Source organism: Chenopodium album, chromosome 1 (genome assembly GCF_948465745.1).
Source record: "Chenopodium album chromosome 1, dcCheAlbu1.1, whole genome shotgun sequence".
NCBI classification, from domain to species: domain Eukaryota; kingdom Viridiplantae; phylum Streptophyta; class Magnoliopsida; order Caryophyllales; family Amaranthaceae; genus Chenopodium; species Chenopodium album.
In genome coordinates this window covers 14,195,165-14,267,253 of record NC_137834.1, presented here as the reverse complement: position 1 = coordinate 14,267,253, position 72,089 = coordinate 14,195,165, and the positions used below count along the sequence as shown (strand labels likewise).

Genomic DNA, 72,089 nt, shown 5'->3' with positions numbered 1-72,089 from the left:
GGTTTGAAACAAAAGAAGAAGAAAACATGAAATCTTGGTGAGAAGCTTGCATCGTGCTTTTTCTTCATGGCTTTTTATGAGTTACTTTTAGCTGCCTGCTGAGGAAAATAGTTTCTTGTTGTTGATGCTTTGATTGGAAGGAAAGAAGGAAGGAGTGACGTTCCCCTTATTCTTCCAACTATTGCCTAGTTATTTTAGACTCAAGTACTGTGTAAGGAAGAACTCACTTAATGCATTCACTTAATACTTGGATTGGAAAGGAAGAGTATATGAAACAATTTTGAAATCTGATGGGAAATACTCCACTCATTCCTATTACGACGGAAAATGACGTATGCATGGTCCTAATATACGATCATAAACAATATAGTGCATTACTCGAAGACAAAGTGTGTGCAATGACTGAACATGTGTGATTAGGTGAGTTTATTAAGACTCGTGGTATGATCGCATGGTTAGACATGAGGACGTTGTGAAAAACAAAGGACCTAATGACCAAATAGCACGGAAGACTAAAAGACAAACTAACTTGATTAATTTTGTTCAATTTTAATGTTTATGCTATTTACTAGGTGAAAACGGTCCATTGGCAATCGTTAATCATATATAAGATCAACCACAATCAAAGACAAAGAACACATGATAAGGTTAGCACAAAAATCGATAGAAACTAGGAAGAGGACTAGAATTCTAGAAGAGTTATGACTCATGGGTATAAAAAATAAAAATAAAAATAAAAATCTAAATCTAAAATCATATGTTATATGAGTTGACACATATTAAAGGACTTGGCTAAGGCTAGCTTGACACGATTTTTTTTTTAAATAAATAAAATAAAAAAGGTAACGCTAAAAAGACACCTAAACTGGACTGGCTGTAGTATATCGGTTATTACTTTTGATCTGTGACTCTGATTAGGACGAAACCAGCTCCAAATGAAAGATAAAACTCGGGGCTACAGATCCAGAGGTGGCACGACACGTAACTCTTTCTAGAACTCTGGCTATGACCAAAACAAGTTGACTCTTGTGCAGTATACGGGAATAAAAATCCGGGTGACTCAAAAATTAAATAAATAAAAAAAAAAACAAAAAAACAAAAACAAAAAAACAAAAACAAAACTATGGCTCGACTCCAATAATAATAGAAAAGGATTTGATAAGAGAAATAAATAAATAAATAAAAAGTCAAAAAAGGCACATATAAGCACATTGTCACGAATGATGCAATGAAGTTCGCAACCTAAAGTCAAGTTCTATGTTCGACTATGGTCAAGCTTAAAAAGGTGTCAAAGGGTACCATGGTTAAGAGTTTGGACGCGTTAGCAAGGCAGCCTCTCTTGAGGGTGTATGCCAACGGGCGGCTCCGCGAGTTCGTGATGAAATCGAACTCGACTCCATGGTTTGGGTGGATTTAAAAACTCGGATGAACCCTTATTGCCATTAGCGTTTTTGGGTTGATAGAGCTTAAATCCCCCGGGCTAGCCACATACGTAGAACACGTACTATTGTGGAAAAATAGGTAATCTAAAATGCATATGCAAAAATGTAAAATTAATCACAGGAATATTTTTCAAGAATCTTTCAAGTCTCATCCACTCATCTTAATTAAATATCGATCACTCAAATTGATAATTAACCAAGAATCCTCCCCAGTGGAGTCGCCAAATTGTAGGCGTCGCTCGAAGTGCGCCTACGTTAAAGCATGTGGTAAATATGCTTAGCACTCTTAGGAAGTGGGAATTGACGTATACGATTAGGGACAAATAAAGTAGGGAGCCGCCAACAAGTTTTTAAGGAACTTGAAAACCGTTCACGGATCATTTAACGCAACCACGAATAAGGGACAACAAAGAAAACAACGATTGACCCGTGAAGGTTACACCCCATTCATAATCCATGAGATTACTAACTCCATATGGTTCGGAAACACGAAAGGAGGATCGGGGATGATGGTACGAAGTGAGTCATGGAGTCACATTCGCCCGTATTGGCCTCTACTCGATTCTAATAGTGAAAAGTGATTCCTGCGATCTCAAAGGCATACAAACAAAGATTCAATTTGCTCCAAACTATTATTATGCTAAATTGGTTGAATATTAATGCAACACATAATTCTAAAGTATTTGTGATCACTTGATTTAACAACAAGATTAGAAAGGAACCTAAACCGGTTATCCAAATTATCTTATTAGGCGTGATTTTCAATTACATATTCCATTTAAACAAGCAATATAGTGATCATAATAATAAATAATAGAACAAACATTAATATTGGAAGCAATTTAATAATAATAGCGTTAGTCAAATTAAATATAAAATAACCTAATCATGATACTAGCAATAAGAAAATAAAATAAGAGTAATTAAATTAATTAATTACTCACATTCCGCGTGTTCCTTTAAATTGCTACATCATGAATAAATTGTTAGTAACTTCAATAAAAATATAAATCAAATTGAAACAATTAAATTAAATAAAGGTAGATTTGATTTGGTCCAAACCCTCAGTTAATTCTACCTTTCACGCCTTGGTTAAACTACAGAACTTTGGGTATTGTATGAACTCCTTGGAGTGCTTAAGGAAGGAATGAAAGAATAAGGAGGCTAGTGTTTAGGCTAAAGAGGGAGAAGAGAATGATTTGATGATCAAGCTTGTTGATGATTGAAAAAGGGGTTATATGACCTCTATTTATAGGGAAAAAAGAGGGTCGATGAATCAAGAAAAGATCGAGTTCAAAACGGATTAAAACTCTTGCGATATACAGCAATTTTTGCGGTTTTTGTTTTTATCATATCTTTTGATCCAGAAATAGGAATAAGATAAATAAGATATCGTTGGAAAGCTCTTGAAGTCTAATTTCTAACACAATTAGAATCAGATTAAAATATTTTGTAGAAGTAAATATATGGCCGAAATAGTGGGACGGTGTCAGCTTTGGATAGAGTTTTTTATTTAATTCATATGTTTGTCGTTATAGCTCGAAATTGATATTATAATATATCATCGGAAAAATAATTTCAAGGGCTATCTAACCATATAAAATTTGGATAAAAACTATGATGCACGAAAATAATATCTGTCTATCTTTGAACGTCTTTCAATTCGGATATAAATAGGATTTTCAAAAAAAAGAGTTTTATTCAATTTCAAACTATTTAATCTTATCTTTTCAAAAAGGATAATTAATATATTTTAGAAACTTATAGAAGCTTCCAAATAATCCTAATTGGTTTAGGAATGGGATTAAATAATTTGGACCTTCTACATGATCATTGGGTCGTAGGTAAGGTCAGCTTAGGTTCGGTTTGGGCTCGATTTAATATTTTGGCGATAACTTATTCGTTATAACTCGGATTTGGGCTTATAATATATCGTTGTAAAGCTCTTTTCAAGCCCCATCTAACTTTTCAATCATTGGACCCAGATTATGGACCAAAATAAACAGGATCAAAGGTTTTTTAAAAAGGACACGAAATGAATGATTTTAAAGGACACGAAATGAATTATTTTGGGTTTAAAGGCACGAAAGGAGGAAAATAAGTTATGGTTTGGGGAAATGCGCTAGGAATTGGGTTGGTTTATGAAATGGAAATATGGATTTAAGCACTCCAAAAATTAAATACTCAACCCGACCAATAATGGCGGTGAAAGGTTGTTCATCATCGGGTTTGGTTTTGGGGAGACATTTTTAGGTTTCTACAAGCATAAAGCATGTTCCATTTGTATCGATGACACACTAAAAGTGTACCTTGAGAACTCGAAGAGTTATTAGGCACGATCACTCATATCGTAAGCAGAAAAAGATCTTTAATGGGAAAGTTGAGGAGGGGGTTGCGCCTAGGCCATTGAGTGGAAAGGAGGTTTATGCTAGAGTGAAGGGTATACCATATTTTATTGGTAATACAACGAAACCAATAGACCCACATGCTCTCTTTATAAAGGAATCAATCTTTTGGAAGCTTGAGTACTGGAAAGAACATGGTGTTAGACATTATCTCAATGTGATGCATATAGAGAAGAATGTTTGTGATGCAATTATTGGGACAATTATGAAAATTCCTGGCAAAACGAAGGATGGAAAGAGTGCGCGATTAGATTTGCAAGCGTGGGGTGTTCATCCGGAATTGTGGGTTCAAACAAAGGTAGGGAAGGCAAAGGTAAAGGAAAAGGGAACTGAATATGGTGGACAAAACAATAAGGGGAAGCGCAAGGAAAAGGCCAAGGATATCTCAAAGAAGAAAGGTGACGGAAAAAGGCAAGAACCAAAAGGTGTTGTAGGGAATATTTCAAGCATTAACCCCCTAGCTTAAATCCCACTGTGATCATACACTAAAGTACGGTGGCGTCCAAAGGGAAAGAAGATAGATCCAAGAGATCGTCAACTCCATAAGGTCTTGAACCAAATAGGGTTCGGGGATGAAGGTACAAATCCAACCTAAAAGAGATTGAACCTGCCCTAATAATAGGCCTCTACTTTATTCTGATCGTATTCATGTACGCTTTCTGACTAACATGCAATCACTAGGTTTACCCTAAACCTGTTGATCTATGTTGGTTGAATATTAATACACAAATAAATCTATTGTTGGCGATCACTTGAATTATAATCAAATTAACCCTAAACAAGATTATAAATTATCTTATTAAGCGTGATTACAAGTACCAAATTCCCTTTAAACATGTATAAAAGGTGTGATCAAGAAATAACAATAAATATCAAGCAACATCAAAATAATCAAAATAATTATAATAATAATCAAAACAATAATCATCATAATAACAATTATAATTATCATAATCATAATAATCATGTTAAAGCATAATAATAGCAAGATCCTAGGCATGATACTAATAAGATTAATAACAAACCCTAGCATGTCACTAAACAATAAAAATCATATTTTTATCCCTAACATGATTCTAACATGAATATTAGGAAGAATATAGGAAGCATCGCAGTAGGAATCATAATTGTCATATTTGATATTAGAAAAGTATGATTAATACCCTAAACATGATAATTTGAATTAAAATAATAACCTAAACATGATTTCTATATCATAATAACAATAAATCAATTAAAGCACTTACTTTGATGCTTCGTACCTCTTTCTAACAACAAAATACACACGTTAGTAACTTCAAGGAAAATAATAAACAAAACAATTAAATCAAATAATGGAAATAAAGATTTGGGATCAAACCCTCATAAATTAAACCTTTCACGTCTAGGGCGAAGGCAACTTCGAATATGGCTAGGTGTATCTAAGTCTAATGAATAGAATTTTGTATATGAGAAAAGGCTAGTTTAGAAAAGAGAGAGAGAGAGAATTGAAGAGAGTTGGTAAATGATTATTAAAGAGAATGAGAGAGAATTGATGATTGTTGATGAAAACTGGTTCTCAAAAACGGAGTTTTACGACGTTATTTATAGAGAAAATCAGCCAAAAAGATAAAATACCAAAACAGAGTTCTGGCGCACATAAAACAATGTTGGCGCCAACGCTGGCTATTGGCGCCAGACGCCAGCATTAGCGCCAGGCGCCAATGCTAGCGCTAGGCGCCAAGCGTAGCGCCAGGCGCTACAACTGGCGTTTGGCGCTGATTCAAAAATTCACGCGTTTTCTTAAAATCAGATAAAAATTGCCGTACAGGAGGATAAAATCGTATCTTCCTCAAAAAACGTTCTTTGATTTTAATTAAAACTCTGAAAAGTCAACAAAAGTCAATTTATCAATGCTAATTGAATTAGGAATGAAAAGAACCTTCTAGAAAAATCTAGATCACTAAAACCATTCCTAATTGCATTAGGAATGATAAATCTATATTAGGCCCTCCCCTATATCATTGGGCCGCATATAAAGCTCAAACCGGGCCCAGTTCAATAAATTGGCCATAACTTCCTCAATATATCATTGGAAAGCTCTTGTCAAGCCCCATCCAACTACACTACTATCGGACCCATATCATGGACACCAAACTGGATTGGCTGTTTTTTTTAAAATAAGTTTTCAAAAACAGAGAGAAGAGAAAAGAAATTAAAACTTTCCGCAACACTAAACTTTCCACACTTTCACTTCATTCGATTATGATTCGACGTGAAAGGTACTCATCACCGGGTTTGGTTTTGGGGAGACACAAATGGGTGTCTACAGAAGCCCCCACTTTGACTTAGTTTGGAGAAACACAGGTTTCGAAAACGAAAGTCAAAGTATTGATAAGGACGGAGAATGATTCAGAACGTTCTGCGATCCTAAATCATTCTTGTAACGCCGATACCTGCAAACTAGCGTTAGTTAAACAGATAAAAAAGTTAAGAAACGCGTATCTTGCACCGTCGAGCACACGTCTCTGAAGGTAACCTATTTGCTGCTGCTTTGCCGTTGTTTTGATGACCTCCTGCCAAGAGAATGCCATCCCGCTTGAAAACTGCTACGCTTGTAACTGCTTCCAATATAGAAGACTGCTTCGCTTGAAACGATCCTCTTCCGCTTTGATAATACTCCATGTCCAAGGGAATACTATCGAAGATTGCTTCACTTGAAACAATCCTCAGTTGTTTTTGACAACTCTCCGCAATCTAGGGAACGCCATCTTGCTGTTTCGATGTTCACTCGTCTGTTAACAAAGAGCTCCCCTTTTTTTTGGATATGTTCACGCGCCTTTGAACAAAGAGCTTAAAATACATGTCCACGCGTCTCTGAACAAAGAGATTATTTTTTTAATATGAACTTCTGAATGATGTGTCCACACGCCTCTAAACAAAGAGCTTGAAAATTGGATGCCCACGCGTCTCTGAGCAATAGAACTTGAAAATAGGATGCCCATGCGTCTCTGGAGCAAAAGAGCTTGAAAGAAATGTCCACGCGTCTCTAAACAAAAGAGCTTGAAAGGATTTTCCACGCGTCTCTGAACAAAAGAGCTTGTAAGAAATGTACACGCGTCTCTGAACAAAAGAGCTTGAAAGAAATGTCCACACGTCTCTGAACAAAAGAGCTTGAAAGAAATGTCCACGCGTCTCTGAACAAAATAGCTTGATAATATGCCCACGCGTCTCTGAACAAAAGAGCTTGAATGATATGTCCACGCGTCTCTGAACAAAAGAGCTTGATTAATATGCCCACGCGTCTCTGGAGCAAAGAGCTTCGATGATTGAACGTTTGTTGCGATAATATTCCGAGAAAAATTTCCGAAGACCAACGCTCGTCGATCTCTAAAACTCGCTTGAACATTGCTTCCGCTAAAACCAGTATGTCGGTATCTCCGTGATAAGCCAATTCTTAGGCGCTTTAAGCTAAGTGAGATGATCTTTCATCAGGTCGATCACTTATTGAGATTGTAATCATACTGACTACTTAATCATGTCAAATTGCTTATAGGGGCTAACTGGCGCACCAAGGAACCCGAAATTGTTGTATGAGGTCGAAATCACCTTTCTAAGAGGCTTCGAGCTCTATCGCTGCTGAAATATCTCTGGCGCCAAGAATTGGCTCTGTCGCCAGACGCTAGATGTTTTCACCTGGCGTTGGAGTAGGGTCTTCCCTATTCTGCTGCACCTGTATTTATTTTTTACTATAGAACTTTTCTAATCTCTTTAATTATCTTAGGGTTGACCTAAGGCTTAACGTCGCTTGACCCATCGACTTGACACGACTCAAGGTATAAACTTGACTCTCTGTGACTAACTCGAGGTTGACTCGACTTGAAGTGTAATGACACGTGTGACTCATGACCCGTGTGTGCATTGTATTATGATTGTGCGACTTGAAAATGCAAAAAAGCAAAAATTTTCTGTCATTTTTGTGGAGGGTACCGACTTTCTCCCGAAAAAGAAAGACACGAAAAAGAATCGAAGTTTTTGAAGGTGCATGTTGAATGAGCTTAGTCAAATGTTATTTGATACTATCTCTCAAGGTGCAAGGATTAATTCATCCTAGGCTATCTTAAAGGTTGACTCAATGATGAAAGTATTTGGGTAACTTAGGCACGGAGGCTAAGCACTTCATACTTCGATGTGCAATGATGATTGATGAGCGATTTTGACATAACAAGGCATGCTTCAGTGTTATGTTAAGATTTCATGACAAAGGGTTCCTAAGGGAAGTATATTTGGTCATGTATGTGTGATGTGTGTGAAAGTGATTCTAAAATTAGGCCGCAAAGGCTAAGTGTGTGGGAAAATATTGTTTTTAAAAGAGTCAAAGGGTGGTGACTCTAAGGCTAGGTAAGCTAATGATGTAGGGATCAATCCCCCAAGTCTAGCTCTACATGAATAGGGATGAGCATAGGAGATCCCTTGATATGATCATGATGTGTGAATGTGAATGTGAGTATGAATGCATTTTTATTACGGGCGCACCTCGATGTGAGGTTGCCTATGTATCCGTTAGGAATCAGGCCGAACGTAGCTCTAGCGAATCTCACACAAGTGTGTGTATACCTCAAAAAGGTCTTTTTAAGGGTTCTAACGAGGTTAGGCTAAAGTTGAAGAAGAAGGGGATAAATGGCTCAAGACCCTAGATAAGCCCTCAAGGTGTGCAACCTTGCTTTTGAATCTTTGTATTTTTATGCTTGAGAGGTTTTCTACTCTTTTTTTTTAGCTCCTTTTTTTTTTTGCTTTAGCATTTATCTTATTTTTATAAGTGTGGGCAATCCCGATCATGCGGTCTATCACTCACTTGGCATTCATGTTTCTCAGGCACGGTACCTGAGCACTCGATAAGAGATGCAATCTGAGACGTGTTCTTATCAAAGATATTTTCATATCAAAGACATTGGAGCACTTACCCTTTTGTACACTTTTATTTATTTTCTGCTTTTGCTTATTTTTATTTTGATCTTTTGAATTCGCTCAAGCTTTTTTTAGAATTGCATAAGTTGCACATTGTCCCATCTCAAGGTTAGGTAGATATGGGTTGAAAAAATGAAGGGTCTATCGTTAGACGGGGCTCAAAGTGGTTTACCAAAAAAAAGATGTATAATTGAAGGGTGAAAGGTAATATGATGTGGCTACAAGGGGTGTCTCAAATCATTGGTATACCTTGTGCTTAATTCGACATGGATTTTTTTTTTTTTTTTTATGCAATGCAATGCGATGATCATATGTAAGAGAATAAAATGCTCATTTTATTTAAGGAAAAGAAAGAATCTACAAAATTAATCTAAGGAAAAGAAAAGGTGCCTATACTAGACTTATTGGGGAGAAGATAAATAAAGAAAAAGAAAAAATGATGTCATGAAATCTCGTCGTTGAAGCTCGCCTCTTGTCTTGTATTGTTTGCTTTATCATCACTCGCTCTTCTTGTTAACTAGAGGTATGGAAAGCTTGTTATTATCAATCAAATGTTGGATAGCCTCCTTTAGCTTCCAATAGCTCTCAGTAGCATGACCCCTACCTTGATGGTACTTGCAGCGCACATTTGGATTCCAAGTAGGCACTCTCTTCTCAAGCGGGGGATCTTGAAGAGGTCCAATAGGAGTAATGATTCCCTTAGCATGGAGTCGATCGAAAGCGTTATCGTAGCTAATTCCAATAGGGGTAAAATCCCTTTTCGGTTGCTTTCTAAATCCTCGACTATCCATGGCTAGGATCTTACTAAGGTTGAAAGTACCAATACTGTTGCTAGAGTAGGTGTTTTCGGAAGAAGAAGGATAGTCGTTCTTCTTCCTTTTACAGCCACTGTTACTATCGTTACTAATCTTGGCCTTCTTGTCGTGCGGAGGAACATGAAGGAGATTTGAATTAATGAAGTCTTGAACACGATCCTTGAGGGCGAGACACTTTTCAGTAGTGTAACCGCGACCTTTATGATTTCGACAATAGGAATTTAGATCCAAATTAGGAAACCGTTTTTCATGTGGAAGGTCTTGACTGGGACCAATGGAGTGAATATGGTCTTGATCGTGAAGACAGTCGAAAGCTTCGTTGTGAGTCATTCCTATTGGTGTGTATTCTTTAATGGTCCATTTTGCTCGTGGCTTAGGATCATTGAGTTCTTCATTAAACCCTTGGCGAGGATTTTGTTCGATGACCATCACCCGATTTGCTAGTCCTTCTACCACGTTCAAGAGCATGGCAACGACATCTTGCAATTTTCGAACGTCCTCTTTTAGACTCGACGAGTCTTCCCTTGTATTATCTACGAAAAGACTTTCATCCTCCTCAATCATGGCCACTTCATCGAGAGAGGTTATATAAGTTGTCTCGATCATGGGCTCTCCTACAGGTGTGATAAGACGTGATGGATCAAAGGATGTTTGATCTTATTCAATGGCTAGAACTTCGGAAGTTTCATTGTTATCGATCAGATCTTGAATAGGTTCTTTGAGTTTCCAACACTCCTTAGTGTCGTGACCCTTTCCTTGGTGATATTTGCAGTGCTTATTAGGGTCCCACTTGGGTGGCCTGGCATCAGGAACTGGATCTTTAATAGGCCCTATAGGCATGACTAGTCCTTTATGATGTAGCTTCTCCAAAGCTGTTTCATAACTCATACCAAGTGGGGTGAACACTCTTTTGGACCTTTGGATTCGCGATTTAGAGGCGTTCGTGGCATGTACCTCATTAATGGGAGAGGAAGAAGAGGGATGGTCGTTCTTCTTTCCTCTTGCACTATTATCTTTCAGAAGGTCATCTTCAATGTCAATGCCTATATTATAGACAGCCTTGAAAGTATTCAAGTTGTGTTGGTACTTTAAGTGCCTTGAATACTTCCCTTGGAGGTTCTTGATAAACATCCTCACAGATTCCTTTTTGGTAGGGGCCTTAACCATATTAGCGGAAGTTTCCCTCCATTTGTTGAAGAAAAAAGTGAACCCTTCGTTTTCTTTTTGCTTTAACATCTCGAGTTGTCTATGGTCTGTTTCGTCTTGAATGTTACACTTATACCTATCTATGAAAGCGTTTGCTATGGACTCCCAGGAAGAGGTTTTCTCCTTTTCAAGGGAGAAGAACCATTGTTAACAAACGGTCTCAAGAGATAGAGGGAACAGAGAAGGGAAAACCCTCTTATCGATACCCTTAATGCTCATTATAGTTTCAAAAGCTCTTAGATGAAAGTAAGGGTTATCTGTTGCCTTGAATTTAGGGATGTCAGTGGCGTTGAACTTATGCGGAAAAAGTTCCTTGTCCAACGAGACCCCTTGTGAACTAATGCCCTGAAATTTATAGTCACTAGATAGCTTGCTCAAACTTTCTTGCATAAGGTTCATTAGTTGTTGCTTCACAGGGTCATCAATTTTGAGGGTTAATGCCTTTAACACCTCAGTCACGTCATTCAATTGATTCCTAAGTTCATTGACCTCTTCTTGACTTGCCATTATCTTTTTAGCCTTCCTCTTTTGACGAATCGGTTTATCAAAAAGTGACACTTGAATAAATAGGTTGTCCTTGATTAATCACCCTTCTCTCCTCGACCAAATACTGTGGAAAAGGAATTTGGGGATATTCATTGTTAATCATTTGACTCAAACTTTATTCAACATGCAATGGATGGAGGAAGTGAAGAAAGATTGGAATAGAATGTGAAGAAAAATAATGGAGGTGGAGGTATATGAAGAATTAGGAGTAGAATGTACCCCCCAACTCAAATGACGGAAAAAAAAAACCGACTCATGCATGAACCTAAGACATGGTCATGGTGACATATACTCAAAGTGTGTGCTAAGACTAGTGAGTGTAGGTGACATGTTAAGACTCGTGTCATGACCATGTGGCTAGACTACGTGACTAGACTCAATTAATGAATTAACAAAGTGTTATTGACAGCGAAATTTAACCGAATTAATTAGTAAACTGGTTAATTAGACACTAGGTGATGACTCAATCAATAATCCGAATTGTCGTCAAAACGACAGGACTGGCATCGCACTGTGTAGTGTAGCGCCAGACGACAGGGATGTCGCCAGGCGCCACACTCCACAGAGTGGTGCTACAGTAAAGACTTTGGCGCCAATGCTGGAGCTTCAATCTGGGACTGTTTTCGGTGTTATTAATCAACAGGGGTATGCCTAAAGTCGTACTAGGTCTATTCTTATTAAAATATTAGACTTTATTTACTCAAATTGATTAATCAATTAATTAATTAGGAAAAGTTCTTTAAGTCATTAATTTATTAAATCTCAACACAAATCAAACAAACGGTTAAGAAATCATAGTATATGCACAACAAATAATGCACAATTAGTCAAGTAGGCACGATATGATGCAATGAGTTTGCAACCTAACCATGGCTCTAATTCTCTAAAGTTCGGGATATGGTTTAGTTAATAGAGGGTCCATGGTTAATTATCCAGATGCACCGCGCGGAAGCCTAACCGTGAAGGGTTGGCGCGAGTGGATGGGACACCGCGAGTTTTAGAAAAACTCGCTTCCATGGTATGGTGAATTCAACATTTCTCGGATGTACCCTTTGTTGCTCAGAGCGTTCAATCAGGTAGATGGAGCATGAATTCCCAGAGGGTTATGTCCATATGTAGAACACATATGGGTTTCAGAAAAGTGAGAAAAACTCAATCAGGAAGTAGGATCGAGCAAACAATGCGAAAAACTGGTCGAAATTAGAACGCATATTTCTGGCTCGGTATTGGAAGAATTTGGCGCCAACAAACGGAGATTGGCGCCAGGTTTTAGCTGTAGCGCCTGGCGACAAGCCTGTCGTCTGATGCTACAGTTAAATGTCTAGCGCCAATACTCTGGTCGATGACGCTAATTCCTACATGCCTCAGCAGCTTTCTGTGCTCGATAAAGTTTTCCAGTTTCGCGCAGTGTTATTTCGGTCCTAGTTGTGAAAGATATTTCTCAAATTTCCTACGTGAAAAATCCTATGTTTTTAACTCATTACAAATGGTCTTTCCAATGAGATCTTTTTTATGCATATGACAATAATGTTAATCAAAATTACGCACATGAAATACTTAGAACGTTTCGAGTCTCATCCACTCATTCTAAATCGTTGCCGAAACAAATTCACGAATTTAAATAGAAACCCTCCCCAGTGGAGTCGCCAAAAATTGTAGGGAATATTTCAAGCATTAACCCCCTAGCTTGAACACCACTGTGATCATAAACTAAAGTACGGTGGCGTCCAAAGGGAAAGAAGATAGAGCAAAAGAGTCGCCAACAAGTTTTTTAGGAACTTGTAAACCGTTCACGAGGTGAAGGTTACACCCCTTAACGATCCAAGAGATCGTCAACTCCTTAAGGTCTTGAACCAAATAGGGTTCGGGGATGAAGGTACAAATCCAACCTAAAAGAGATTGAACCTGCCCTAATAATAGGCCTCTACTATATTCTGATCGTATTCATGTGCGATTTCTAACTAAAATGCAATCACTAGGTTTACCCTAAACCTGTTTATCTATGTTGGTTGAATATTAATGCACAAATAAATCTATTATTGGCGATCACTTGAATTATAATCAAATTAACCCTAAACAAGATTATTAATTATCTTATTAAGCGTGATTACAAGTACCAAATTCCCTTTAAACATGTATAAAGGGTGTGATCAAGCAATAACAATAAATATCAAACAACAACAAAATAATCAAAATAATTATAATAATAATCAAAACAATAATCATCATAATAACAATTATAATAATCATAATAATCATGTTAAAGCATAATAATAGCAAGATCCTAGGCATGATACTAACAAGATTAATAACAAACCCTAGCATGTCACTAAACAATAAAAATCATATTTTTATCCCTAACATGATACTAACATGAATATTAGGAAGATTATAGGAAGCATCACAGCAGGAATCATAAATGTCATATTTGATATTAGAAAAGTATGATTAATACCCTAAACATGATACTAGGAATTAAAATAATAACCTAAACATGATTTCTATATCATAATAACAATAAATCAATTAAAGCACTTACTTTGATGCTTTGTACCTCTTTCTAACAACAAAATACACATGTTAGTAACTTCAAGGAAAATAATAAACAAAACAATTAAATCAAATAATGGAAATAAAGATTTGGGACCAAACCCTCAGAAATTAAACCTTTCACGTCTAGGCGAAGGCAACTTCGAATATGGCTAGGTGTATCCAAGTCTAATGAATACGGAATTTTGTATATGAGAAAAGGCTAGTTTTGAAAAGAGAGAGAGAGAGAATTGAAGAGAGTTGGTAAATGATTATTGAAGAGAATGAGAGAGAATTGATGATTGTTGATGAAAACTGGTTCTCGAAAATGGAGTTTTACGACGTTATTTATAGAGAAAATCAGCCAAAAAGATAAAATATCAAAACAGAGTTCAGGTTCACATAAAACAATGTTGGCGCCAATGTTAGCGCCAGGCGCCAAGCGTAGCGCCAGGCGCTACAGCTGGCGTTTGGCGCTGATTCAGAAATTCACGCGTTTTCTTAAAATCAGATAAAAATTGCCGTACTGGAGGATAAAATCGTATCTTCCTCAAAAAACGTTCTTTGATTTTAATTAAAACTCTGAAAAGTCAACAAAAGTCAATTTATCAATGCTAATTGAATTAGGAATGAAAAGAACCTTCTAGAAGAATCTAGAACACTAAAACCATTCCTAATTGCATTAGGAATGATAAATCTATATTAGGCCCTCCCCTAGATCATTGGGCCGCATATAAGGCTCAAACTGGGCCCATTTCAATAAATTGGCCATAACTTCCTCAATATTCATCGGAATTGGGCTTATAATATATCGTTGGAAAGCTCTTGTCAAGCCCCATCCAACTACACTACTATCGGACCCATATCATGGACCAACCAAACTGGATTGGCTGTTTTACTTAAAATAAGTTTTTAAAAACAGAGAGAAGAGAAAAGAAATTAAAACTTTTCGCAACACTAAACTTTCCACACTTTCACTTCATTCGATTATTATTCGACGTGAAAGGTACTCATCACCGGGTTTGGTTTTGGGGAGACACAAATGGGTGTCTACAGGTGTATTTACCTCCATCTTGCTACACATTATCAAAGGAAGAAAAACAAAGGTTTTGTGCTTGCTTGTATGACATTAAGGTTCCATCTGGGTTCTCGTCAAACATGAAAGGGTTTGTTTCCTTAAATGGAGAATTGAAGTTGACAAGTATGAAATCCCATGATTGTCACATGATGATGCAAGTATTCCTACCAATTGAAATTTGTGGTATTTTACCAAAGCACGTGAGAGAAGTTATTACAAGCCTGTGTGGGTTTTTCAATACTATTTGCAGCAAAGTACTTGACCCCTTTACAAATGATGCTCTCCAGGCGAATGTTGTTGTAACTTTGTGCAAATTTGTGATGTATTTCTCACCGTCACTTTTTGACATAATGATGCATTTGATTCTGCATTTGGTTTGTGAGATTAAGTTGTGTTGTCCAGTCTTTATGAGTTGGTGCTACCCTTTTGAAAGACACATGGGTACACTGCAAGATAAAGTCAGAAATCCAGACCAACCGGAAGGCAGTATGATACAAGGAATTGTGTCTTAGAAGATTGGGAATTTCGTGGCAAAGTATGTTATCGTTGCAGAACCTATTGGGCTTCCCACTTCCCGACATGAAGGGAGACTTGATGGTCATGGCATAATCGGATCAAAACAGATCTAGGCTGCTGGAGATCAAATCTCGCAAGCTCATCTACTTGTGCTGCATCATGTTGCAGAGGCTTACCCATATTTAGAAGAGAACATGGATAGTTTGTGTGTTGAATTTCCATCAAAAGGGGGAAGGGTACTAATGCAGTTGCATAATAAGATGTTTATGAAGTGGTTCCATGGTCGTGTGATGCGTCAATTGGATGAGATTATGTCTGATACAGTAAAGTGGCTAGCTTACGGTCAAAGGAAGATGTTTATTCATTTGAGGGATATGACATAAATGGGTACACATTCTGGACTGAGAGTCGGGATCAGAAATCCTCATCTACTCAAAATAGTGGTGTCACTCTTGTGGCTTCATAAAGAGAGTTTGCAAGTGAAAAGGATACATAACCAGTTGACGCACTATTATCATACTACGAACAAATTCAGGAAATATGAGATTTAGATTACCGTGAGTTCAAGGTAGGTATATTCAAGTGTAAATGGGTCAATAATAATAGGTGCAACGTCAGAATTGATGACTTCACTCTTGTAGTCCTTGACCACTTGCGAGATAGTCTGGAACCATTCATCCTTTTATCTCAAGCTAAGCAAGTGTTCTATGTAACTGACCAATCCAATCCAAAAAGGTCCATTGTCCTTGCTGGCAAAAAGAGAATATTAGGGGTTGGAGAGGTTGAAGACGAGGAAGAATATGATGCATTTGATGATTCACCCCCGTTCACTGCTCCTACACTTGATGTAGCAACTGATGTAGATGATGATGCTACTTATATTCGATCTGACCACAATGAGGGAATACTCGAATAAGGTACTTTTATTGATGCATGTTTTATTTACTAAATATCTTTTCGCTCATACAACCTTGTTTATTTCATGAAATATTTTACTTTTTTGCATTTTCAACGTATAAGCATGTAATATACACTAAATATGAATTTATAAGAGGATTATATATATATATATATTTTTATGAAAACAAAGAAGTTAATTTGGTAAGTGTTTGGCTTTTTTGGTGCCTCAGATTTGATTGCCATTACTGATAACTAACAACTTCCTTTGCTTGTTACTGTAGGTGTGTATATATCATGGATCCTAATCAGAACCTTCATTGTGATGAGGATATGGATGATGAATTTGATGACGAGTTGTATGATATTAATAAAGAGACAAATTTGGGCGAACCGGAAGACCAAGCTCATGACCAGTTGCAACGTAGGCTTGATGAATATGAGCGTATAGATGAAAGTGCCCCGACTATTTAGAAGAATGTGATTCCCGAGTTTGTAGGTGATTCACAAGGACAAATTCAGATGCAAAGTCAAGTGAAAACAACTGGTGGTTGAGGAGGGATAAATGCACCGGTGAACAGAAAGAGTAGGGGTGAAACAAAAGCTTTCAAGAAACTCGGGGTTCCCATGGTGCTTGAGTTTGATGAGTTAGGTCTACCTACTGGCCAGTGGCGCAACAAATTCTAGTCACATTAGTATACTAAAACGTAAAATACCCATCACACTTGAGTGGGCCGATATACCTCACGGGTACCTTCAAACATTTTGGGACGATACAATGGTAAGTATGATGAGTTAGGAACATAGCACATAACTCGCTCATGGGCTTAGAATCATAGCGCATAACACGCACATAACACGCACGAGCATAACCCGAGGCCTGGTGCAGCTGCCTGGGCACCGGGCACCAGCCTGGGATGCTGCTTGGGATGGTGCAGCTGCCTGGGCAGCATCCTGGGTGCTGCAGCTGCCTCAATCTGTGTTTTTTTTTTGTTTTTTCCTTGCCTAACGTGGACGTTTTCCATAATTATAGAGTGTGTTCCGTATTCCTGATGAGCCGGCTAAGAGAAAGTGCTTTGAAGATTTTGTACAAGAAAGATTCAAAACTTCAAAAGTTACTTGAGGACGAGATGGATCCATAAGAAAATAAGAAAAAGACCAAAGAAAAATGTGACTGCTGCTGAAGGAGAGGAGGAACCTGATAAGAAAACGTGGGATTTATATCCACAAATATCGGTGAAGGACTAGGAGAAGTTTGTGGAAAAATCTTCCACTAGAACCGCACTTGTATGTTTTTATTTATCACTAGAGTAGGCTACTGAATTTTTTTTTACTACAAAGAATGGTGCTAACATTTCTAAATGTGTAGGAAAAAACTGAACAAGCTAGAATCAATGATGGGAAGAAATTGTATAGCCAACATATGCGTTGTAAGGCATTTTTGAAATGTAGACCAAAGTGGATCAATGAGGGTCTATACCCCAAATCCATAATTTCATTGTAGATACCTAAAAATGTCTCCCTAAAACCAAACCCTGTGATGAACAACCTTTCACCGCCATTATTAATCGGGTTGAGTATTTAATCTTTGGAGCTTAAGTCCATATTAAATCCTAAAAAATTTCATAAATCAACCCAATTCCTATTCCATTTCCCCAAACCATAACTTATTTTCCTCTTTTCGTGCCTTTACACCCAAAATAATTCAATTCGTGTCCTTTAAAATCATTCATTTCGTGTCCTTTTTATAAAAATATTTAGCCCAATTTATTTTGGTCCATAATCTGGGTCCAGTGATTAAATAGTTGGATGGGCTTGAAAAGAGCTTTCCAACGATATATTATAAGCCAAATCTGACTTATAACAAATAAGTTATGACAAAAATATTAAACTGAGCCCAAACCGAAACTAAGCCCACCTTACCTACGACCCAATGATCATGTGGAGGGTCCAATGGATTTAATACCATTCCTTAACCCATTAGGATTAATTGGAAGCTTCTCTAAGTTTCTAACAGATCTTAATTATCCTTTTTGAAAAGATAAGATTAAAGAGTTTAAAATTGAATAAAACTTCTCTTTTTAAAAGTCCTAATTCTATCCGAATTAAAAGACGTTCAAAGATAGTTAGATATGATTTTTGTGCCTCATAGTTTTTATCAAAATCATAGATTGTTGGATATCCCTTGAAATTATCTTTCCAATGATATATTATAATACCAATTCCGAGCTATAACGAAAAAGGTATGATTGAAATACGAAACTCTATCGAAAAGTGACACCGTACCACTATTTCGACCATATCATTTATTCTACAAATGATTTTAATCTGATTCTAATTGGGTTAAAAATTAGAATTCAACAGCTTTCAAACTAAATATTGTTTATCTTATTCCGATTTTTGGATCAAAAGATATGATAAAAATAAAAATTGCAAAAAATGTTGTCTATTGGGTTTTATTCTGATTAAATTCGGATTTTATCTTGATTCTTTGACCCTTCATTTTCCTTATAAATAGAGGCCATATCACCCCTTTTTAAATCATCAAAAAGCTTGATCACAAAATAATTCTATTCTCCCTCTTTAGCCTAAATACTAGCAACCCTATTCTTAAAATACTTCCCCCTAAGCACTTCAAGGAGTCCATACAATACCCAAAATTCTATACTTAAACCAAGATGTGAAAGGTATAATTAACTGAGGGTTTGGACCAAATCAACTCTACATTTATTTAATTTATTTTCAATTTGATTTATTTTTATTGAAGTTACTAACAGTTTATTCATGATGTAACATTTTCAAGGAAACGCAGAATGTTAGTAATTAATCACTTCATTACTCTTATTTTTATTCTTGTTGCTAGTATCATGATTAGGTTAATTTATATTTGATTTGACTAACAATATATTATTGTTAAATTGCATCCAGTATTAATGTTAATTCTATTATTGTTATTATGATCACTATAATACATGTTAAAGTGAATATGTAATTGAAAATCACGCCTAATAAGATAATTTGGACAACCGGTTTAGGTTCCTTTTTTTATCTTGTTGTTTAATCCAGTGGTCACAAATAATATAGAACTATATTTTGCATTAATATTAAAAAAATTTAACTTAATAATATTTTGGAGCAAATTGAATCATTGTTTGCATGCCTTTGAGATTGCTGGAATTACTTTTCATTATAAGAATCGAGTAGAGGCCAATACGGGCGAATGTGACTCTACGACTCACTTCGTACCATCATCCCCGATCCTCCTTTTGTCGTTCCGAACCATATGGAGTTAGTAATCCCATAGATTATGATTGGGGTGTAACCTTCACGGGTCAATCGTTGTTTCCTTTCAGTGTCACTTTATCGTGGTAGCCTTTTATGATCCGTGAACGGTTTACAAGTTCCCTAAAAACTTTTTGGCGGCTCCCTACTTTCCTTGTCCCTAATAGTATGTCAATTCCCACTTCCTATGAGTGCCAAGCATATTCACCAAATGCTTTAACGTAGGCACACTTCGAAAGACGCCTATAATTTGGCGACTCCACTGGGGATGAGACTTGAAAGATTCTTGAATTGTATTCATGCGATTTAATTGGCATTTTCACATATGCATATGCATTTTAGCTTACCTATTTTGCCACAATAGTACGTGTTCTACGTATGTGGCTAGCCCGGGAGATTTAAGCTCTATCAACCCGAAAACGCTCACGACAATAAGGGTTCATCCGAGTTTTTAAGTCCACCTAAACCATGGAGCCGAGTTCGATTTTATCACGAACTCGCGGAGGTGCCCGTTGGCATAAACCCTCAAGGGAGGCTGCCTTGCTAATGCGTTTAAAATCTTAACCATGGTACCCTTTGACACCTAAAAGCTTGACCATAGCGGAACATAGAACTTGACTGTAGGTTGCGAACTTCATTGCATCATGCCTGACAATGTCCTTATATGTGCATTTTTTTATTGACTTTTTATTTTTGCTCTTGTCGAATCCTTTTTTTTTTTATTTAAGTCAAGTCATAGTCTTTTTTTTATTTATATATGAGTCAACACGAATTTTTATTCTCGTATCCTGCAGAAGAGTCAACTTGTTTTTGTCATATCCGAAGTTCTAGAAAGAGGCACATGTCGTGCTAACTATGGATCTATAGCCCCGAGTTTTATATTTCATTTGGAATTAGTTTCTTCCCAATCAGAGTCACAAATGAAACATTATAAACGATATACTACAGCCTATCCAGTTTAGGTGTCTTTTTAACGTCAACTTTTAAAAAAAAAAAAAATTTATATCTTTTCGTGTCAAGCTAGTTGTAGCCAAGTCTGTGTCAACTCATATAACATAGGTTTATAGATTTTTATTTTTATATATTTATTTATACCCATGTATAGGGAATATTTCAAGCATTACCCCAAACTTGAACCCCAATATGATCATACACTAAAGCATGGTGGCGTCCAAAGGGAAGGAAGCAAGAGCAAAAGAGTCGCCAACAAGTTTTAGGAACTTGTAAACCGTTCATAGGGTGAAGTTTACACCCCTTAACGATCCAGGAGATTGTTAACTCCAATAGGTCTGGAACTATGAATGGTATTTCGGGGATGAAGGTACAAATCCAACCTAAAAGAGATTGAACGTGCCCTAATAATAGGCCTATACTTAATTCTTCTCGTATTCATGTGCGCTTTCTGACTAACATGCAATCAATAGGATTATCCTTAAACCTTTTTAATCTATTTTGGTTGAATATTAATGCACAAATAAACTATTATTGGCGATCACTTGAATTATAATCAAATTAACCCTAAACAAGATTATTAATTATCTTATTAAGCATGATTACAAGTACCAATTCCCTTTAAACATGCATAAAAGGCGTGATCAAGCAATAACAATAAATATATATCAAGCAACGAAAAAATAATCATAACAATTATAAAAAAAAATCATAATCATGTCAAAGCATAATAATAGCAAGATCCGAACCTAGGCATGATACTAACAATATTAACAACAAACCCTAGCATGTCACTAAGTGTAGGCGTCGCTCGAAGTGCGCCTACGTTAAAGCATGTTGTGAATATGCTTGGCACTCATAGGAAGTGGGAATTGACATAACACAATTAGGGACAAATAAAGTAGGGAGCCGCCAATAAGTTTTTAAGGAACTTGTAAACCGTTCACGGATCATAAAAAGGCAACCACGATAAGGGACAACGAAAGGCAACAACGATTGACCCGTGAAGGTTACACCCCATTCATAATCCATGAGATTACTAACTCCATATGGTTCGGAACCACAAAAGGAGGATCGGGGATGATGGTACGAAGTGAGTCATGGACTCACATTCGCCCGTATTGGCCTCTACTCGATTCTTATAGTGAAAAGCATTCCTGCGATCTCAAAGGCATACAAACAGAGATTCAATTTTAGTATTTGTGGTACCAAAGAGATAATAGGAAAATATATTATTTTATTAGTGGCACCATTCCATATTTATTATTGTGCCAAGTATTTTAGAACGGACAAAAATGATAATTGTATTACTGTAGGCGTCGCTCGAAGTGCGCCTATGTAAAAGCATGTGGTGAATATGCTTGGCACTCATAGGAAGTGGGAATTGACATAATACGATTAGGGACAAGGAAAGTAGGGAGCCGCCAACAAGTTTTTAAGGAACTTGTAAACCGTTCACGGATCAATTAAGGCAACCACGAATAAAGGGACAACGATAGGCAACAACGATTGACCCGTGAAGGTTACACCCCATTCATAATCCATGAGATTACTAACTCCATATGGTTCGGAACCACAAAAGGAAAATCGAGGATGATGGTACAAAGTGAGTCATGGAATCACATTCGCCCGTATTGGCCTCTACTCGATTCTTATAGTGAAAAGCATTCTTGCGATCTTAAAGGCATACAAACAGAGAAAAATTCGCTCCAAACTATTATTATGCTAAATTGGTTGAATATTAATGCAGCACATAATTCTAAAATATTTGTGATCACTTGATTTAATAACAAGATTAAAAAGGATCCTAAATCGGTCGTCCAAATTATCTTATTAGGCGTGATTTTCAATTACATTTTCCCTTTAAACATGGAATATGGTGATCAATAAATATAATAGAATAACATCAATATTGGAAGCAAATTAACAATAGTTCCAACAATATAAAATCGTTAGAAAAATAATAGAAATAAAAGGAACATAATTCTTACTTTAATTTTGTTTGTTTGCAACTACAAAATAATAAACGAGTTTGTAACTTCAAGGAAATAATAATAAAAAAATAATTAAATTAAACTAAATAAACTAGAGTTGATTTGGGGCCAAACCCTCAAACAGTTCTACCTTTCACGCCTTGGCTTAAGGACAGAACCACGAGTAAAGTATGGACTCTTTGGAGTACTTGAAGAAGGAATTTTGAAATAATAAGGGTAGGCTAGAGTTTAGGCTAGAGCAAAGAAGAGAGAAAAAACTAGAGATTTAATTGTTGCCCCGTACATTAGAAATGAGGAGGTATTTATAGAGAAAATGTGTTGAGGGAATACACGGAACCCTAAAATGATAAAAACCCTAAAAAAGTATCCCGTGACACGGAAAACTGTACCGTGACACGGGAAGTACCACCGTCAGACGGGAAACATTCCCGTGACACGGTGCAATTTTTGAGTGACGCGGGAAATATTTAGTAAACGGGGAAGAAAACGCGTTAAGGGTTTACGCGGAAAGGACACGGAAATTCCCGTGTCACAGCAAGTTTCCCATGTCACGGGAAATCCCACCGTCAGACGGGAAAGATTCCCGTGACACGGTGGACTTCTGCCGTGGCGCAGGAATTTTCAGTCCGTTTTTCCGTCTAAATACATTTTAACCCTAATTTCGTTCAGCATTTTAAGTGTCGATTGATAATTTCAGGCCTTTTTTTGATTTATTATTATTTGAGCTAAAATAAGAAAATAAGCGAAAATATAAATAAAAGGTTTGGGCCAAAAATAAATAATATAACAATAAAATAAAAAAGGTTTGGGCTAAAATTAAATAATAAGTTTGGGCTGAAATTAAAACTATGCTTTTACCAAACATCAAGACTAATCCATGGACTGTTCAAAAATATGAATTTAATCAAATACGATTTTTTAAGCCCTCTCGGGATTAAATACCGAACCCGACCAATAGTGGCGGTGAAAGGTTGTTCATCATTGGGTTTAGTTTTGGGGAGACGTTTTTTGGTGTCTACAGAAGCCTCCACTTTGACTGAGTTTGTAGAAACGTCAACGTTAGTTTCGAAAACGATAGTCAAAGTAGTCGATAGGGAAGGAGAATGATTTAAGACGTTCTGCGATCCTAAATCACTCTGTATACGCCGATACCTGCAGAAAAATGTTAATTCCACAGATAAAAGAGTAAAAGGATCGAATACGTATCTGGCACCAGTGTATCGGTGACAAATGAGTTTGGCAGCTTCCTATGCTTGAAGGAATCCACCGAATAACGTTCGTTGAAACGCTTTCCATGCCTAAGGAAGCCGACTGAGGAGTTTGGTAGTTTTCTAAGCCTGAAGAAACCTGCCGGATGATACTTTCCATGCCTGAGGAAAGTCGACGTATGAATTTGGTGTCATTCTATGCTTGAAGAAATCAACCGATGATGCTTTCCATGCTTGAGGAAAGCCGACAAAGGAATTTGGCAATTTTCTATGCTTGAAGAAAAATCCATTGATAACGCTTTCCATGCTTGAGGAAAGCCGACAAAGGAATTTGGCGGTTTTCTATGCTTGAAGAAAAATCTACCGATAACGCTTTCCATGCTTGAGGAAAGCTGACTTGGCAGTTTTTTCTATACTTGAAGAAAAATCCACCGATAACGCTTTCCAAGCTTGAGGAAAGCCGACTTGGCGGTTTTCTATACTTGAAGAAAAATCCACCAATAACGCTTTCCAAGCTTGAGGAAAGCCGACGGCTACTGTAATTGCTAAAATTTACAAGTGTATGATGGTTCGATTATCCCCGAACGTGGCTCATAGATGATTCACACCTGAAGTCGATTATCCAACCATATTAGGTGCTTAAAATATCGACAAAAATTGACTTTAATGCTTCTAGAGGCAATATAGTAATTTCTGTACCCTTCAACCGTTAGTTAGAATTTTCCGCGTAATCTTACTGAAAAATTAACTGTCGAATTTGCGCGGAAAATCGTGCAATTTTGGTCAAAATGCCAGGAATATTCGCTAATAGCTTCAAGGGATATGCAGGGCAGGCGTAGGACCACCGTGTCACGAAAAATGATTCCCGTGACACGGCAAGGATCCCCGTCACGCATAGCAAGTTCCCATGACGCGGGAAATCTGTTGGCTTCAAATCAGTCAACTGGCATCTTTGACCAGTCCAAACCACGTGCGCCATGTCAATATGTTACCGTTACCTGGTAACGGAAACCGTCGCACGTGAAACGGGATGTAACGGGATGCTTTTTTTGACTTTAAATTCGAGTTGCTCTCTGCCGTTTTCTTGCTATTTCCGCACTTCCTCTTCTATAGTTTCTTTTGCTCAAATTACCGAGCCACGACAAGGGTTCACCGGCGCTCGGAGTGTTTTCCTGTCAGACGGAGTTCTCACCCGTGGCGCGGCAGTTCTGCTGGTCCTTATTTCCGTTTTTTTTTCTTCGCTGAAATTTTTGCTGCTGCTCATTTCTGCGCTTGCTGTCGCCGTCACCTGAGGTTGTCGCTGCTACTGCCGGAGTTCCGCTACAACCCAAGCTCATCGTGACACGAGCCGTTCTTACCGTGTCACGGAAGCTGCTTACCGTGTCACGGCGGTCGTGCTGGGGTCTTCACGGCTGTTCGAGCTTTTGGAGCTCAAATCTTCATCAATTATTTCTAATTTTTTGGTACTTTTCTCATTTTTGATTCTCTACAAGGATCCATGTAAGTTTCCTTTGATTTTTGTCTCGAATTTGCTTCAAGCGAACAATTTCATGTAAAACCCTTAAAATCAATTTGGGGATTTTTTTATTTTGAGGTTTATGTTGAAATTCTTGCCATGAATTTACTTGCATATGTGTGTATGTGTGTTTGTGAGCGATTTGAGACAAAAATTGCATGATTTGGTGAAGAATTGAGCAAATCACCATTTTTGGTACTACTTGTGGTAAATGGTGTTCCTTGTTGTTCATGTTGCTCTTTTGCACTTGAAATGATGACCTATTGGTTGTAGATCTTTGTAAAATATGTCATGATGCGCCGATCTATTATTTTTGTGCAATTTTCAGAACATTTTTTGAATTGTATATGTACTACATTGTCATGGAGAACATAGTATCATGTAATTAGGAGAACATAGTATTAGTTCGTCATGGAGAAACTAAATACTATAAATAATTCCATTATTTTGCCAATTTTTAGCCTTGAGGTAAAAATTTAGCGTATAATGCAAAAAATAACTAAATAACTTAGGAAGTGATGCTAAGCATTTAGATTTTTTTATTAAAATGCAACTCGAACTAAATGTCTTAGGAAATGATGCTAAGCATTTAGATTTTTTTTTTTTATAATAGCATGCCTAGACGACGGGATCGCGATCTTTCTACCCATGGACGGCGTCAGGCTTTTCGGGAGGACACTCCCACGATTCCCGAGGGTATGGATGATGACGCCTTAGAGTCTGAGCCTCTGGCCTCTACGGGTAAGGGTAGGTGGATTCCACCCTCGTGGACCTCGGACCAGTTGGTTTTCTGTCGTGAGAACCACATTTCTCATCGCCCACTTGCCGGCATAGTCGACGGAACGCTTCGCCACCATGGTTCTGGAGCCAGGGATTTGATTCCTTGACTTCACCGGATTATCACGAGGGATCCTGCTACGAACGCCTTGTGGGAATCAGCTGGTTTAGTGGACTTTTATTCGGCGGTCGTAGGGTTTCGCATCCCCCGGGTTTGTGGTGCGACAGTCGTTCGCGCGCTGTTGGAGTATTTTTTGGATACTACCAACACCTTTCACTTTGCTTGGGGGGAGATGACAGTGACCCCTCTGGACTTTAGCATGATTAGCGGTCTACGCTTTACTGACCGGGCCATAGCACAGATGTCTGATCTTTCTTGGGGAGCGGCTGAGGCAGCCGATTTGTTAGGTCCGATCGTTCAGCATATCAGGACCCATCCAGTGTCTCGAGGTGGTCCTAGGAGCAGGCGATCAGAGCAGGCTTCGGTTCTAGCCCGTGGTTTTGACATGGAGGAGACATCAGCTGAGCAGCGAGTGCAGATCTTCATTTTGATTCTCATTTCCATGACTCTTTCTCCTGATAGGAGTTCACGTGCACTCCTTTGCTACCTTCCTTCTTTAGTCAGGATAAGTGAGATAGGATCCTTCAGCTGGGCCAGCCTCGGATATGCCGACCTTCTCTTGTCGTTACGTCATAGCTGTAGGTAGTTGAACGACGAGTCCCCTGTCACTGTCTACGGTTTATGGAGAGTCGTAGAGGTCACGATCCTTTCATTTTCTTGTTTTATTCTAATTTGTCCGACTCATGTGCTCAAAGATTACTTCTCATTGCAGCTATGGTTCGACGAGTACTTCCCAGGATTAGCTCCTCGACGGCGTCGTAGAGCGGTTCATGACTTCCCTGTCGGGGCCAGCTAGCGTGACCAAGGAGAGTCACGGGTGGAGTCTGTTTCTGCGCTACGCGGGCTGCTACGCCGAGGCACCTCTTCTGTTGGCGTAAGAATTAGTTTTGTAGCCTGTTATTTTCTCTCTTGACGTTATTTCCGGTGCTTCATGCCGACTTTTTATGATTTTCAGGTTGCTATTGATGTCCAGTACCGTCCTCGGGCTGGGATGACTAATCTTTCCGAGGCCCTGTAGCTTTTAGCGTACCGCACTGTTTTGGTTGGTACCGGACGCTTTGTCTGGTATCTGGGGGAGCGTGTCGTTCGTCAGCACAGTGGTGATCGCTTTGCGGTGCCCTTATCTCCACCAGAGTCGATGCTGGACTCGCGCTTGCTTAGGGAGTTGATAAACAGGGGAGAGCGCTACACTTTTCCTTGGCTGGAGCTTGTGCGCATGGAGGAATATTATGCGCAGGACTTGCTCCCCTTTCTTGCTCCTCCACCCCGCCTTCCTGAGGTATGATTTCTTTTGAGGAGTTTTGTCGCTAGTCTCTGTTTAAATAGTTGAATAACTTGATTATTCGATCTTATTTTCAGACGACTGTTCGCCCCGTGGGGAGGATTGAGATTCCGCCTCAATCTGTCCGCTACCCAGGGCCGATTGGTATTACTAAGGACTATATTGCTGACGCGCCAGAGGGTTTCAGACGGGCGCAAGAGTCTCTGCCTGAGGTTTTTGAGCCGGTAAGTTTTTGATGCATTATTCATCCCTTTTAACACCGCTTGTTAATGATTTTTCTTTGTTTTTGTTCTCAGCCTAACCGCCTGGAGATGATGGGATTCATGAAGCTGGTTGATGCTCTGAAGTACTGCATCAAGCTTCCGCGTGGTGCGAGTTGTCGGAGCAGTTCTAGCGATGTTCTTGAGGTATGTTCACTTTTTCCCATTTCTACCATTTGTTTTATTTTGCATTGTTGACGCCTTTTGATTTTGTATCTTTCTAGAGCAACGAAGGTCCCGCTCGCGCTCGAGGCATAGAGGCTCGGACGAGGGGGAGCCTAGTCATGGTAGACGATCCCCTGAGGTTCATCGGCATTCTCAGTCTCCGGGGGATCCTCAACCGTTTCAGGAGGCTCAGTGGCAGCAGCCTTAGTCTTCCCAGCTTTCAGGGTCAGGTTTAGAGGCAGCGACAGTCGTTTTCTTAGCCTTCACAGCCTGAGTTTAGGCCTGTTTTGACTCCCGTGGATCCTGGTTTATTTTCAGCTCCATCGTCTAGGATTCCTCCACCGGTGTCGGGCTTGTTTTCAGTTCCAGTGTATGGGACGATGCCTCCACCGACCATTCCCATGTCTTTGAGTCAGTCTACACTGTTTGCCAGTTGGACGGGTCCTGCTTTGAGTTTGACTGCTGCTGGAGTTACAGGGACTAGTAGGGATACTACTCCTCGTACTCGGATGATGGCGGGACTCTTTGGCTCACCGTTCCCATATTCACAGGCTGGAGATGATACTGATCCTAACTCTTCTAGTTCTGCAAATTTTTGACCGAGGGTCTTTATTTGTACAAACTGTGATGACACTTGACGCTGCTTATTTATTATGACTCATTTTGTACATTATTCACAGTTTATGTATTTATTAGTATGTGTTAGTGTGTGCTTGAGACTCATTATGTGTGGTTTGTGTATTTATTAATGACGGGACAAAAAACGTAAGTGGAGTAAGTGGAGGGTACCGACCTTCCCCAAAAGAAAAAGAAATAAAAAGAAAAGAAAAATCTAAATAAGTTTTACAACTACTCCCAAAATAAATATGTTTGGAAATGGGATGAGGTTTATAACTTCCTCAAAGAAAAATAAAATAAAAATAAAATGATAAATAATAACGATGAATAAAATAATAAATAAAAAATGATAAAAATAAAAAATATTTAAAAAGTTGAGAATTTTATTAGGATTGAAACTCTCGAAAAACAGAAAAATAAACGGTGAAGATAAAATACTAAAAAAATCCGGATAGATACAGGAAAAGATAAAAAAAAAGAAAGAAAAACCGTGGGCGCCGCGACACGGCACTGTACATCGTGTCACGGCATGATCTACCGTGTCGCGGCACAAGTTCTCGTGACACGGTGAAACTTCTCGTGTCACGGTGCGCGTATTCTACAACGGTGTGGTTTACGCGTATAGAAAGATAATTTCTGAGTAATTCCGAGCGCTTTTGCTATAAAATAGGACCAGTATATTCATGATATGCATAATTACGAAACACAAAATAATTAGAATTTCATATTTTAATAATAACGTCTCAGAATTTTGATAATACATTGCGCGACTGGTCTTATTCTTTGACCAATGCTGATAAAAAAGAGTTAGAATTGTTTCATGTCAGGGGTTTACTAGCCCTGAGGCATGTAGCAATTAAACATGATTTTCTTAGGGCAGCATTAGACTATTGGAGTCCAGAAACACATTGTTTTAAATTTTATTACGATGAAATTTGTCCCCTGCCGGAGGAATTCGGTGCCATCTTTGGATTTCCTGCCATAAATCTTATTGCCATGCCTACCCTAAGGGAGTATTATTACCAAGACTTTGAACGCCATCTGAATCTAACAGATCCAGATTTAAATAGAATTATGTGTGGTAATGAGGTAGACTTAGAAAAACTTGCAAATTTATATTTTAATCGCCCCATCTCTAAGTCTTATCATGTATACCGTAGAAGGGAATATATTTTTTCCATGTTTAGCAAGCTTTTATTTGCAAACGGTAGGGTAGGACATGCTTGTCTAGCGTCTGTGCTTAAACATGTTGAATCTGGGAGGTCTCCTATGCCTACGTGCCTTGGAGAAACATTTCGTGGCCTTGATGAAGCAAAAGCTGACCGGAAAGCCATCAGGAAGGGCTCTCTGGTACTGGTGCAGGTAAAAATACGCTCTGAGTAGCCCCCGTGACACAAAACAGGTACCGTGTCATGGTGGCTCCCTTCCGTGACACGGTGAAATCTGTCGTGTCACGGGGAATCTGCAATTTTTTTTTCTACTGATTTTTTTTTCTTTTTTCTTTTTTTCGCTGATTTGGCTGATGGAGCGTTTAGAACTATTTGAAGCCCCCGACGATATTGAAAAATATGGCCCTAACGATCTAGTCGGCAGGAAGAAGAATTAATCTGTGAACATGTCGTATGAAGACTGGAAAAATTTCTTTGCAAAGAGAGAATTTTCCATTCGTTGGGTGGTGCCTTGGTGGAGGCTTACTAGGATGGTTGGTACGAATGATACTCCGTATTGCCGTGTTCCTAGTATCTCAAGACTGACTTTTTATTGTCCCTCTCGACTGATGCGACAGTATGAACTTGAACAAGTAGTTCCACGCTATAATGATAGTCCTCGTGAAGTATCGTTGCATGAAAGTAACATTATCAAATACGAGACTTATCGGATTGGAAGACCTTTGTGGACCGTTTCTGCAAGTAACCAAGCTCCTCCTCCTTTATCTAGTGCATACAAGGCATGGTTGAATCCTAGAAGTAGGAGGGAACGAGTCAGATCACGCAAATCTGATGTGAAGAGTCGTCTTAGAAATAAGAAAGCGCCTCCTAAAGATCGTCTAGGTCCAAGAACGCAAGGGATTGAGTTTAAGACTCCTATAATGCCGAAAAGGAAGAATTATGTGAAAGGGAAGGGTAAGGAGAAGATGGTTTATAGAGAGAAACAACCAAAGAATTTTAAGAAAGGTGAAAGGGGTGAAAGTTCGACTAGGGGTGTGACGGTTCAGGCTACAAAGGACACATTAATGGTGAAGGCCAACCTAGTTGAAAAAAAGAAGGAGGTTGCTAAGGTGTACAGGGATTAGATCAGTATTGCTTTGCTTTTATGATTTATAATTTTTTTTAAAATAAGGCGCATGATACCAATAATTGTAGTCACATTTATTTCAATAATGATAGCATATTTATTTTCGCCTTAAATGAAAAAATTACAATGACTTTTTTTTTATTTAATATCCGAGTCAAGGAGTCGGACGCAATGGAAGAATGAAAATAAAAAATCATCGAACAAATAACTGAATTCGCAAAGACTGCGTCACTTAAAAAATCGGAAAATCTTAAATTCAACCGTGACACGTTGAAAATTCCCGTGTCACGACATTTTTTTTAGTTCCACCGCGCCACGGTGAAAATCTGCCGTGACACGGTATAGATTCCCATGGCGCGACAAACTCTTTTTGTTTAGCTTTGTTTTGTTGTGACGCAATGCTGAATTGGCGCGTATATTTGATCGACGGAGGGAGGATTTTATTTTTTAAAGTGGTCGGGCCCCCTTGAGGGGTTGCCTACGTATCCTTAAAAAAGAATCCGGCCAAACGTAGCTCTATTGGGTCACGAACCCATGCAACTAGGCATAGAATTTCTTGAGTTGATCCAAGTTGGTTAAATTGTGGAAACCGTTACCGTCCATGTCGACCAATTGTGCCGCTCCGCCAGACAAGATGGCTTTAACATTGTACGGACCTGACCAATTTGGTCTGAATTTTCCTCTTGGATCCAACACATTTTTACGGAGTGCCTTAAGCACCAGGTCACCTTCTTTGATGTTCCTAGTCTTGACCTTTTTATTGAAATGTCACGCCATACGATGTTGGTAGGTTTGGACATGATGCAAAGCTGCCAAGCGTTTTTCATCAAGTAAGACTAGTTCATCATATCTTGCTCTAATCCAGTCGACTTCATCTAGTTGGCTTTCCAACGCGATTCGGAGAGAAGGGATTTTGAGTTCTATTGGTTGTACAACTTCAACTCCATAGACCAAAGAGAAAGGGGTAGCCCCCGTTGATGTACGAACAGAGGTTCGATAACCCCAAAGGATGAAATGTAGCTTACTTGGCCAATCCTTGTAATTTTCTGTCATCATTTCGATGATAGTTTTCACATTTATGTTGGCTGATTCGACCGCACCATTTATTTGTGGTTTGTAAGGTGATGATCTGTGATGCTTGATATGATATTTCTGTAATAATTCAGCACATTCGGCTTGGAAAGGCGTTCCATTATCGCTGATCATCTCATGAGGTACCCCATAGCGGCATATGATATTTTTCTCAATGAATTGAGCTACGTGTTTCGCCGTTAGCTTAGCATATGAGGCAGCTTCGACCCATTTGGTGAAATAGTCGTTCGCTACGAGGATGAATTCATGCCCCCCTTGTCCTGGTGGAATTATTTTCTAATGATGTCGATGCCCCAAGTGGAGAAAGGCCATGGAGAAGTATATTTGTAGAGAAGCGAAGGTGGAACATGCTGTAAATTTGCGTAGAATTAACACTTCATACATTTCTTGACGTATTCGTGACAATCTCTCTCCATAGTAGTCCAATAATAACCTTGTCGTTGAATTATTTGGACTAACATCTTCGCATTCATCTGTGTTCCACATATACCGGCATGAAGGTTTTCCATGGTTCTGTGTGCTTCTTTCTTGGCTATGCATAAGAGATTTCTCCCCATTGCATTCTTCTTGTGGAGTTCTCCTCTGATGAGCACATATTGTGAGGCCAGAAGCCTCAAAGCACGGCGTGCCCTTTTATCAGTATTAGGAGGGTATTCTCCTCTTGTCACGTAATTAAGGATATCTGTATACCATGGCTCTTAATCTTCTTCTTGTGATTCCTATTCATCGTCGAGTGCGTGAACGTAAGCCGGTTCATATCTTCTTTCTATGGTCAACGGCATTCTGATTGTATCCTTTGGAATTCGCACCATTGATGCTAATTTAGCTAGTGCGTCGGCGAACTGGTTTTCCTCTCTAGGCAGGTACGTATATTCCACTTCATCTAGTTGCTCCGTGAGAGTTTCCAGATGAGCTTGATATGTAGCGAGACTTTAACTTCTTACCTTCCATCTCTTGGAGATTTGGTTAATGATTAGTGAAGAATCAATGTAGATTCTGAGCTTCTTAATTCCCAAGGCGACAGTTATTTCTAACCCCAAAATGCATGCTTCATATTCTGCGGCATTGTTGGTGACATCAAAGTCGAGCTTCATGGAAATTGGGATATGTTCTTCATTGGGTGATACGAGCAAGACTCCTACACCACAACCTTTTTGGTTTGAAGCACCATCGAAATAGAACGTCTAGCTATCATCTTCAGTCATGAGTAAATCTTCGTCAGGGAAATCATACTCATCTTCTTCTTTCTCAACTTCTTCTAGCGGAAAGTCTGCTAAGAAGTCAGAAACCGCAGAACCCTTGATGGCTTTTTGTGGTACAAATTTCAAGTCAAACTGAGCAAGATTGACTATCCACCTTGATAATCTGCCATTGAGTGTTGCTTTTTTGAACAAGTATTTGAAACGATCCATCTTGGACACGACATGCACTGTATCAGTGAGCATGTAATGTCTTAGTTTATGCGCAGCCCATACAAGTGCGAGACATAACTTTTCAAATGGTGTGTATCGTGTCTCGTATCCTTGAAGCTTCTTACTCAAGTAGTAGATTGCATTCTCCTTGCTTTTAATCTCTTGTGCTAGCATTGCCCCCATCGTTTCTCTTGTGAATGTAAGGTAGAGTCGAAGAGGAAAGTCAGGTATTGCTGGCGCTAGCACGGGTGGGTTTGCCAGGTACTCTTTAATTTTGTCGAAAGCTTTTTGGCAATCGTCATCCCATGTGACTGGGACATTTTTCTTAAGCTTCTTGGATATAGGTTCACATATTGCTGTGTGTTTTGATATGAACCTACTTATATATTGCAACCTTCCAATGAAACCTCGAATCTCCTTCTCATTCTTGGGCGGTGGCATGGCCATGATCGCTTTTACTTTTGTGGGGATCTATTTCAATCCCTTGAGTACTGATCACGTATCCAAGTAATTTTCCTGATGTGACTCCGAATGCGCACTTTGCTGGATTTAATCTCATGTTGTACTTGCGAAGTCTTTCAAAGAACTTGCGAAGTGCAATGATGTGGCCTGGGCGATCTTTAGACTTAACGATCATATCATCGACATAGACCTCCACCTCTTTAAGCATCATATCATGTAACAATGCTGTAGCTGCTCTTTGGTAGGTAGCACTCGCGTTTTTCAACCCGAATGGAATTACCATATAGCAATATGTACCCCATTGTGTGATGAATGTGGTTTTCTCCATATCTTCTTCAGCCATCAATACTTAATTATATCCGGCGTAACCGTCCATGAACGATAGGAGTGCATGGTTTGCTGTGTTATCGACCAGAATGTCAATGTGAGGTAGAGGGAACCCATCTTTCGGACTTGCTTTATTGAGGTCCCTGTAATCAACACACATTTTGACCCTTCCATCCTTCTTTGGAACTGGAACCACATCTGTTATCTATTCTGGATACTTGGATACTTTGATGAAACCTGCAGCCAACTGCTTTCTGATTTCTTCTTTGATTTTGAGAGCCACATCCGGTTTCATACGGCGCATCTTTTGTTTGACAGGATTCATACCTGGAAAGAGTGGTATCGTATGCTGAGCTATATCCCTGTCAATTCCTGGCATATCTTGGTATGACCAAGCAAATACATCAACAAATTAACTAAGCAAGTTAATTAGCTCTTTGCGTTCATATTGACTTAGTGTTAATCTAATTTTTACTTCTTTAACAATCATATCATTGGAAATATTAACTGTTTCTATATCTTCGATAACTACCGTTTTATTTTTGTGTTCTTCCATTTCTTTTATTATTTCTTTGTCATTTTTATCATTAGCAAAGCAATATTGATCAGGGCTAGGGGAATGACACGCATTGTAAGCAAAGGTACTCATTTTATTGAATTCATCGGTTAATACATCAAGTGGGGCAAGGTCAGCTGCGACCTCACCGGAAAGAGAAGACTCAACAAGAGACTCAGGATTGAACTCTATAGCAGAAAGAGGGTCGGTCTCAGACTCTAAGGACTCGTCTACAAACTTAGACTCAGACTCGGACTCGAACCCAGACGACTCAGACTCATCAAACATAGGACCTTCGCCAGCGGTTATATCCAACTTCTCTCTGCTTGGCGTAGTGATCCTCAATGTCTTGCGCCATCCCTTTGAAATATTATCAGCTTGGACGATTAACTCGGAGGGGTCAAAATCCTTGTTTGCTATAACAGCTTGAACGAGCTCGGAATTATCATTGCAGACGGTCTTAGATTCATTCTTCTCCATTCCAAAAAGGAGGTTAATGCTTAGATCATCAGAGCTTGGGCTAGCTGGTTTCTCAGTTGTGAAGAGTTCTTCGCCTTCATCGACAAAGTGACAATCGAGGAACATCTTGAATCCTGGTTCACGCTTCCCATCATGGACAAAAGGCTCAGGGAATTCATAGCATGGGAAGTCATCCCCTTCTTTGATGTACTGGCCATTGAGAGTGAATCGATATGGATCCATGGCCATTTCCGTCTTCATGATTCGAGCGTTATTGCGAGCCTTCATCTTCAAGAGGGCTTGTTTCACATCTTCTTTTGTTGTCTTGAATCCCAAGCTAAAATTATCTATCTTGAGTGCACCAGGATGGCCCCAAAGTTCAGCCATTTTCTTTTTGAGTCCGAGGGTCATTCTAGGGAAAAGCCCTTGCTTCTTCAAAATGTCATTAATGTTGGTGTTTGAATAGGGATCGAAGTCGAGATGGCACTTCTCCTCTTCTTCGATCATGAGAACATCATCGAGTGAAAACCCCCAAAGATCTTCATCTACTTTGTCATGTTCGACATGGACGATAGGAGTGTCGATAACTTGAATGCGCATGGGAGAGGCATCAATGGTAATTGGAACTCCTCCAACTATGGATTTCACTTTCTGGTGCAATGATGATGGGATTGCCTTTAGCTCATGAAGCTAAGGGCGTCCTAACAACAGATTGAAAGAGGCCTTAATTTCTACCACCTGAAACTTAGTGCGGCGTTCAATGGCCCCAGTAGTTATGTTCTGTGTGATAGTACCCACAGCTTGACGGCGAGTATTATCACAAGCGCGAATCCCTTGAGTAGAGGGAGTCAATTCTTCATTCTTTATGCCCAACTTCTTTGCAGTGCGGAGTGGGCATACATTGATTGCAGAGCCATTATCAACCAGGCTCATAGGAATATTCATCTTCGTAAACACCACCGTGAGGTGTAAGGCCTTATAATGTTGGTCCCATTCCGGGGGCAGATCCTTGTCAGAAAACGAAATCAGATTGCTAGTACTTGGCAATTCAGTAGTGAGAAAGTTGACCAGTCCTTGTGGAGTCATATCATCATCAACTCCTATTTTCACCAGAGCATTCATCACAGCCTTTCGATGCTCGTGAGAGGTGGCCAAAAGCTTCCATACATTCATCTCTACCTTGGTCTTTTGCAATTGTTTGACCACATCGTTGTTCACAGGGTCGATGGGATCAACTATCGGATGTGACTGTGGTGGAGGTGGAGGTGGACTAGGTTGTTGCAACCGTCCACTTCTGGTGAGAACCTTGACCTCAAGGTCTCCCCAAACATCTTCACTTGTGCCAAGAGATGAACAGGCTATATCCTTGAGATAGACGTCTTCATCGTCACTATCCCAAATTCCATTCACTTCTTCAGAACTCGAGACAAATACAACTTCCGGCAGAGGTTCATTCACAGGTTGAATGAGTATTGACGGGTCAAAGGAGACTTCATCTCCCATGATATCCAAGGCATCGGAAAGAGGACCTGTTTAAATGTTAGGCTTCTTGCCCCCTGGAGGAACAGGAAGTTGATTAGCATCAACTAGGTCTTGGATCGCATCCTTCAACCTCCAACACTTTTCAGTATTATGACCCTTGCCTTGATGAAACTTACAATAAGCATTGGGGTCATAGCTAGCGGTCCTATTCTCTGGTCGAGGTTCTGGAAATGGTCCAATTGGCATAATCAGTCCTTGACCATGCAAACGGTCAAAAGCAGCATCATAAGTCATTCCCAAAGGCGTGTAAACCCTCCTTTGCCTTTGGAATCTTTGAGGAGGAGCATTAAGGGCCAGCACATCGTTGATATTGATATTGTTGGTAGCGTTATTGGGCTTGGAAGGCGAAGAAGAAGGAGTGTCGTTCTTCTTGTTTTTCCAAGTGCTGTTATTATTGTTGCTACCAGCAGTCTTCATCAGTTCATCCTCGATATTGATCCCAATATCGTATACAGCTTCAAAGGTACTCAGAGGCAGAAACTTCAAGTGTTGCTTGTACTTATGAGTCAGATTGGCAATGAACAAGCGAACCATCTCTTTTTCCTTGGGGGAGTCCACCAAGAGCGCGGCTGTTTCCCTCTACCTGCTGAAGTAAGTGGTGAAGCCTTCATTCTGTTTCTGTTTGAGAATGGAGAGTTCACGTTTAGAAGTCTTGGCCTGGATGTTACACTTGTAACGATTCATAAAGATTTCAGCAACATCCTCCCAGGTCGCGACATGTTTAGATTCCAAAGAGTAGAACCACTGTTGACAGGCATGCTCCAAGGAAAGAGGGAACACTATAGGGAAGAATGTCACATCTACTCCTTTAAAAGCCATGGTTGCAGAAAAAGCGTTCAAATGGAAAAGCAGATTATCAGTAGGCTTAAACTTGGGAATGTCAGCAGTTGAAACTTCTCAGGAAGCTTGTCCCTTATGGACGAAGAGGTGACAGGTTGTTCCACATAAGTGAATTCTTCAGAAATCTTACTCATCTGTTCCTTAATCTTGTCCATTGCAGCGGTAGTGGCATTGTTTTGATTGTCTTGCTCTACCGTGTTGACCCTAGTGGTGAGTGTTTGCATCATGTTAGACAACATTTCAATTGTCTTGTTGATGTTCTCGATGTCTTCCTTAGCAGCCATTGGTTGAAAGTAGACTGGAGATGGATCTTGTGGAGATGATTGTGGTGGTTTCCTTGTACGCCTCTTTGGTATAAGAGGTTGTTGAGGTATTGACTCGAACCGTAACAATCTACCCCATCGTCTTGACCAAGTGTTGTGACACCGAAACAAACATACCTTTAATGACAAAACTTAACCTTAACCCATCCGGATAAAAAAATAAATAAAAAAAAAAATTGAATTTTAAAAAAATCTATAATTTTGAAATTCTATTTATTTATTATTATTTTTTTAAAAAAAATATGGGAGGATACTATCCGACTTACTCGAAAAAAATGACACACAACAAAAGACTAACCTAAAATACGGTCAAAAGTGGTGCACAACTAAAGAAAAAAGTGTGTGAACACGATATGTGAGTGATTAAGTGAGGTTATGGACGCGTGTTATGACCGTACAGCTAGACATGACACCAAACTGAACACATAAACAACATACGTACGCACAAAAACCGAAAAAAGACTGACGGGACACTTTTCCTGGGCACCGTGTCACGGTCCTGACTGTCGTGACACGATACAGTCTATCGTCAGACGGTAAAAAGCGTCGTGTCACGACACTGTTCACCGTGGCGCGGCAGAACTTTCCGTGACATGGTGCGCAGTTCCAGGTCTGTTTTGTGATTTTTCCAGATTTTAGTCGATTTTAGGTCCGTACTAATTACTTTGTGGAAATAAAAACCCTCGGTCATGGGTTAAACAAAAGAGTAAACACATGAAGGTTAGCACCAAACAACCATGTAGCATTTAATCACGATGATGTAAAAAAAGTTCGCAACCTAGAGTCAAGATCTATGTTCATTTATTGGTCAAGCTTTGGGTGTCAAAAGGGTACCATAGTTAAGAGTTTGGACGCGTTAGCAAGGCAGCCTCCCTTGAGGGTGTATGCCAACGGGCGGCTCCGCGAGTTGGTGATGAAATCGAACTCGACTCCATGGTTTGGGTGGATTTAATAACTCGGATGAACCCTTATTGCCATGAGCGTTTTTGGGTTGATAGAGCTTAAATCCCCCGGGGCTAAGACGCATGTAGAACACACACGTTTTTTCAGAAAAATCGAAGGAAGTTGAATGTGAGAAGAGAAAATAAGCCACCGGACTGATTTTAAGACTGCCATGACACGGCAAAGATTACCGTGCCACGGTACGGCACACCGTCAGACGGTGTACTGTACCGTGACACGAAAAATTTTGTCATGGCACAGCAGTCAGAAAATCTGACTGGTGCCCTGTTTTCCTTCGTACGCAATCAAGTTATTCAATTTTTCCTACGGGACAGACCTAAATGCGACGCTAAAAAGTCTATACATATGCAAAAATGCCAAATTAATCACAGGAATATTTTTCAAGAATATTTCAAGTCTCATCCACTCATCTTAGTTAAATATCGATCACTCAAATCGATAAATAACCAAGAATCCTCCCTAGTGGAGTCGCCAAATTGTAGGTTTCGCTCGAAGTGCGCCTACGTTAAAGCATGTTGTGAATATGCTTGGCACTCATAGGAAGTGGAAATTGACATAACACGATTAGGGACAAATAAAGTAGGGAGCCGCCAATAAGTTTTTAAGGAACTTGTAAACCGTTCACGGATCATAAAAAGGCAACCACGATAAGGGACAACGAAAGGCAACAACGATTGACCCGTGAAGGTTACACCCCATTCATAATCCATGAGATTACTAACTCCATATGGTTCGGAACCACCAAAGGAGGATCGGGGATGATGGTACGAAGTGAGTCATGGACTCACATTCGCCCGTATTGGCCTCTACTCGATTCTTATAGTGAAAAGCATTCCTGCGATCTCAAAGGCATACAAACAGAGATTCAATTCGCTCCAAACTATTATTATGCTAAATTGGTTGAATATTAATGCAACACATAATTCTAAAATATTTGTGATCACTTGATTTAATAACAAGATTAAAAAGGATCCTAAACCGGTCGTCCAAATTATCTTATTTGGCGTGATTTTCAATTACATATTCCCTTTAAACATGCAATATGGTGATCAATAAATCTAATAGAATAACATCAATATTGGAAGCAATTTAACAATAATTCCAACAATATAAAATCGTTAGAAAAAAAATAGAAAAAAAAGGAACATAATTCTTACTTTGATTATGTTTGTTTGCAACTACAAAATAATAAACGAGTTAGTAACTTCAAGGAAATAATAATAAAACAATAATTAAATTAAACTAAATAAAGTAAAGTTGATTTGGAGCCAAACCCTCAAACAGTTCTACCTTTCACGCCTTGGCTTAAGGACAGAACCACGAGTAAAGTATGGACTCCTTGGAGTACTTGAAGAAGGAATTTTGAAATAACAAGGGTAGGCTAGAATTTAGGCTAGAGCATAGAAGAGAGAAAAAACTAGAGAATTAATTGTTGCCCCGTACATCAGAAATGAGGGGGTATTTATAGAGAAAATGTGCTGAGGGAATACACGGAACCCTAAAATGATAAAAACCCTAAAAAAGTATCCCGTGACACGGCAAACTGTACCGTGACACGGGAAGTACCATCGTCAGACGGGAAACATTCCCGTGACACGGTGCAATTTTTGAGTGACACGGGAAATATTTAGTAAACGGGGAAGAAAACGCGTTAAGGGTTTACGCGGAAAGGACACGGAAATTCCCGTGTCACAGCAAGTTTCCTGCGCCACAGCAGAAGTCTACCGTGTCACGGGAATTTTCAGTCCGCTTTTCCGTCTAAATATATTTTTAACCCTAATTTCGTTCAGCATTTTAAGTGTCGATTGATAATTTCGGGCCTTTTTCTGATTTATTATTATTTGAGCTAAAATAAGAAAATAAGAAAATAATATAAATAAAAGGTTTGGGCCAAAAGTAAATAATAAAACAATAAAATAAAAAAGGTTTGGGCTAAAATTAAATAATAAGTTTGGGCTGAAATTAAAACTATGCATTTACCAAACATCAAGACTAATCCATGGACTATTAAAAAATATAAATTTAATCAAATACGATTTTTTAAGCACTCTCGGGATTAAATACCAAATCCGGCCAATAGTGGCGGTGAAAGGTTGTTCATCATCAGGTTTGGTTTTGGGGAGACATTTTTGGGTGTCTACACTAAGCAATAAAAATCAAAGCTTTAACCCTAACATGATACTAACATGAATATTAGGAAAAGAATAGGAAGCATAGCAGGAATCATAATTGTCATATTTGATATTAGAAATTATAGTTATTACCCTAAACATGATACTAGGAAACATCACAACAACCTAGACATGATTTCTATATCATAATAACAATGCAAACAATTAAAGCACTTACTTTGATGCTTCGTATCTCTTTCTAATAACAATATACACACGTTAGTAACTTCAAGGAAAATAATAAAAACAATTAAATTAAATAATTGAAATGGAAATTTGAGACCATACCCTGAAAAATTAAAACATTTCACGTCTAGGGCGAAGGCAACTTCTAACTTGGCTAGGTGTTTCTAGATCTTGTGAATGCGGAATTTTGTATGAGAAAAGCTAGTTTAGAAAAGAGAGAGAGGGAGAGAGATAGAGTAATCAAGAATTTCTTGATGAGAGTTGGTGAGAATTGATGATTGAAAACGGAGGTTTTAGGAGGCTATTTATAGAGAAAATCAGCCGGATATGATAGAAAACAAATTGGAGTTTCGAAAACAATAAAAACACGATTGCTGTCGCCAACAACGCGACTGTCGCCAGACGCTGGAGTTGTCGCTAGACGCTGCACTCTGTCGCCAGGCGACAGAGCTGTCGTGTGGCGCTTCAAATTAGTTTTTCGCGCGTTTTCTTATTTTGATAAAATTTAAGCGTACGAGAGGGTAAAACTGTATTTTCCTTTAAAAGACTTTTTTTTATTCTGATTACAACTTTTAAAAGCCAACTAAAGTCAATTTATCAATGCTAATCACATTAGGATTCAAATGAACCTTCTAGAAGAATCTAGAAGGCTATAATCAATCCAAATCGTATTAGGAATGATAAATCAATATTAGGCACTCCTCTAGATCATTGGGCCGCATATAAATATCAAACCGAGCCCAGTTTAGTAATTTGGTCATAACTTCCTCATTATTCATCGGAATTGGGCTTATAATATATCATTGAAAAGCTCTTTTCGAACTCGACCCAACTACACTATTATTAGACCCTTACTATGGACCAAACCAAACTGGATTAGCTGTTTTCTTAAAATAGGTTTTTAAAAACAGAGAGAAAGAAAAGAAATAAAAACTTACCACATCACTAGACTTTCCACACTTTCACTTCATTCGATTTAGATTCAACGTGAAAGGTACTCATCACTGGGTTTGGTTTTGGGGAGACACAAATGGGTGTCTACACCATGAATCCTAACTCTTCTAGAATTCTAGTCCTCTTCCTAGTTTCTCGTTATCGATTTTTGTGTTGTGTTCTTTGTCTTTGATTGTGGTTGATCTTATTTATGACTAACGATTGCCAATGGACCGATTTCACCTAGTAAATAGCATAAACATTAAAATTGGACAAAATTAATCAAGTTAGTTTGTCTTTTAGTCTTGCGTACTATTTGGTTCTTGGGTCCTTTGTTTTTTACAACGTCCTTATGTATAGCCATGTGATCATACCACGAGTCTTATAAACTCACCTAATCACAAATGTTAAGTCATTTCACACACTTTGTCTTTGAGTAATGCACTATATTGTTTATGATCGTATACCTAGGACCATACATGCGTCATTTTTAGTCGTAATAGGAATGAATGGAGTGTTTCCCATTGGTTTTTATAAGCTTTTCATACACTCTTCCTTTCCAATCCGAGTATTGAGTCAATGCATTAAGTGAGCTCATTTTGTTCCATAGTACTCAAGTTCAAGAATCACCAGGCAAGAGTTGGAAGAATAAGGGGAACGTCATTCCTTCCTTTTTTTTCTTCCAATCAAAGCATCAACAATAACAAACTTCTTGTCTCTATTGGCGGTAACAAGTAATTCATAAGCAACCACGAAGACGAAGAACAAGACAAGTTTCCATTAAAGATTTCATGCTTATTTTTCTTTCGTTACAACTCTTTTTCCCTAATAAGTCTAGCATAGGTTCTCCTTATCCTTATGTCTATATTCCATGTTCCATCAATGAGCATTTCTTTCCTTCGCATTCAATCATGTCATTCGCCCAAAAAAAATAAATAAATCAATTGCCGAACTAAACACAAGGTACACCAATGATTTAAAGCACCTTTCCAACCCTGTCATTCCCCATTAACCATTCAAGCACACATTCAATTTCTCCATCAACCACTTTGAGCCTCGTCTGACGTTTGGCCTTCATTTCTTCAACCCACATTCACTCAACCCTGGGATTGGAAGATGTGTAATTTTATAACATTTAAAAAGCAAGTAAAAAAAAAAAAAAGCAGCAAAGCAACAATAAAACAATATCTAAGGGCAAGTGTTCCAATGTCTTTGATATATATATATATATATATATATATATATATATATATATATATATATATATATATATATATATATATATATATATATGTTCTTGCAAAATTCAAAATTTTCAAATTCACAATTACACAACTTGGGGATTCTCTCGGGTCTGAAGCCTTGTACCCATTTCTTCCTTAAACCATCAGCTTAACCACATTACAACCCTTGAAAGACCTCTTTGAGTTGTGCATAAACTTGTGCAAATTTCTGTTAGAGCTACGTCGGCCTGATTTCTAACAGATACGTAGGCAACCCCACATTGAGGTGCGGCCACATTCATATGCATGATCGAGTCAAAGAATATCCAATGCTTATCCCTATGACCCTATCCATCTAAAGCTAGAGTTAAGGGCTTGAACTCATATAATTTAGCCTACCTAGCCTAAAGGGTCACCATCTTGACTCTTCTCACATCTATTTCCCTTACTATAGCCTTTGCAGCCTCACCTTAGTATCACTTTCACACACTTCTTGCACACATACATAGCCATATCATTTTTCCTTTAAAAACCATTTATCATGAAATCTTGTTTCCCTACCACGCATGTTACGTCATCTTTCAAGACAACATTCATTATAAGAAACGTTGTATACTTGCTTAGCTTCAACCTGAGCAATATTCATTGTTTCATGCATCGCATAATGTGCTTAGTACCATTTATATATCAATGACTTGTAATCATACAAAGCATATCGTGCTTAGCTCCTTGACCTAAGCAACGTTCATTATGCAATAATCATTTCATCTATATACGTGCTTAGCTTCCAAACCTACGTGACGTTTAAAATCGTTTCTTTACACCATATATGATGCTTAGCTCCATGACTTAATTTTCCTAGCCTCTTGGCCTAAGAACATGCGTCATGCATACATTATTTTTAAGACAACCAATTCAATCCATACGATTCATTTCGTCTTCCTCAAGGAGGAAGTTCAAAACTTCATCCGTTTTTATGTCTTTTCTTTTGGGGAAGTTTAAAAACTTTTTCAAAATTTTCTCATCGAGGGAAAGTCAAAAACAAAACTTTTTTTCACATCTTTTTTTTCCGGGAGAAAGTCGGTACCCTCCACTCATGACAAATATGATGGAAATTTTTTTCTTTTTGCATTGTCGATTGATTGTGTCTGCTTATATACTCAAATCATACTTATACACACACAATCACAAGTCATACACATGTCATGTCGTGTCAAGTCAAACTTGATAAAGTTAGTTGGTCAAGTCAATTACAGTATATGCGAGTCCCATGGAAAATTTCATTTTGCAGGTCTCATTTACAGCCCACATTCGGAGACAAGCGAACCATCTACAGCCCATGTTTGGGGACAAACGGACCATTTACAGCCCACGTTGAGGGACAAGCAAACCAATTACATCCCACGTTTGGGGACAAGCGAACCTTTTACTACCCACGTTTGGGGACAAGCAAACCAACTACAGCCCACGTCCGAGAAGAAGCAGACCATCTACAACCCACGTTCGGGGACAAGCGAACCTTTTACAACCCACGTTTGGGGTCAAGAAAACCATCTACAGCCCACGTTCGGGGACAAGCGAACCATCTACAGCCCACGTCCGTGGACAAGCGAACCATCTAAATCTAGGGATGTTAACGGGGCAGGGCGGGGCGGGTTTTGGCATTTCCATCCCCATCCCTGCCTCCCATTTTCATCCCCATCCCCACGGCGGGTCTGGAAATTATCCCCATCCCCGCCCCGGCGGGTCTAACTTCAAAACCACCCCCGCCCCATCCCCATGTGGATATCCATCCCTGTCTCAGCCCCACATAATCCCCGCCCCATACCCACCAAATCCCCACCTGAAATCCAGCACAAATAATATATATAAATCTATTCCAAAAAACAAAATATCTGTACTACAATAGTCAAGCCTACAACTCAAATACAAAGAAGGCAGTACATACTTCACATATTGAAGAAAATAAAAACAGTAACTCAAATTGTCCAAAGTCCAAATATTAAAAATACTAAAAGTTTACAAATATTAAAATACATAATAAGAAATCTATTAGGCCTTGAATTATTCGGTGCAAACTGGACTTGTTTTGGAATCGATATCCCGTGTTTCAAATTCTTCCTCTAATTCACCCACTAATTTAGCATACTCATCATTCTTGAACTCTCCACAATCTGCAAATACAACAATGTGACTTAATTAAAAAAAATAATAATAGTAATTAAATATAATGTTATTTTAGCTATCTACCTTTAAGAGTAGCCCATCTCCAATTTTGAGTACACATCAAAGCTTCGACTGCTTTCGATTAAAGCCAACTACGATAAGGATTAAGAACCCGACCACTTGTGCTAAATGCGGACTCCGATGCAACAGTAGAAACAGGAATGCTCAATATATCTCGTGCTTTTTGCTGAAGAATGGGATATGTGCCTCCATTTGTCTTCCACCAATTAAGACTATCAAAATCTTGGACTAGAGGCACATTAGCAGCATCTAAATACTTATCCAATTCAGAAATTTCATGACTTGGATCCTTATCTTGTTGCAAAAATTTTGCAAATTCTTGCATAAAGGCCTCTTCATTGGCTTTGCTACTACTACCCAAATCCAAAGGTTGTTCGCTACTACTACCTTGAGTTTTACCAATCTTAGAGCCATATTCTTTAACCAATCTTCGTAGAAGATCACTAATTCTACCAACCTCAATTTCAAAGTCATGCTCATCAAAAAGTTTTGCAAAAAAAAAAAACCGAATAAGAGCCATTTTGTATCTAGGACCTACTATTGTTGCCACTCCCATTAAACCATTCACATTAGCCCAATATTTGTTATATTTTAGCAACATAATGTTAGCCATTTTCCTTAAATAATCATGGGGAGATAAAAGCCAACCAGAATTAGAAATTCTCAAAGCACAAATTTTAGGAAAATAAAGATTGGCCTAGGGTAATTTGTTCCTGAAAAGTTAAGGGTAGTATTACTAAACACTTCTAGATGTTCACATATTTTCTCAACTTTATCCCAATCTTCAGGTGTCGGTGGATTCTTATATAATTATTTCAAGCATTTAAAACAACAAACACTTCTCTATGACAAATAGCAATAGAAAGCATTTCATAAGTAGAATTCCACCGAGTTTTGCAATCAAGTGCCAACTTTCTAGTACACTCAGTAGCTATTTGCTTAGCAACTTGTTCAAACTTTTGTACTCTCTTATCGGAAGTAGTCAAAAACACAACACTATCCCTAATTCTTTGAACACCATTTGATACCACAACACTTAAACCATCTTGAACCATCAAATTTAAAATGTGAGCACAACAACGCATATGAAAAAAATCACCTCGCAATAAAAGTGAGCTCTATGGAAACACTCCTTTCAAAATTTCCATCATTGCATCATTAGTTGTTCAATTATCCACAGTTATAGAAGACAACCTAAGATCAAGATTACATGATTGAATGCTTTCTTTCAATGCATCAGCACGGACCTCGGCAGTATGAGGGGAAAGGACATATGAAAACCTATCAAAACCATTGAAATTGACATATTAAAACCTATCATCATCACTTATAATTACTACTACCTCCGTCCCCGAAAGAACGACCCATTTGGCCTAATTTTAGTCCCAAAAAGAATGACCCATTCGCATTAAAACACCCACTAATTTGCAACAATATTTGTGCAAAATTAGCTTCCCCATATAAAAAATTTATTTTCCATGTAATTTTATTACTTTTTCTCTCTATTTTTTTTACAAACCCCATGTAATTTTATCTTTTCAATATACTTTTACTTCTTTTTATTTAACTTTCTTAATACCCGCGTAATAAACCCAAATGAGTCGTTCTTTCGGTGACGGAGGGAGTATGATATTTTCCAAGGAACAACAATATAAAGGTATGTTTCCATTTTAAATCTCACACAAAAATCTATAACAATACTAAGGCAAACAAAAAATTAAACAAGTTTTAAGTAACTAGAAAACAATACCTTATGATCCGACTTTGCAACTTCCATGTATTATCAATAAAATGTGAGGTGACCGCCATATAACCTTTTCTCTAGTTGTCAGCAGTCCACATGTCAGTAGTTAAGGCAATGTTGCCCATTGCTTTCCTCAACAAGGTTGCAACATTCTCCTTCTCAAGCTCATATCTTTTCATAATATCTTTTCTAGTTGTGTTGCGAGATGGCACTTTAAATCCAGGTTGGAGTGTCTTGGTTTATTTTCTAAAACCCATATGCTCAACCATGCTAATTGGATACTCATGCAAAATAATCATCTCCGCCAAGTCTCTTCTTCCATCTTCTTGGTGGAATTCATAAGGGGCCAATGTCATCATTTCATTCTTATCATTCAAGTTTTTTTATGTACCAAACAATCTTGATTGTCGAATATCTGTACATGCTCTCTTTGGACATATTTTTAAATGATCTTTCAAATGAGTAATTCCTGCTTTCGCCCCACCAGTAAGTAGCTTGGAGCAATGGTTGCACTCAGCTTTTACTGCATCACCAACCCTCTTTTTTTCTTAAAGTCAGACCACACTGCTGAAGTATGCCTACTAGTTATTGGTAGGACAGAAGGATCAGAATAAGTCTCCACAAGACTTTCATCATCATCCAATGTAATTGGAGTATTACTAGCTGAAGTGGGAACACTAGCTTTATTGTCATTCTTTGACGCCATTCTCCCCTAAAAAAATTGCAGTAATGTATTGGTCAATTCATGAACAAACTACTACTTTCAACAAGTCAAAACATAATCCTTTTGTGTACTTAAAAAAAAAAAAAGATAACCTATACAAATAAGATTAATAACTACCCACAACCAAAGAGATTAGAAAATGGGTAATAAAAAATTAAAGTATTAAGTTAACAGTAGACAATTACAGAACAGAACAAATACAAATTATTCATGTGGGATTTTCTTCACAAAATCAAACACAATTAGACATGAAATATAATTTTCTAAATAAATTTTGCAGCTTATCTAGACTTCTAGGGCAGATTATTTATATCAATATCATGCAACTAAAAAAAACAAGTAATCAAACATCATATCATATTATTCAGTTAATTAGTCGAATTAATTTTCACCAAAAAAATTGTTTTGTTACATAATCAAATTAACTATATAAAATCAAAGTGAATGCAATGGAGTCACAAATTTGGATAATGCTTTCACTTTGATCCTTAAGGTATCAGCCTAATATGACATGACTATGCCAATGTAGAAATAACTTGACTTTCATTTTTGGCTAAGAACACTCGTTGAGCAGCAGCTAAAAACCAGTTTTACAAAATTGAAAGCCATCTACAAAACACATTATTGGCCACTTGACCACATTAATAAGCTAAAAAACACGAAAAAGAGGGTGAAAATTTAAAAGGGTATTGTGCATAGGAAGCATGGTTTTATCCTACTTAAGTCCCAACTCAAACAAACAGACACAAATCAAATTAACTGCACAAAATCCAACTTGTAGTTTTAATCATCCAAAATCTATATGGTTTCTTAATTTCTTAGTTGATTAGTCAACTTATTTTTCATCCAAAAATTTGTAAGGGAAAAAACAATTAGGGAAAAAAACGGAGAGAGTTAGAGAGACTGAGAGAGTACCGAATAGGAAGAAGTGCAGATCGAATTGTTGCTCGGAGAGTTGACCGGCACACACAACTCGACAGCGAGATTCAGATGGTGATTGATTCAGCGGCGAGAGGAAGTATGGTGAGAGGAGATAGTAGAAAGGAGAGTGATAGTGTCGGCTAGGGTTTTTTTTTTCTCAAGAAGTAACAAGTAAGGTGGGTTTTTTTTTCTCATGAAGTCTGGAAACTTCATTAGTTAAGTTAGTGTTTATTTTATTCATTTATTTATTTATTTTTGTTGAATGTATATATATATTTATAATGCGGGTATGAGGCAGGAAGACGGGGCGGGTAAGGCGGGGAGGGGCGAGTATGGGGCGGGTATTACTTAAAATCCACCCCCACCCCATTACCCATGGCGGGTATGGATTATAGACCCATCCCCGCCCCAGGACCTGCCAAAGCTAGATCCATCCCCGCCCCATCGGGGCGAGGATGGGGTGGGTCTCCTACTAGACCCGCCCCACTAACATCCCTATCTACATCCCACGTCTAGGGACAAGAGGACCATCTACAGCCCATGTTTGGGGACAAGAGAACCATCTAAAGCCTACGTTTGGGGACAATCGAACCACCATCATTTCATGGCGCAAGGTTCTCGACACATAGAGACTTGCAATCTTATTAGACAAGATTTTCCTCAAGCATGGAAAATTGTCGGTCGTTGTCATCTCTCAAAGCGAAGAAGTCAGCGATTACATCATATGTCGACTTTCCTCAAGAATGGAAAGTATCTCAACCGGTGGGTTTCTTCAAGCATAGAAAACTGCCAAAATCATCTGTCGACTTTCCTTAAGCATGGAAAGTATTATCGGTGGTTTCTTCAAGCATAAAAAACCATCAATTCATATATCGACTTTCCTTTAGCATGGAAAGTACCATCCGGTAGATTTCTTCAAGCATAGAAAGCTACCAAACTCATCAGTCGACTTTCCTCAAGCAAGGAAAGTATCTTAACGAAACGTCATCCAGTGGAATCCTTCAAACATATGAAGCTACCAAACTCATTTGTCACCGATACACTGGTGTCAGATAAGAAATCCATCCCTTTACACTTTTATATGTGAAACTAACATTTTTCTGCATGTATCGACATATAAATAGTGATTTAGAATTGCAGAACGTTTTAAATCATTCTCGGTCCCTATCAACTACTTTGACTATCATTTTTGAAACTGACGTTTCTACAAACATAGTCAAAGTTGGAGCTTCTTTAGACACCTAAAAATGTCTCCCCAAAACCAAACCCTATGATGAACAACCTTTCAACGCCATTATTGGTCGGTTAGAGTATTTAATTTTTGGAGTGCTTAAATTCATATTCAAATCCTAATAAATTTAATAAACCAACCCAATTCCTAGCCCATTTCCCCAAATCATAACTTATTTACCTCTTTTTGTGCATTTAAACCCAAAATAATACATTTCGTGTCCCTTAAAATCATTCATTTCGTGTCCTTTTTATAAAAACGTTTAGCCTAGTTTATTTTGGTCCATAATATGGGTCCAATGATTGAATAATTGGATGGGTTTGAAAAGAGCTTTCCAGCGATATATTATAAGCCCAAAGGGTTATAACAATTAAGTTATGACCAAAAATATTAAACTGAGCCCAAACCGAATCTAAGCCAACCTTACCTATGACCCAATGATCATGTGCAGGGTCCAAAGGATTTAATACCATTCCTAAACCAATTAGGATTAATTGGAAGCTTCTATAAGATTCTAAAAGATATTAATTAACCTTTTTCAAAAGATAAGATTAAAGAGTTTAAAATTTAATAAAACTTTTCATTTTAAAAGTCCTAATTCTATCCGAATTGAAAGATGTTCAAAGATAGTCAGATGTGATTTTCTTGCCTCATAGTTTTTATACAAATCTTAAATTTTTGGATAGCCCTTAAATTATATTTCCAATGATATATTATAATATCAATTCTGAGCTATAACGAAAAAGATATGATTGAAATACAAAGCTCTATCCAAAACTGATACCGTCCCACTATTTTAGCCATATATTTAATTCTAAAAATTATTTTAATCTGACTCTAATTGGGTAAAAAAGTAGACTTCAACAGCTTTCCAACGACATATTATTTATCTTATTCCGATTTCTGGATCAAAATATATGATAAAAACCAAAATTGCAAAAACTGCTGTCTATCGGGTTTTATTCTATTTAAATTCGGATGTTATCTTGATTCTTCAACCCTTCTTTTTCCTTAAAAATAGAGGTCATATCACCCCTTTTTCAATCATCAACGAGCTTGGTCATAAAATAGTTCTCTTATCCCTCTTTATCCTAAATACTAGCCACCCTATTCTCTCAAAATACTTCCCCTAAACACTAAAAGGAGTTCATACAATACCCAAAGTTCTATACTTAAACCAAGGCGTGAAAGGTATAATTAACTGAGGGTTTGGAAAAAATCAAATCTACATTTATTTAATTCAATTTCCATTTGATTTTTTTTTTATTGAAGTTACTAACTGTTTATTCATGATGTAGCAATTTCAAGGAAACGCGGAAAGTGAGTAATTAATCACTTAATTACTCCTATTTTTATTCTTGTTGCTAGTATCATGATTAGGTTAATTTATATTTGATTTGACTAACAATTTGTTGTTAAATTGCTTCCAATATTATTTTTAATTCTATTATTGTTATTATGATCACTATATTGCATGTTAAAGGGAATATGTAATTGAAAACACGCCTAATAAGATAATTTGGACAACCGGTTTAGGTTCCTTTTTAATCTTGTTTTTTAATCAAGTATAGAATTATATGTTGCATTAATATTAAACCAATTTAGGTTAATAATAGGTTGGAGAAAATTGAATCTTTGTTTGCATGCCTTTGAGATCGCAGGAATTACTTTTCACAAGAATCGAGTAGAGGCCAATACGGGCGAATGTGACTCCATTACTCACTTCGTACCATTATCCCCGATCCTCCTTTCGTGGTTCCGAACCATATGGAGTTAGTAATCTCATGGATTATGAATGGGGTGTAACCTTCACGGGTCAATCGTTGTTGCCTTTCGGTGTCCCTTTATCGTGGTAGCCTTTTATGATCCGTGAACGGTTTACAAGTTCCTTAAAAACTTATTGGCGGCTCCCTACTTTCCTTTTCCTTAATCGTGTCCCTAATTGGATGTCAATTCCCACTTCTTATGAGTGCCAAGAATATTCACCACATGCTTTAACATAGGTGCACTTCGAAAGACGCCTACTGTCATCATCTGAGAAACCGCTTTCTTCCACGGTCACAACTTTGGTAAATCGTGCAATTGACTTGTGGTGTGCTATGAATGGATCGACAAGAAAACGGGCAAGTATGTCATGCAGCCGGATACAAAAATAGTAAAATATGCACTTGTAAGAAAACTATGCTACTTATTAATTATATTTTCATGTAAAGTACATCTTACATAGAACTGATAACTTTTTGTGAAGTTACAACTTGAGAATACATCGGAAGTGATTGAAGGCAAGCTCACTCCAAGCATTGAAAAAGAACCTTTCACCTTAGCTTTGGGAAAACCATACCACCTTTGGTGAGTTATTAGTTCTGGAAAGAAACAACTAGGGTGGGAGAAGGTGATGAGTTCAGAATACACCAGATCAGGAAAAAGTAGATCAAATGTTAATTCGCCATATCGTATGGATAAGAAGGAAAAGGAATCAATCAAGGCGGAGATACGCGCAGAGCTGCAAGAACAGATGCAAAGTCAATTCAATGTCACTCTGAAGCACATGAACTTGCCAATTTTTCCATTACCCTCGATTACCTCAGTGGACTCATGTAGTCACCCAAGAGGCCCCGAGGACAATCCAGTAGTTGAGAGAGAGGTAATTTCAGTATATTCAAATTACATCATATGAAGTTGGTTAAACGAGGTCTTTTGCATGCTTAATTATTTTAATTTTGCAGGTTCCTAGTCCTATGAATGTAGAATCAATGAAGATTGCAAATCCAACACTTGAACCTTTTCCAGATGTTAAGGTAAACTTCAGTACCTAATCAAATTTTCTTCTATTAGGCTTTCGTTTGTTATTTCATAGCTTATGTCCTAATTAAATATGTAGTAAGAGACGCCTTGTGAGATTCTTCACCTCGGGGAAAAAAAGGATGGACAGTTGCAGTTGGTGGGGTATGGTAGTGCACAACCTTTTGACAAGGTCCATTTCAAGTCTAATACTAGCACCCACTATATCTCGGTCGGGATCGATTCTATGGTTCCTAAGTTTGAGGACTTACCAGTACCGGTGCCTAGAGAGGAGTATAATTTCTTTAAGATGTGTGATGCGGCCGGTAGCTTTGTGCAATGGCCACGTGATCGACAGAGGTTGGTAGGAGGGGTAAGTATACACTACTTGTATGTAACTAGATTACCATGTGCTTTGTGCAATGACTATGTTCTTTTATGTAACTAGATTACAAAGGAAAATCAGTTCGCTAAAAGGAAGAAGGTGGAGAAGCCGAAATCCAAGAAAGAAGGTCCTCCGAAGATGGAACAAGGACAAGTGTTGAAGAAGAATTTTAGAGCTTCTTGTAATCCACTAGTAGAAGCCGATGTCCTTAAGTTGCTTTCGAAAGCATGTACCTTTCTTCACAATCATTTTAGTGAGTTTCCTACGGATAGACATATTCAATTCAATTTGCCTAAGTCATTGTTCCAATATGATGAGGATGCGATCGCATACATTTCCAGAGAGGATGTGACGGAATTTCTAACCGGTTTCATGCTTAAAATATCCATCATTCAAACTTTCATGAGGCAATTCAATGCAACTATTCCTAATCATATTGTATTTTTGATATTTTCGTACGTAAACAATGCAAATAGTAATTATTTGTCGACATTACTATCTTGAAGGTCACTACAGGAGCTTCTAAGTAATAAACGCGATGGTGAGGCAGCAGTTGGGTGGTTATGCCTCGAGCAGACCTCCGTAACCAAATGCTTACATAACCCTCGTGATGTAGTAGATTACCTTGAGCGGGGTATTAGAGAATCAATGCGTGTGGGAAACAAGTTCATATTAGCCCCCTGCTTTGAAGAGTAAGTTTAAATATGTCACTCCTAAGTTATTTGTTAAGTATAGATGTTGACGTCTAACAACTGATGGATTGTTATTTGCTTAATATATATATATATATATATATATATATATATGTATATATATATATATATATATATATATATATATATATATATATATATATATATATGTGTAGTCTTCATTGGACCCTTATGGTGATATGTGTTTCCAATAACACAATCTATTACTTTGACTCGGCTTGTATCTGGTCACCAAGGAAGTTGCTAGTGAATAACTTACTGAATAGGTACATACCGCTTCCTATTGTTTTATATCCTTACCTATGTCATTGAGTGGTTATGTTTCTAATTTTGAACTTATTTTCCTGAAGTGTTGTAGAAGCTAAATTGTCGTTCGGTTGCAGGTCCTATGTTGAAATATTTGAAGGTAATGCCTTGATATAGTGATTTGTTTAATAAAGTTGCCTTCGGTTATGGCTATGCATGACTAGATTAGATGTGTGTCATGTCAATGTGCGCAACAAGACAACGACGTTGATTGTGCCCTATACGTGAATATGATAAATAAGTCATTTACGCCGATTTTGGATAAAAAGCGTACTAAAACTTAGTTGCGTGCTCTTTTGATGTGATATCAAAACTTACACGCCTAAGACTAGGTAATATGGGTACGGTATGAGAAACAAAAAAATCATGTGAAAAAAAATGTAAAAAAATGGGCAAAGTAGAAGTGGAATAGCCGATTTTGGATAAAAGTCGTCTTAAAACTTAGTAAAATGCTATTTTGATATGATTTCAAACATTAAACACCTAAGACTAGGTAAAATTGACATGTTATGATATAGAAATAGTTCATTAGATAAGAAATGTAGAAAATGGGCAAAGTAGAAGTCAAATAGCCGATTTTGGATAAAAGCCGTTCTAAAACTTATTAAATTTCTATTTTGATATGATTTCAAACATTAAACACCTAAGACTAGGTAATATTGACATGTTATGATATATAAATAGTTCATTAGATAAGAAATGTAGAAAATGGGCAAAATAGAAGTCATATAGCCGATTTTGGGTAAAAGTCGTCCTAAAACTTAGTAAAATGCTATTTTGATATGATTTCAAACATTAAACACCTAATACTAGGTAATATTGACATTTTATGATATAGAAATAGTTCATTAGATAACAAATGTAGAAAATGGGCAAAGTAGAATCTGAATAGCCCTTATTTGTCCGATTTTGGATAAAAAAACCGTCCTAAAACTTAGTAAAATGATCTTTTGATAAGATTTCGAACATTAGACACCTAATACTAGGTAATACTAACAGGTTATGATAAAGAAATAGTTCATTAGATAAGAAATGTAGAAAATGGGCAAAGTAGAAATGGAAGAGCCGAATTTGGATAAAGACGTCATAAAACATAGTAAAATGCTATTTTGATATGATTTCAAACCTTAAACACGTAAGACTAGGTAATGATGATCAAAAGGAGTGCACTACTTGCATTGATCAACGCTCGGAGGAGATCCACTACTCTAGGGGCATGGGCGCGCAACCCCTGCGCGCAGGCGCACCACCTGGGTTTCCTGTTATGTACCCTTTTCTTTGCGGACGCGCATTCGAAAGTGAGGGCGCGCCTATACGGGTTTCTTTTAGACGGCCAACTTATTTCTCCTCAATTAATTTTACTATTTATAGAATTTCCTTCTATTTTTAGAGAGAGAAGTTTTAGAAAATATTATAACAAGATTTTAGAGGGAGAAGTTCTTAGATTTTAGAGAGAGAAACTTGAGAATTTGATTATTTCTACATTTGATTTCCTTCTTCTTTGAATGCAAGCAGATTTAGTTTGATTTGATCAAAGATTGTAAAAATCTTTTTCTTCTTCTTATTTCAATCTTTTACATGTGATTTTGATAATTTTTTGCATTTTCAACTTTATTAATTGATTTGATTCTTAATAGTTTGTTTGCAATAATGATGATAATTTTGATGATTAGTCTAGTTTTTTTCTTCATTTCCACCGTGTTTAGTGAGTATATTCCTTGCTAAGGATATGGTGAATCATGCATGAATAATAGATCATAGTTAATTGGTATATTTTGATTAATTTGATGGTTGATAAAATTGTGCATGTTTTTGAATTGTTAAGGAGTAGCTAACCTTGATTTTCAAGCTAGATTGCATTGCAATCTCGAATGACACAAACCATTTATTTAGGGAATACATTATTGCTTTAATTTGATTTGTGATTCTCCTTGTTAGTCATCCTTAGTAAACCCTAGTTTGATTTCTATAAGATAGCTCTTTGAGTTCTCTTGATTGCAATTGCTATTATCCTTTGCAATGTTTGATTGATTAATCTCCCCTCCAATTAGCATTTCTATTATAAGTGTATCTGGATCCTAATTCCTTAATGCTTGTGATATTGAATTTTCGCATTTAATTAGTTGTTTGAATCCCTGATTTGCTCAAACCTCTTTCTTAGTCTTTGATTTAGCTTGACATTAGACTATAATAATCATTCCCCCATTCCTCATGGTTCAACCTCGACTTGCCCTATACTTTGTCTTGGATTGGTTGAGTTTATAAATTTTGTTGACGAGGTTTTAAGAATTTGACGACATGTTTAGATACCCTATCAACCACCTTATCACGAGGAGGTGGTTCACTATTCTTTAACTATCTATTCAATCCTTTGTGTAGCCCCTAGTAGTGTTTAACTGCTGGATCTTATTTTTGCAGGATTCGAAGGAGATTGAAGAATTTATTCCTCCGCATATGTCTATCACTTACCAGGAGACCTACGACCCTGTTGAGGAGATGATCCCTCCAGTCCCATAGAAGTGGCGATTGATAACGAGGTCCCTTCCTCACAGTCAGACTTGGGTGAGTTTTCTTTTGCTTGGTCAGTGTATATGATTTTTTTTTTGTTTTTACTGATTTTATCTGCTTTATTGTTTTCCGGTGAGGTGGTCACTCGGAAGGTGGCGGCCATGGGCGCCTTCCGTAACTAGCTAGTGAGATGGAGTCACTGGGCGTCATACTAACGTATTGACGGTGTCGTGCCCGGTATGCTCTTACTCATCTTACTTCTCTCTTGTTCATCTTCTCTTCTATATGCTTGACTTCCCTTAATGTTTTTATTTAACCCTAGTTGTAGGAAATACTTCAAGCATTACCCCAAACTTGAACCCCACTGTGATCATTCACTTAAGCATGGTGGCGCCAAAAGGAAGTAAGCTAGAGCAAAAGAGTCGCCAACAAGTTTTAGGAACTTGTAAACCGTTTACAGGGTGAAGGTTACACCCCTTAACGATCCATTATATTGTAAACTCCAAAAGGTCTGGAACCAAGACTGGAAGTTCAAGGATGAAGGTAAAAATCCAATCTAAAAGAGAAAGAACATGCCCTAATAATAGGCCTCTACTTTATTCTTCTCGTATTTATGTGCGCTTTCTGACTAACATGCAATCATTAGGTTTACCCTAAACCTGTTTATCTATGTTAGTTGAATATTAATGCACGAAAAATACGGTTATTGGAGATCACTTGAATTATAATCATATTAACCCTAAACAAGATTATTAATTATCTTATTAAGCGTGATTACAAGTACAAATTCCCTTTAAACATGCATAAAAGGTGTAATCAAGCAACAACAATAAAATATCAAGCAACATAATAATCATAATTAAAATAATCATGTTAAAGCATAATAATAGCAAGATCTTAGGCATGATACTAACAAGATTAGTAGCAAACCCTAGCATGTCACTAAACAATAAAAATCAAAGCTTTAACCCTAACATGGTACTAACATACTATATTAGGAAAGAAAACAGGAAGCATTCTAACAATCATACTTGATATTAGAAATTTTAGTTATTACACTAAACATGATACTAGGAAGGAATTAAACATTCTAACATGATTCCTATATCAAAATATCAATAAAACAATTAAATCACCTACTTGGATGCCTCGTAACTCTTTCTAATAACAAAATACACACGTTAGTAACTTCAAAGAAAATATAAAATTAAAAAAAAATTAAATGAAATAATTGAAATAGATAATTGGGACCAATTCCTAAAAAATATCAAACCTTTCACGTCTAGGTCAAAGGCAACTTCGAACTGGGCTAGGTGTGCCTAGATCTTGTGAATGCAGAATTTTGTGCGAAAAGGTGGTTTAGAAAAAAGAGAGAGAGTATCAAGAATTTTTTGATGATAGTTGGTGAGAATTAATGAAGGTCAAAGGACGCTATTTATAATGAAAATAGTCTAGAATATGATAAAAAAGAATCGGAGTTCTAAAAAGAATAACATACGACGTTGGCGCCGCAACTGCCTCTGTCGCCACGCGACAGGCTTGTCGTTAGGCGACAGCCTGGCGTTCAGCTCTATAGGCGATTATCCACACATTTTCAAATTTTTTGATAAAATTAAGCGGAAAAGTCTGCACGAGGGATAAAATCATAATTTCATTTAAAACACTTCTTTTATTCCAAATAAAACTCATAAAACTCAATTATCAATCCTAATCACATTAGGATTCAAAAGAACCTCCTAGAAGTTTCTAGAAGACTATAATCAATTATAATTCATTAGGAATGATAAATCATAATAGGCCCTCCTCTATATCATTGGGCCGCATATAAAGATCAAACCAGGCCCAGTTTAGTAATTTGGCCATAACTTCCTCATTATTCATTAGTATTGGGCTTATAATATATCGTTGGAAAGGTCTTTTCAAACCCGATCCAACTACACCATTATTAGACCCTGGTCATGGACCAAACTAAACTGGATTGCCTTTTTTCATAAAATAGGTTTTCGAAAACAGAGAGAAAGAATTTTATTAAAGCTAACCGGCATCACTAGACTTTCCACACTTTCACTTCATTCGATTATGATTCGACGTGAAAGTATTCATCACTGGGTTTGGTTTTTGGGAGACACAAATGGGTGTCTACAGAATCCCCCACTTTGACTGAGTTTTAAGAAACGCAAGTTTCGAAAACAAAAGTCAAAGTATCGATAGGGACGGAGAATGATTCAGAATGTTTTGCGATCCCAAATCAATCTTGTAACGTCGACACCTTCAAACTAGCGTTAGTTAAACAGATAAGAGAGTTAAGAAACGCGTATCTTGCATCGTCGAGCACATGTCTGTAAGAGTAACTGCTTTGTTGCATTGTCGTTCTGACAACCTTCCATAAGCTAGGGAACGCTATCTTGCTGTCTTGATGTTCACTCGTTTCTGAACAAAGAGCTTTTTTGGATATGTTCACGCGTCTATGAACAAAGAGCTTCTTTTTTTTAATTGACGATCTTCCTCAAGCTAGGGGATACCGCCTGAAGACTGTTGCGCCTGTAACTGCCTCAAATTTCCGCCGTGGTAGTCTTCTGCAAGCCAGAGAATACTATCGAAGATTGATTCGCCTGAAACGACCTTCTACCGACTTGTGACCATCTTCTGCAAGCCAGGGAACATGATCGAAGATTGCTCCGCCTGAAGCCATCCTCAGTTGCGATAATATTCCAAAGAAAATTACCGAAGATCAACGCCTATCGATCCTTAATGCTCGTTTCAACTTTGTTGTTGCGATACTTTGGGTGATGACAATCCTCTTTTCTTTGGGAATAGTTGCCAACACAACTCTTGTATGATGTATGACAATCCAATTTAGGGTAAGGTGTCAATTCCACGTAACAATCCATCCTTGGAAATGTTGCTACGATGAAGCGACAATCCGTATCTCGGAAAATTTGCCTAAATCCAATTTTGGGAAAAGTTGCTAATGCTTCGTAACAATCTGTCATAAGAACTTTGTTTCGATCGACAATCCACATCTTGGAATATAACTCTTGAAAGCAATCCACCTTGGAAATTTGCCAATGATATGCAACAATCCTTTTAGGAAAATATTGCAATTATTGACAATCCGAGACTTAGAACATTTGAAAAAAAAAAAGTCGATCAACAATCCACTTCGGGAAAATTTTCCACCTACTGAAATGAATGACAATCCACGTTTGAGTAACCTTTGCCGAAATTTATGATGAGTAGAGACCTACGACAATCCTTTGGGAAATTTTGCCATAGGGAATTGGGTGTATGACAATCCAATCTCGGAAAACTTGCCAGAGATGACAATCCAAACTTGGAAAAAATTGCCAAACAAATAAAGAGCACGACAATCCACGCTTGGAAACTTTGCCAGAGATGACAATCCAATCTTGGAAAAATTGTCGTTTAAGAAGAATTCACGACAATCCATATTTGGAAATATTGTCGGTTGGGGATGACAATCCAATCTTGGAAAATTGTCGTATAAGTGCTTGCTTTTGAACCGATGCGTTGGTGCTTGTAATGAGCCAATGCTTAGGCTCTTAAGATAAGTGAGACGATCGTCGTCAGGTCAATCACTTACTGCCATTATAATCGACCCGACTACTAATCATGTCAATTTGCTTATAGGCTAACTGGCATACCAAGGAACCTGATCAATTAATATGACCGCCGTCAGGCGATCGACAATCAAATATGATTGCAATCAAGATGACTCTAGTTGATTTTGCTAGATTGTTTGCGTCCTTTTTGCTTCAAACCTTTTATAAAGCTTACTCGTCTGTCTGGGACTTAGTGTACCTGCTTTTACATTTTTGGACTATAGGACTTTGCTCATGTAATTAGGGTTGACCTAAGGCTTAGTGTTTCTTGACTCATTAACTTGACATGACTCAAGGTATAAACTTGACTTAATGTGATGACTGACTCGAGGTTGACTCGTGTGTGCATAGTGTTGACTCATGAAGCTCGATATGTACATGACCCAAATTGCAGAAAAACAAAAATTTCCATTATTTTTTTAGAGGTACCGACTTTCTCCTGAAAAAGAAAGACGCGAAAAAAGAATCAAAGTGTTTGAGGGTGCATGGTTGAATGAGATTAGTCAAATGTTGTTTGATACTATCTCTCAAGGCGAAGGATTAATTCATCCTAAGCTATCTCAATTGTTGACTTAAATGATGAAAGTATTTGGGTAACTTAGGCACGGAGGCTAAGAACTTCATACTTTGTGATGCAATGATGATTGATGTTGATATGACAAGGCATGCTTCAGTATTGTGTTAAGATTTCATGACAAAGGGTACCTAAGGGAAGGACTATATTTGGTCATGTATCTATGATGTGTGTGAAAGTGACACTAAAGTTAGGCCGCAAAGGCTAAGTGTATGGAAAGATATTATTTTGAGAAGAGCCAAAAGATGGTGACTCTTAGGCTAGGTAGGCTAACAATGTGGGGATCAAGCCCCGAAGTCTAGCTCTGAGTAGATAGGGATGAGCATAGGGGATCCCTTGATATGATCATTTATGAAAGTAGATATAAATGAATGAATTTTTATTACGGTCGCACCTCGATGTGAGGTTTCCTACGTATTCGTTAGGAATCAGGTCGAACGTAGCTCTAGCCGAACCTCGCACAAGTGTGTGTATACCTCAAAAAGGTCTTTTTAAGGGTTGTAACGTGATTAGGATAAAGGTTTGAAGAAGAAGGGGATAAAGGCTCAAAACCCTAGATAAGCCCCTAAGGTGTGCAACCTTGCTTTTTAATCTTTATATTTTCATGCTTGAGGCTTTTAACTCTTTTTTAGCTCTCTTTCTTTTTTTTTTTTTCTTTTGCATTTATTTTATTTTTATAAGTGTGGGAAATCCAGATCATGCGGTCTATCACTCACTTAGCATTCATGTTTCTCAGGCACGGTACCGAGCACTCGATAAGAAACGCAATCTGAGACGTGTTCATATTGAAGACATTTCATTTCAAAGATATTGGAACACTTGCCCTTTTGTACACTTTTATTATTTTTTATATTGATTTTTTATTTATTTTGATCTTTTGAAATCACTCAAGCTTTTTAAAATTGTATAAGTTGCACACTGTCCCATCACAAGGTTAGGTAGATGTGGGTTGAAGAAGGAAAGGTCTATTGTTAGACGAGGCTCAAAGTGGTTTATCAAAAAGGGTTGTATATTTGAAAGGTGAAAGGAGATATGATGTGGCTACAAGGGGTGCCTCAAATCATTGATATACCTTGTGCTCAGTTCGACATGGATTTTTTTTTTCAATGCAATGATCAAATGTAAGGAAATAAATGCTCATTTTATTTAAAAAGTGAAGGGTAAAAATCAAACTCTAAGAAATAAATTCAAGGAGAATGAAAAGGGCCTATGCTAGACTAATTGGGGAAAGGGTTTGAAAAAAAGAAGAAGAAAGCATGAAATCTTGGTGAGAAGCTTGCCTTGTGCATTTGTTTCATCATTACCCTCATTTTTTTGCTTGTTAATCACATGACTCAAACTTGATTCAACATGCATGGATGGAAGAAGGTAGGAAGAATGAAGGTTGTGATATGGAGAAAGCATGTAGAGAATGGAAAGATGATATAGATGGAGAAATATGAAAAAAAAATTAGGAATATAATGTACCCCCAACTCAAATGACGGAAAAAACGAACTCATGCATGAACCTAAGACATGGTCATGGTGACATCTTGACAAAGTGTGTGCTACGACTAGTGAGTGTAGGTGACATGTTAAGACTTGTGTTATCACCATGTGACTAGACTCGAACAAAGACTAAGTTAAGACCTCATGTATGTGCACTAAACTAGATAGGTTGTAGTATTTTAGTCATAACTTTTCATCTGTGACTCTGATTAGGATGAAACCAATGCCAAATTAAAGATAAAACTCAGGTCTATAGATCCATAGGTTTAACAACTCGTAGTTCTTCCTAGAACTCTGGCTATGACCAAAACAAGTTGACGCTTGTGTAGTATACGGGAATAAAAATTCGGGTTGACTTAAAGGAACTATGACTCGATTTAAGGTTTATTCATTAATTCAAATTAATTAATCAATTAATTAAGCAAAGCCCTTTATTCATTGGTTAGTTTATTAAGACTTATTTACAAACACAAGACAAACCAAATGGTTAGTTTAGTCACATAATAAGTATGCTAAAAAAATAATGCACAAGTAGTCAAGTAGTCACAATATGATGCAATGAGTTTGCAACCTAACCATGGCTCTAGTTCTCTAAAGCTCAGGATATGGGTTAGTCAAAGAGGGTCCATGGTTATGAGTCCGGATGCACCGTGCAGAAGCCTTACCTTTGGAAGGGTTGGCGCGTGTGGATGGGACCCCGTGAGTTAAACTCGCTTACATGGTTTGGTGAATTCAACATTCTCGGATGTACCCTTTGTTGCTCAGAGCGTTTAATCAGACAGATGGAGCATGAATTCCCAAAGGGTTATGTCCATATGTAGAACACATATGGGTTTTGAAAAAGTGAGAAAAACTCAATCAGGAACTAGAATCGAGCCAACAGTGCTAGAAGTGGTCAAAATAAGAGCGCATATATCTGGCTCGGTATTGGAAGAATGCAGCGCCAGTCAACAGGGACTGTCGCCGGGATATGAGCCCTGTCGCCTAGCGACAGAATTGTTGCTCGGCGACAGAGCCATATCTTCGACGACAGGCTCTGTTTTCTAGACGCTAGTTCCTACATGCCTCAGCAGCTGTCTGTGTTCTTAGAATCTTCCAATTTTTCGCAGCATTATTTCGATTCTAGTTGTAAAAGATATTCCTCAAATTTCCTACACGTAAAAATCCTATGTTTTTTACTCATTACGTACATGAAATACTTAGAAATTTTCGAGTCTCATCCACTCATTCTAAATCATTGCCGAAATAAATATCAAGAATTAAATTAGAAATCCTTCCTAGTGGAGTCGCCAAAAATTCTAGGGAATATTTCAAGCATTACCCCATATTTGAACCCCAATGTGATCATAAACTTAAGCATGGTGGCGTCCAAAGGGAAGGAAGCTAGAGCAAAAGAGTCACCAACAAGTTTTAGGAACTTGTAAACCGTTTACAGGGTAAAGGTTACACCCCTTAACGATCCATGAGATCGTTTACTCCAATAGGTCTGAAACCAAGACTGTAAGTTCGGGGATGAAGGTACAAATCCAATCTAAAAATGAAAGAACCTGCCCTAATAATAGGCCTCTACTTTATTCTTCTCGTATTCATATGCGCTTTCTAACTAACATGCAATCATTAGGTTTACCCTAAACCTGTTTATCTATGTTGGTTGAATATTAATGCACGAATAATACGGTTATTGGAGATCACTTGAATTATAATCATATTAACCCTAAACAAGATTATTAATTATCTTATTAAGCGTTATTACAAGTACAAATTCCCTTTAAACATGCATAAAAGGTGTGATCAAGCAACAACAATAAAATATTAAGCAACATAATAATCATAATTAAAATAATCATGTTAAAGCATAATAATAGCAAGATCTTAGGCATGATACTAACAAGATTAATAGCAAACCCTAGCATGTACTAAACAATAAAAATCAAAGCTTTAACCCTAACATGGTACTAACATACTATATTAGGAAAGAAAACAGGAAGCATTCTAACAATCATACTTGATATTAGAAATTTTAGTTATTACACTAAACATGATACTAGGAAGCAATTAAACATTCTAACATGATTCCTATATCAAAATATCAATAAAACAATTAAATCACCTACTTGGATGCCTCGTAACTCTTTCTAATAACAAAATACACACGTTAGCAACTTCAAAGAAAATATAAAATTAAAAAAATTAAATTAAATAATTGAAATAGAGAATTGGGACCAAATCCTAAAAAATATCAAACCTTTCACGTCTAGGGCAAAGGCAACTTCGAACTGGGCTAGGTGTGCCTAGATCTTGTGAATGCAGAATTTTGTGCGAAAAGGTGGTTTAGAAAAAAGAGAGAGAGTATCAAGAATTTCTTGATGATAGTTGGTGAGAATTAATGAAGGTCAAAGGACGCTATTTATAATAAAAATAGTCCAGAATATGATAAAAAAGAATCGGAGTTCTAAAAAGAATAAAATACGACGTTGGCGCCGCAACTGCCTCTGTCGCCACGCGACAGGCTTGTCGTTAGGCGACAGCCTGGCGTTCAGCTCTATAGGCGATTATCCACACATTTTCAAATTTTTTGATAAAATTAAGCGGAAAAGTCTGCACGAGGGATAAAATCATAATTTCATTTAAAACACTTCTTTAATTCCAAATAAAACTCATAAAACTCAATTATCAATCCTAATCACATTAGGATTCAAAAGAACCTCCTAGAAGTTTCTAGAAGACTATAATCAATTATAATTCATTAGGAATGATAAATCATAATAGGCCCTCCTCTATATCATTGGGCCGCATATAAAGATCAAACCAGGCCCAGTTTAGTAATTTGGCCATAACTTCCTCATTATTCATTAGTTTTGGGCTTATAATATATCGTTGGAAAGGTCTTTTCATACCTGATCCAACTACACCATTATTAGAGCCTGGTCATGGACCAAACTAAACTAGATTGCCTTTTTTCATAAAATAGGTTTTCGAAAACAGAGAGAAAGAATTTTATTAAAGCTAACCGGCATCACTTGACTTTCCACACTTTCACTTTATTCGATTATGATTCGACGTGAAAGTATTCATCACTGGGTTTGGTTTTTGGGAGACACAAATGGGTGTCTACAGAATCCCCCACTTTGACTGAGTTTTAAGAAACGCAAGTTTCGAAAACAAAAGTCAAAGTATCGATAGGGACGGAGAATGATTCAGAATGTTTTGCGATCCCAAATCAATCTTGTAACGTCGATACCTTCAAACTAGCGTTAGTTAAACAGATAAGAGAGTTAAGAAACGCGTATCTTGCATCGTCGAGCACATGTCTGTAAGAGTAACTGCTTTGTTGCATTGTCGTTCTGACAACCTTCCACAAGCTAGGGAACGCTATCTTGCTGTCTTGATGTTCACTCGTTTCTGAACAAAGAGCTTTTTTGGACATGTTCACGCGTCTATGAACAAAGATCTTTTTTTTTTTACTTGACGATCTTCCTCAAGCTAGGGGATACCGCCTGAAGATTGTTGCGCCTGTAACTGCCTCAAATTTCCGCCGTGATAGTCTTCTGCAAGCCAGAGAATACTATCGAAGAATTATTCGCCGGAAATGACCTTCTACCGCCTTATGACCATCTTCTGCAAGCCAGGGAACATGATCGAAGATTTCTCCGCCTGAAGCCATCCTCAGTTGCGATAATATTCCAAAGAAAATTACCGAAGATCAACGCCTATCGATCCTTAATGCTCGTTTCAACTTTGTTGTTGCGATACTTTGGGTGATGACAATCCTCTTTTCTTTGGGAATAGTTGCCAACACAACTCTTGTATGATGTATGACAATCCAATTTAGGGTAAGTTGTCAATTCCACGTAACAATCCATCCTTGGAAATGTTGCTACGATGAAGCGACAATCCGTATCTCGGAAAATTTGCCTAAATCCAATTTTGGGAAAAGTTGCTAATGCTTCGTAACAATCTGTCATAAGAACTTTGTTTCGATCGACAATCCACATCTTGGAATATAACTCTTGAAAGCAATCCACCTTGGAAATTTGCCAATGTTATGCAACAATCCTTTTAGGAAAATATTGCAATTATTGACAATCCGCGTCTTAGAACATTTGAAAAAAAAAAAAGTCGATCAACAATCCACTTCGGGAAAATTTTCCACCTACTGAAATGAATGACAATCCACGTTTGAGTAACCTTTGCCGAAATTTATGATGAGTAGAGACCTACGACAATCCTTTGGGAAATTTTGCCATAGGGAATTGGGTGTATGACAATCCAATCTCGGAAAACTTGCCAGAGATGACAATCCAAACTTGGAAAAAATTGCCAAACAAATAAAGAGGACGACAATCCACGCTTGGAAACTTTGCCAGAGATAACAATCCAATCTTGGAAAAATTGTCGTTTAAGAAGAATTCACGACAATCCATATTTGGAAATATTGTCGGTTGGGGATGACAATCCAATCTTGGAAAATTGTCGTATAAGTGCTTGCTTTTGAACCGATGCGTTGGTGCTTGTAATGAGCCAATGCTTAGGCTCTTAAGATAAGTGAGACGATCGTCGTCAGGTCAATCACTTACTGCCATTATAATCGACCCGACTACTAATCATGTCAATTTGCTTATAGGGGCTAACTGGCATACCAAGGAACCTGATCAATTAATATGACCGCCGTCAGGCGATCGACAATCAAATATGATTGCAATCAAGATGACTCTAGTTGATTTTGCTAGATTGTTTGCGTCCTTTTTGCTTCAAACCTTTTATAAAGCTTACTCGTCTGTCTGGGACTTAGTGTACCTGCTTTTACATTTTTGGACTATAAGACTTTGCTCATGTAATTAGGGTTGACCTAAGACTTAGTGTTTCTTGACTCATTAACTTGACATGACTCAAGGTATAAACTTGACTTAATGTGATGACTGACTCGAGGTTGACTCGTGTGTGCATAGTGTTGACTCATGAAGCTCGATATGTACATGACTCAAAATGAAGAAAAACAAAAATTTCCATCATTTTTTGTAGAGGTACCGACTTTCTCCTGAAAAAGAAAGACGCGAAAAAAGAATCAAAGTGTTTGAGGGTGCATGGTTGAATGAGATTAGTCAAATGTTGTTTGATAATATCTCTCAAGGAGAAGGATTAATTCATCCTAAGCTATCTCAATTTTTGACATAAATGATGAAAGTATTTGGGTAACTTAGGCACGGAGGCTAAGCACTTCATACTTTGTGATGCAATGATGATTGATGTTGATATGACAAGGCATGCTTCAGTGTTGTGTTAAGATTTCATGACAAAGGGTACCTAAGGGAAGGACTATATTTGGTCATGTATCTATGATGTGTGTGAAAGTGACACTAAAGTTAGGCCGCAAAGGCTAAGTGTATGGAAAGATATTATTTTGAGAAGAGCCAAAAGATGGTGACTCTTAGGCTAGGTAGGCTAACAATGTGGGGATCAAGCCCCCAAGTCTAGCTCTGAGTAGATAGGGATGAGCATAGGGGATCCCTTGATATGATCATTTATGAAAGTAGATATAAATGAATGAATTTTTATTACGGTCGCACCTCGATGTGAGGTTTCCTACGTATTCGTTAGGAATCAGGTCGAACGTAGCTGTAGCCGAACCTTGCACAAGTGTGTGTATACCTCAAAAAGGTCTTTTTAAGGGTTGTAACGTGGTTAGGATAAAGGTTTGAAGAAGAAGGGGATAAAGGCTCAAAACCCTAGATAAGCCCCTAAGGTGTGCAACCTTGCTTTTTAATCTTTATATTTTCATGCTTGAGGCTTTTAACTCTTTTTTAGCTCTCTTTCTTTTTTTTTTTTTCTTTTGCATTTATTTTTTTTTTATAAGTGTGGGAAATCCAGATCATGCAGTCTATCACTCACTTAGCATTAATGTTTCTCAGGCACGGTACCGAGCACTCGATAAGAAACGCAATCTGAGACATGTTCATATTGAAGACATTTCATTTCAAAGATATTGGAACGCTTGCCCTTTTGTACACTTTTATTATTTTTTATATTGATTTTTTATTTATTTTGATCTTTTGAAATCACTCAAGCTTTTTAAAATTGTATAAGTTGCACACTGTCCCATCCCAAGGTTAGGTAGATGTGGGTTGAAGAAGGAAAGGTCTATTGTTAGACGAGGCTCAAAGTGGTTTATCAAAAAGGGTTGTATATTTGAAAGGTGAAAGGAGATATGATGTGGCTACAAGGGGTGCCTCAAATCATTGATATACCTTGTGCTCAGTTCGACATGGATTTTTTTTTTCAATGCAATGATCAAATGTAAGGAAATAAATGCTCATTTTATTTAAAAAGTGAAGGGTAAAAATCAAACTCTAAGAAATAAATTAAAGGAGAATGAAAAGTGCCTATGCTAGACTAATTGGGGAAAGGGTTTGAAAAAAAGAAGAAGAAAGCATGAAATCTTGGTGAGAACTTTGCCTTGTGCATTTGTTTCATCATTACCTTCATTTTTTTGCTTGTCAATCACATGACTCAAACTTGATTCAACATGCATGGATGGAAGAAGGTAAGAAGAATGAAGGTTGTGATATGGAGAAAGCATGTAGAGAATGGAAAGATGATATAGATGGAGAAATATGAAAAAAAAATTAGGAATATAATGTACCCCCAACTCAAATGACGGAAAAAACGAACTCATGCATGAACCTAAGACATGGTCATGGTGACATCTTGACAAAGTGTGTGCTACGACTAGTGAGTGTAGGTGACATGTTAAGACTTGTGTTATCACCATGTGACTAGACTCGAACAAAGACTAAGTTAAGACCTCATGTATGTGCACTAAACTGGATAGGTTGTAGTATTTTAGTCATAACTTTTCATCTGTGACTCTGATTAGGATGAAACCAACGCCAAATTAAAGATAAAACTCAGGTCTATAGATCCATAGGTTTTACAACTCGTTGTTCTTCCTAGAACTCTGGCTATGACCAAAACAAGTTGACGCTTGTGCAGTATACGGGAATAAAAATTCGGGTTGACTTAAAGGAACTATGACTCGATTTAAGGTTTATTCATTAATTCAAATTAATTAATCAATTAATTAAGCAAAGCCCTTTATTCATTGGTTAGTTTATTAAGACTTATTTACAAACACAAGACAAACCAAATGGTTAGTTTAGTCACATAATAAGTATGCTAAAAAAATAATGCACAAGTAGTCAAGTAGTCACAATATGATGCAATGAGTTTGCAACCTAACCATGGCTCTAGTTCTCTAAAGCTCAGGATATGGGTTAGTCAAAGAGGGTCCATGGTTATGAGTCCGGATGCACCGTGCAGAAGCCTTACCTTTGGAAGGGTTGGCGCGTGTGGATGGGACCCCGTGAGTTAAACTCGCTTACATGGTTTGGTGAATTCAACATTCTCGTATGTACCCTTTGTTGCTCAGAGCGTTTAATCAGACAGATGGAGCATGAATTCCCAAAGGGTTATGTCCATATGTAGAACACATATGGGTTTTGAAAAAGTGAGAAAAACTCAATCAGGAACTAGAATCGAGCCAACAGTGCTAGAAGTGGTCAAAATAAGAACGCATATATCTGGCTCGGTATTGGAAGAACGCAGCGCCAGTCAACAGGGACTGTCGCCGGGATATGAGCCCTGTCGCCTAGCGACAGAATTGTTGCTCGGCGACAGAGCCATATCTTCGACGACAGGCTCTGTTTTCTAGACGCTAGTTCCTACATGCCTCAGCAGCTGTCTGTGTTCTTAGAATTTTCCAATTTTTCGCAGCATTATTTCGATTCTAGTTGTAAAAGATATTCCTCAAATTTCATACACGTAAAAATCCTATGTTTTTTACTCATTACGTACATGAAATACTTAGAAATTTTCGAGTCTCATCCACTCATTCTAAATCATTGCCGAAATAAATATCAAGAATTAAATTAGAAATCCTTCCTAGTGGAGTCGCCAAAAATTGTAGGGAATATTTCAAGCATTACCCCATATTTGAACCCCAATGTGATCATACACTTAAGCATGGTGGCGTCCAAAGGGAAGGAAGCTAGAGCAAAAGAGTCACCAACATGTTTTAGGAACTTGTAAACCGTTTACAGGGTAAAGGTTACACCCCTTAACGATCCATGAGATCGTTTACTCCAATAGGTCTGAAACCAAGACTGTAAGTTCGGGGATGAAGGTACAAATCCAATCTAAAAGTGAAAGAACATGCCCTAATAATAGGCCTCTACTTTATTCTTCTCATATTCATATGCGCTTTCTAACTAACATGCAATCATTAGGTTTACCCTAAACCTGTTTATCTATGTTGGTTGAATATTAATGCACGAATAATACGGTTATTGGAGATCACTTGAATTATAATCATATTAACCCTAAACAAGATTATTAATTATCTTATTAAGCGTGATTACAAGTACAAATTCCCTTTAAACATGCATAAAAGGTGTGATCAAGCAACAACAATAAAATATCAAGCAACATAATAATCATAATTAAAATAATCATGTTAAAGCATAATAATAGCAAGATCTTAGGCATGATACTAACAAGATTAATAGCAAACCCTAGCATGTCACTAAACAATAAAAATCAAAGCTTTAACCCTAACATGGTACTAACATACTATATTAGGAAAGAAAACAGGAAGCATTCTAACAATCATACTTGATATTAGAAATTTTAGTTATTACACTAAACATGATACTAGGAAGCAATTAAACATTCTAACATGATTCCTATATCAAAATATCAATAAAACAATTAAATCACCTACTTGGATGCCTCGTAACTCTTTCTAATAACAAAATACACACGTTAGTAACTTCAAAGAAAATATAAAATTAAAAAAATTAAATTAAATAATTGAAATAGAGAATTGGGACCAAATCCTAAAAAATATCAAACCTTTCACGTCTAGGGCAAAGGCAACTTCGAACTGGGCTAGGTGTGCCTAGATCTTGTGAATGCAGAATTTTGTGCGAAAAGGTGGTTTAGAAAAAAGAGAGAGAGTATCAAGAATTTCTTGATGATAGTTGGTGAGAATTAATGAAGGTCAAAGGACGCTATTTATAATGAAAATAGTCCAGAATATGATAAAAAAGAATCGGAGTTCTAAAAAGAATAAAATACGACGTTGGCGCCGCAACTGCCTCTGTCGCCACGCGACAGGCTTGTCGTTAGGCGACAGCCTGGCGTTCAGCTCTATAGGCGATTATCCACACATTTTCAAATTTTTTGATAAAATTAAGCGGAAAAGTCTGCACGAGGGATAAAATCATAATTTTATTTAAAACACTTCTTTTATTCCAAATAAAACTCATAAAACTCAATTATCAATCCTAATCACATTAGGATTCAAAAGAACCTCCTAGAAGTTTCTAGAAGACTATAATCAATTATAATTCATTAGTAATGATAAATCATAATAGGCCCTCCTCTATATCATTGGGCCGCATATAAAGATCAAACCAGGCCCAGATTAGTAATTTGGCCATAACTTCCT

At 37.7% G+C, this 72,089-nt stretch overlaps 1 long non-coding RNA gene across 2 annotated transcripts; it reads right to left on the bottom strand.

Moving 5' to 3' along the window:
* Positions 1-45,261: 45,261 nt before the first annotated feature.
* Positions 45,262-49,108, bottom strand: LOC145565996 (uncharacterized). Of its 2 annotated transcripts, XR_014095354.1 has the most exons (4): positions 48,970-49,108; positions 47,337-48,042; positions 45,590-46,867; positions 45,262-45,513 (listed from the first exon to the last, which is right to left on the bottom strand). It is a non-coding gene; the product is annotated as an uncharacterized LOC145565996 (long non-coding RNA). The 2 variants fall into 2 exon arrangements; XR_014095349.1 differs by having other exon boundaries at positions 45,590-48,042.
* Positions 49,109-72,089: the final 22,981 nt, after the last annotated feature.